Source organism: Chenopodium quinoa, unplaced genomic scaffold (assembly GCF_001683475.1).
Source record: "Chenopodium quinoa cultivar QQ74 unplaced genomic scaffold, ASM168347v1, whole genome shotgun sequence".
In the NCBI taxonomy this organism is placed as follows: Eukaryota; Viridiplantae; Streptophyta; class Magnoliopsida; order Caryophyllales; family Amaranthaceae; genus Chenopodium; species Chenopodium quinoa.
This window is the reverse complement of record NW_018743722.1, coordinates 2,838,104-2,910,192: the sequence shown is the minus strand read 5'-3', so window position 1 is coordinate 2,910,192 and position 72,089 is coordinate 2,838,104.

The following is a 72,089-nucleotide window of genomic DNA, read 5'->3' as shown; positions in this document are numbered from 1 at the left end:
GCTAATGCCCTGGAACTTATAGTCATTGGATATCTTGCTCAAGCTCTCTTGCATAAGCTCCATTTGTTGTTGCTTCACAGGGTCATTGATTTGGAGGGTTAAAGCCTTCAACACCTCAGTCACGTCAGCCATTTGCATCTTAAGCTCATTGACTTCTTCTTGACTTGCCATTATCTTCTTAGCTTTTCTTTTTCGACCAACCGGTTTATCAAAAAGTTTTACTTGAATAAAGGTGTTGTCTTTGATTAATCGCCCTTCTCTCCTTGACCAAGTACAGTGGAAAGGGAAATTAGGGATATTTTTTGTTAATTATTTAACTTAAACTCTATTCAACATGCAATAGATGGAAGGAGGTTGGAAGAATGAAGGTTGTGATATGGAGGAAGCATGTAGAGAATGGAAAGATGATGTAGGTGGAGAGATATGAAAAAACTAGGAATAGAGTGTACCCCCAACTCAAATGACGGAAAAAACCGACTCATGCATGAACCTAAAGACATGGTCATGGTGACAAAGTGTGTGCTAAGACCAGTGAGTGTATGTGACATGTTAAGACTCTTGTGTAAGACCGTGTGGCTAGACTATGTGACTAGACTCAATTAAGGACTTAACAAAGGTACTGTTATTAACAAAATAATTGAACTGATTAGCAAACTGTGGAATTAGACTCGTCGTGATGGCTCGAGCAAAATGCTGAACTGTCGCCAAAGAAACAGAACTGTCGCCGCACTCTGTAGTGTAGCGCTGATAAGTGTCATTTATGTCGCTATTTTTAGGAGTTTTCTAGTTAGTTTTTCATAGTTTTTCTATCTTTTTACTTGGTTTTAATAACGTTTTACTACATTTGTCATGTTTATGTGTGAAATGTCGTTATTGCTCAATTTTGGCTTTTCTTGCATATTTTGGTGGCTTATGACATTAGATTAAACTTTATTGGTTTACTCTTATGTTTAGGAACACTTGGATAAGTTCATTGCTCAAGATTGAAGAAATATAAAGCATAAAGAACAAGTAATGAAGAAATGTGCACTTGATTTGCAAAGATCATACTTCAAACGCCTATATCTTTTGATCTACATAACATTTTGGGGCGATTCTAATCGGAGATGAAAGCGTATCTTGAGAGCTTTCCAACGACAGGTCATATGCTCAATTCCGATGTAAAACGTGGGAGATATGCTCATTTGAAGCTGAGCAGTTTGCCCAGTCCGCAGCCAGGAGCGCCCGCTCCTCAAGGCCGCACGCCCGCTCCTCAAAGGGTGTGCAATTTTGAAGTTTGGCAGAAGGTTTGGAGCGCCCGCTCCTGAGGGGTGCACGCCCGCTCCTCTACGCGCTGCTCGACTTTTTGCGGAGCTTCCTAGGCAATTTAGTAAGGGCTATAAATAGATTTTTTTGCTCATTTTAGAAGAGAGAATTCATATTTTCAGTAGTTTTAGGTTTTTAGAGAGAGAAACTCTCAAATTTTGGAGAGAGAAAGTGAGAGAAACAATGGTTTTCATGGATTTTGGATAATCAAAGGAGGAATTTGATGATTTGAAGATCTCCATTTTATATCAATGAGCATTTCTTACTCTCTTCTCTCTTTATGCTTTATTAATTGCTTTGTTAATCATGTTTGAGTAGATTTCCTTCTACTAGGTGTTGAGTGAAGCTTTGTTATGGTTAATTGAGTTATTTGAGATAAATTTGATGATAATTGTGTGATTAAATTGATTGAATTGATGATGGCATGTTGTTTGTTTTAGATTGGATTGATCTCCCAAGATAGCAAACTTAATTGCATGTTAGTTCTAGTTTGACAAGGGATTGTGAATTAGAATTTATATATTTGATTGCATTTTGGGTAAATTTCTTCTATGCACCTAGTCAATGAGGGATCTAGGCTAGGAATTTGAGAGATTGCTCTTGATGGTAATTAATTCCCATTTTAATTCTTTCTTTGCATGATTGATTATCAAATCGATTCCCATTAACTTGTTAATTGTTCAAAGTGGATCTTTGCCCCTAGTAGACTTTGTAATATCTTGATCTTTATATGTGTGTTAGTGTAGTTGTAGTGTCCACTATCCATAAACCGACTTCGGCGTAGCTTAAGCATTAGATCGAGAACAATCCAACATTACCGTTCCTTGTGGTTCGACTCCGAACTTACCACTAGACTTGTTTAGGGGTTAGTTTTAGGATTTATAAATTTATTTGATTGAGTGTGGAATGTGCGACCGTTCTAACGCCCGTCAAAATGGCGCCGTTGCCGGGGAACGGTGTCAATGCTTGATTGTTTTTGATTGCTTGAGTCTAGGTGTTTGTGTATACTTTTCCTTTTATTTTATTTTTTTAATTTTTGCTTGTTTTTGTAAAAAAAAATGGCAAGTTACTCGTTTCCTCAATATGACAATGAGCCTTTTTGTGAATATTTTAATAGACTTGAGGGATATTTGGATTTTGATTGTTGTAGTCTTTGGGAGGCTTGTGAGATTTGTTATTTTGGTTTGAATGAGCAAACTAGGGATGAAGTTGAATGCATGCATAATGGTGAATTTAGAGCATTATCAATTGATGATGCTTGGGATTTTTATGTTTGGTTTGCTTGGGATGTCTATAATAAGGGTAATCATGATTCTATTATTGATATGCAATGTGTTGATACTTCTAATATTAGCATGAATTCCCATGATTTGTTACATGATCCCTTAAGTGAACCTAAAACACATGATTTCAACTCTATTTCCTCTTTTGTTCATGATGATGAGGTACATGCTCAAGTTGATGCTAATGGTGTGTTTCAATATTCTTCATTATTTACCATGCCTTCTTGTGATGTGCTTCGTTCCCTTAATGATGAATCTCATGTGTTTGATTGTGCCCCCACTCCCCAATGTGATGTATATGCTCATGATCTTAATGTCGATTTTTCCAATCTTGGTTGTACTTCTTCTTCTCTTGTTGAGCCTCAACCTTCAACACCTTTTGAATCCCTTATTGCTACTTTTGAATCTCAAATTAGGTGCATTGAGCTTGATAATGAGCTGAGGCCTAGTAATGAAATGATTCTTAATTCTATGAGAGGTAAATTAGAGATAATGAAAAAGAATGAGGAGCGTCTTGAGGAGGGAAGGAGAAGAAAAGAAGAGTTAGAAAGCCAATTGTCACCCTTGATGCTTGTTTGTGAAAAATCCCAATTTAATGTGTGTTTTGAGGATGATGATGATGATTTTGAGCAACCAAGAGAGTGTGAGGATCCCATTGGTGAGCATATGAGTGATGGTGAAGGAGTTGAGAATGAAGAGAGTGTTGATTTTGAAAATCCTAACCCTTTTTCCCATCTTGATGAGTCTCAAGTGCATGATTGTGATCCTTTTATCCATGAGTATTTGGATTCATTTAAGGTTATGTATAATGTGTTTATTGAGTGTCAAATGAAAACCCATAGCCTTTTGAGTGAGTTCATTAAGAATGCTTTATGGGAGAGAGATGATTTTGAAATGAATTTGCATCCATTCATGCATGGCTTTGAGATTTTAGGCTTTAAGGAAGTTGAGGGAGTTGTTGTTCATGATTGTAGTGAAGGGGATTATGTAGTTCCTCTTGGAAGTTGGATGTTTGAGGGAGATCATGATCATGAGTGTTCTTCTTTTGAGGATTCTATGATTGATTTTCATGCTCAAATTGGTGATTTGAGGAATGGTGGTGAAGAAGAGACCATTTGTAAGACCATTGCTCCTATCCCCTTCTCTCATGTCCCTTTTTCAAGGAATTTCAACCATATCCCCTACACTCCTATATCCCTTCCTTCCTTTGTTAATGAGCCTATTGGGGACCCCCTTGCCTATGAAGATTTTTATGTCCCTCATTCGTCTTCAATTGAGGAAAAGGGTGATTTTGCCACCCAAAAAGATTTTTGTGAAGAGAGTTTGCCTTTCTATTCTTTTTCTGATTTTCTTGAATTTTCTTTTGATTCTTCTTCTTCTTGGAAACTCCCTCTTCACCTTCTTTTGCGTGCACTAATCTTGGTGTATGCCCTTCTTATATCATTTACTCACTTGTTATCTTATGAGATGTGTAGTAGTGCATTTGACAAGCTCTTGCGATCGTTGCAATATTATTTACTAGAGCGGTCAAGCTTGGACCTTAAGCAAGCCTTTCTCGGGAAGTAACCCGTGTTTTATTGCTTTCATTTTCTTTTCTTTTTAGAATATATTTTCTCTCATGGAAATGTTTGTGTGCCTTTTTCTAGGTACATAACTTGATATACTTTGGTGCATTGATTTGGTTCAAGAATCAAGGAAGTTTGGCACCACAATTGCTATCATATGGAAAACAAGATTCAATTCTTGAGAAGAGTGGCTTTGAAAATTTTAATTGGGTCATTTGCGGGTATATACACCCACCTAAAATCCGGTAATATCTTTCCTTGCTCTTTCTCCATTGGTTGATACCTAAAGTGGCTTTGAAACAGGAGATATGTTGGGTTGTTGGATTGATCTCCTTGTTTTCCCCTCCCATGGATTATTTGATTTATGTTTGAGCATGTTGTCTCATTCAAGCTTGGGGGAGGGTATTCTATCATATTTGTAAGATTTTGATTCATATATATTCCATGCACATTTGTATATGCTTTTCCATTTTCTATGTCTTGAAAATCACAAAAAGATTTTTGTTTCTATCAAGGCAAATTTGCAATGTATTTTCTTTTGTCTTGCTTTGGACATAATACTTTTGGACTTGTATTCTTGAATGTCTTTCTTCCTAAATTTTAGAGGTGTGCACGGTTTGAGAATGTGTTAGGTTGACTCTAGGATATGGTATGCTAAGGTAGTTGGCTAAGAACTTTGGGACCATGAAGCTTTAGTTCGCTTGCTTGTGGTAAGATGGAGTTGCTCTCTATAGTGGATATGAAATCAAGAGTTAGTTATTGCTATCCCTAGTGATGTATAATTGTTCTAGCCTTCATCATACTTTGTTGAGCGGCATATTTGGATCCTTGGCTATTGCATTCTCATATCTAGAACTTGACTTTTAGCTCCCAAGATCGCGACTGAGCCACTTTAGGGGATGACAAAGACATTTCTCTTTTTATAGGATTAATTTTCAATTTTGGATTTGGTTTGCAATTGCCCCTATTACTAGCCCATTTGAGCCATATACATTCTTTTCTCTAACCTTAATACAAGCCTTCCAGCCTTAGTTTCACTTTAAATCCTACCTTTAGTTTGTGAAGCAATTTTGTTTTGGAGCTTGTTTTATTGTTTATGGTGCAAGTTTAGAATTATAAGTTCATTTGCAAAGCAAGTATGTGTTGTATATAATTTTTTGCATAAAACCAAATACATTTTGAGAAAAAGCCGTCCAAAGTTAAAAGAGGCAAGGACATGTAAAAAAAAAAAAAAAAAAAAAGAAGCTTGGAAAAAGGAATTATTGAAAAAAAAAGGTAAAGAAGAATGTAAAGCACAAAAAAAAGGGGTTTTGTTATTGTTGTTCTCCCTGTTTTTGTTATTTTGTGTTAAATAAGCTTGGGGGAAAGTTATTTAATAAGCATACTTGGCACTTTTGTTTTGGAATCGTTTGGATCTTGTGGAAGAAGTTCCACCCGTGCTTCACATAGGTTTACCACCAATTTCAAGAGTTCTCCACACCTTTACTCTCCTAGCTTATATGTTAATACCTTGAAAGTCCTTTTGATCCTAGAGGGTTAAGTCATTCAATGATGGCGGGAAATAGGAATCAAGCCTATAGAGCGAGTTTGCATAGCCAAGATGTCGGGTAACCTTCTCAATGTTTTTAATTTCTTATTTATTTTCCGGTTTCTTCGTGGAATCATGAGAAGCTAACTTGAAAGTGGATTTGAAACTAGTAGAGAGAACGTGATTTGATTGGTTGAAACAAAAGGTGGAATGTGTTTCCTTTAGTTCTCTATGCTTAGCATATGTTATGTTTCAATCAACCTTGGACATCTTAGAACGTGCATACCTTTATTATTTTAGAAAGATTGACATTCATTAGTGTTTGTTCCATCATAAAAGTCCACTCTAGAACGCTTGTAACTTTTCTCTAACTTCGATTTATTTTATTTTATTTATTTATTGCCTTGCCTTGATTTTTGTCAAGATTTATGGGTTAAACTCTTAGGACACCCTTACGAGAGCTTACTCGTCCTCTAGAGCAATCTAAGGGTTTAAAGTTCTTGATGCATACGCTAAATGTATTCGTGATTCCTACGAAAGTGAGTTAGTGTATATTCTTTCCCTTCTAGTTTTCTTTCTATAAAATGCATCACATTCCCTTGTGTTTCTTTTGTTTTGCTCGAGGGCGAGCAAAAAGTTAAGCTTGGGGGAATTTGATAAGTGTCATTTATGTCGCTATTTTTAGGAGTTTTCTAGTTAGTTTTTCATAGTTTTTCTATCTTTTTACTTGGTTTTAATAACGTTTTACTACATTTGTCATGTTTATGTGTGAAATGTCGTTATTGCTCAATTTTGGCTTTTCTTGCATATTTTGGTGGCTTATGACATTAGATTAAACTTTATTGGTTTACTCTTATGTTTAGGAACACTTGGATAAGTTCATTGCTCAAGATTGAAGAAATATAAAGCATAAAAGAACAAGTAATGAAGAAATGTGCACTTGATTTGCAAAGATCATACTTCAAACGCCTATATCTTTTGATCTACATAACATTTTGGGGCGATTCTAATCGGAGATGAAAGCGTATCTTGAGAGCTTTCCAACGACAGGTCATATGCTCAATTCCGATGTAAAACGTGGGAGATATGCTCATTTGAAGCTGAGCAGTTTGCCCTAGTCGCAGCCAGGAGCGCCCGCTCCTCAAGGCCGCACGCCCGCTCCTCACAGGGTGTGCAATTTTGAAGTTTGGCAGAAGGTTTGGAGCGCCCGCTCCTGAGGGGTGCACGCCCGCTCCTCTACGCGCTGCTCGACTTTTTGCGGAGCTTCCTAGGCAATTTAGTAAGGGCTATAAATAGATTTTTTTGCTCATTTTAGAAGAGAGAATTCATATTTTCAGTAGTTTTAGGTTTTTAGAGAGAGAAACTCTCAAATTTTGGAGAGAGAAAGTGAGAGAAACAATGGTTTTCATGGATTTTGGATAATCAAAGGAGGAATTTGATGATTTGAAGATCTCCATTTTATATCAATGAGCATTTCTTACTCTCTTCTCTCTTTATGCTTTATTAATTGCTTTGTTAATCATGTTTGAGTAGATTTCCTTCTACTAGGTGTTGAGTGAAGCTTTGTTATGGTTAATTGAGTTATTTGAGATAAATTTGATGATAATTGTGTGATTAAATTGATTGAATTGATGATGGCATGTTGTTTGTTTTAGATTGGATTGATCTCCCAAGATAGCAAACTTAATTGCATGTTAGTTCTAGTTTGACAAGGGATTGTGAATTAGAATTTATATATTTGATTGCATTTTGGGTAAATTTCTTCTATGCACCTAGTCAATGAGGGATCTAGGCTAGGAATTTGAGAGATTGCTCTTTATGGTAATTAATTCCCATTTTAATTCTTTCTTTGCATCATTGATTATCAAATCGATTCCCATTAACTTGTTAATTGTTCAAAGTGGATCTTTGCCCCTAGTAGACTTTGTAATATCTTGATATTTATATGTGTGTTAGTGTAGTTGTAGTGTCCACTATCCATAAACCGACTTCGGCGTAGCTTAAGCATTAGATCGAGAACAATCCAACATTACCGTTCCTTGTGGTTCGACTCCGAACTTACCACTAGACTTGTTTAGGGGTTAGTTTAGGATTATAATAAATTTTGTTTGGCCGTGAGGAGGTTAGTCAACGACATAATTTCCCCGCGCTCAAGCGCCAGACGACAGAGATGTTGCTCGGCGTTGCACAGCAGCGTGTGGCGCTGCAACCCAAATCGTGGCGCCATTAGTGGAGCGTTAATCTGGGACTGCTTTCAGTATTTGACTCTACAAGACATGCCTAAAGTCGTACTAAGTCAATTTTGATTAAATTATTAGACTTTAATTACTCTAATTAATTAATTAGACAAAGTCCTTTTAGTCATTAATTAGTTTATTTTAGTCTTAAACACAAGTCAAACAAACGGTTAGGAAAAACACATAGAGTATGCACAACAAATAATGCACAATTAGTCAAGTAGGCACAATATGATGCAATGAGTTTTCAACCTAACCATGGCTCTAGCTCTCTAAATATCAGGATATGGGTTAGTCAAAGAGGGTCCATGGTTATTTGTCCAAATGCACCGCGCAGAAGCCTTACCTTTTGAAGGGTTGGCGCGAGTGGACGGGACACCGCGAATTAAAAACTCGCTTCCATGGTTTGGTGAATTTAGCATTCTTGGATGTACCATTTGTTGCACAAAGCGTTCAATTAGGTAGATGGAGCATGAATTCCCAGAGGGTTATATCCATATGTAGAACACTTAAGGGTTACAAAAAAGTGAGAAAAAATCAACCAGGATGAAGAATCGAGCAAACAGTGCTAAAAACTGGTCAAATTAGAACTCATATTTCTGGCTCGGTATTGGAAGAACTTGGCGCCAGCGAACAGAGGCGGTCACCGCAATATAGCTTTGTCGCTTGGCGACAGGAGTGTCGCCTATCGACAGAGTCATATCATCGGCGACAGACTTTGTTTTATAGATGCCAGTTCTTACAGGCCTCAGCAGCTTTCTGTGTTCGATAAAATTTTCCAATTTTTCACAGCATTATTTCGATCCTAGTTGTGAAAGATATTCCTCAAATATCCTACGTGTAAATATCCTATGTTTTTAACTCATTACGGATGGTATTTCCAATGAGATCTTTTTTATGCATATGACAATAATGTTAATCAAAATTACGCACATGAAATACTTAGAATTTTTCGAGTCTCATCCTCTCATTCTAAATCAATACCGAAATAAATTTCAAGAATTAAAAATAGGAATCCTCCCCAGTGGAGTCGCCAAAAACTATAGGGAATATTTCAAGAATTACCCCAAACTTGAACCACCCCACTGTGATCATACATTTAAGCATGGTGGCGTCCAAATGGAAGGAAGCAAGAGCAAAAGAGTCGCCAACAAGTTTTAGGAACTTGTAAACCGTTCATAGGGTGAAGGTTACACCCCTTAATGATCCAGGAGATTGTAAACTCCAAAAGGTCTGGAACCATGACTGGAAGTTCGGGGATGAAGGTACAAATCCAACCTAAAAGATATTGAACCTGCTCTAATAATAGGCCTCCACTTTATTCTGATCGTATTCATGTGCGCTTTCTGATTAACATGCAATCAATAGGTTTACCTTAAACCTGTTTAATCTATGTTGGTTGAATATTAATGCACAAATAATACTATTATTGGCGATCACTTGAATTAAAATAAAATTAACCTTAAACAAGATTATTAATTATCTTATATAAGCGTGATTACAAGTACCAATTCCCTTTAAACAAGAATAAAAGCGTGATCAAGCAATAAAAATAATATATATTAAGCAACATTATAATAATAATAATAATAAAAAAAAAAAAAAAAAAAAAAAAAAAAAAAAAATAATAATAATAATAATAATAATAACAATTATAATCATGTTAAAGCATAATATTAATAGCGAGATCCTAGGCATGATACTAACAAGATTAGTAACAAATCATAGCATGTCACTAAACATTAAAAATCAAAGCTTTACCCTAAAATGATACTAGGAAAAGCATCCTAACATGATACTAGGAATCAAAATAACAACCTATACATGATTTCTATATAAAAATATCAATTAAACAGTTAAAGCACTTACTTGGATGCCTCGTATCTCTTTCTAATAACAAAATACACACGTTAATAACTTCAAGGAAAATATAAACAAACAATTAAGTTAAATAATTGAAAGAGAGATTTGGGATCAAGCCCTCAGAAATTAAAACTTTCACGTCTAGGACGAAGGCAACTTCAAACAATGCTAGGTGTGTCTACATCTTGTGAATGCGGAATTTTGTATGAGAGAAGGTAGTTTAGAAAAGGGAGAGAGAGTAATCAAGAATTTCATGATGAGAGTTGGTGGGAATTAGCTGAGAAGAATTGAGAACTGATGATTGAAAACAGAGGTTTTAGGAGGTTATTTATAGAGAAAATCAGCCGGATATGATAAAAAACGAATCAGAGTTTGAAGAGAATAAAACACGACACTGTCGCCAAACACGCGCTTGTCGCCAGACGACAGGGCTGTCGCCAGACGCTGCGCGTGTTGCCAGACGATAGATGTGTCGTTCGGCGCTGCAATCAGTTTTCCACACGTTTTCTTATTTTGATAAAATTTAAGCGTACGAAAGGGTAAAACTGTAATTTCCTTAAAACACTTCTCTTGTTCTAATTAAAACTCTTAAAAGTCAATGTATCAATGCTAATCAAATTAGGAATCAAAAGAACCTTCTAGAAGATTCTAGAAGACTATAATCAATCCTGATCGCATTAGGAATGGTAAATCAAAATAGGCCCTCCTCTAGATCATTTGGCCACATAAAAAGATCAAACTGGGCCCAGTTTAGTAATTTGGCCATAACTTCCTCATTACTTATCGGAATTGGGATTATAATGTATCGTTGGAAAGCTCTTTTCGAACCTGACCCAACTACACCATTATTAGACCCTTGCCATGGACCAAACAAAATTAGATTGGCTATTTTCATAAAATAGGTTTTAAAAAACAGAAAGAAAGAAAAGAAATAAAAACTAACCGCAACACTAGACTTTCCACACTTTCACTTCATTCGATTATGATTCAACGTGAAAGTTACTCATCACTGGGTTTGGTTTTGGGGAGACACAAATGGTTGTCTAAAATGGCCCAGACCAATTGGGTCTAAACATGCCTCTTGGGTCTAATACATTTTTCCTTAATGTTGATCGAAGGTGGAAGTACGTCGTTGGTCTACTAACCCTAACCAAATAAATCATTTATAATACCTAAACTTACACTAAACTAGTTAGTGGCTAGTAAAGGGTCGAACCCAAAAGGACTAAGTGTATTAATTTGTGCCAACTTAGACTAGTAGGAAAGGTTGTGAGATAGAGAGAGGTTAAACTAAACATGACTAAGAACAAACAACTACAACTAGGGAAAGTGGAATCCAATCACATCAATGTATTAAACAACATCATACAAATAGATGAAAATGACCTCGACTAGGAACATCAACACATTTAACTCACTCTCGCACAATTAAGCATGTTAATTATCCTACTAAACTAATTCACTCTCGTGCAAATAGCCTAGCAAAGGTATGGAAGAATTTAGGGCTCTCAACCAACTCACTCTCGCACAATTGATTGAAGGCACAATTAAGAGCATAGAATCGATTAGCTAGAAAGATTCTAATCCATAGAAGCATCAACCATACACAATAATCAAGAAACAATTTCATACTAATCACAATCAATCATTCAATTCATTAATATAACCTTCATCCAATTCCTAGAACAAAACCTAAGCTAACATAATGAAGAAAGACATGGAAACAAGGTAAAATTAGAATAAAAACAAGATTAAACAAACAAACTAATGAATCTACTCAAATCAACAAACATAAAGCAAAAAACTAAGAATAAAGCAAAGAAATAAAGATGAGAGAAAGTTAGAAAATGCTCATTGAATAGATGAGAAGAAGTTCTACAAAGTTGCTTCTTCAACCTCTCAAAAACTCCATGGAAATCCAAGCTTTCTCTCTCTACACTACTCCTAAACTAGAGAGAGAATATCCTAATCTAACCCTAAGAGAGATAAAATATAGGCTAAACTAATCTAAACTATCTAAAAATAAAATGTTGATCGAAAGTTGTGAGAAAATAACCCCAAAGGGGGTATTTATAATACAAGTTAAGAAAATAAAATAAAAGAAATTAAAAAGAAATAAAACTAAATAAAACAATTAAAATAACTAAACTAAAAACCAAAAAAACAAAACTACAATAAAATAAAATAAAAGAAAATGATAAGGAAAAAGAAAACCCCAAAATTCCCACAATTCCCACCAAACCCCACGAATCATCAGACCTCCTTTCTCCCTTAACTTTTGAATTTGGCTGCTCCAATTCAAACACCATCAGCCATCATCCCAAACAACCATCATCACCGTTCATCAACATTATCATCATCAAGCATCAAATCGTGGCCGTCCAATTTTCAGTAAAATCACGTGAAAAGCTCGTGATTGACCCACATTTGCGCGCCCGCACAAAAGTCGCGCACAGGTCGCGCAAAGCTACTGACTCAACTCGATTTTGGACTCAAATTTGTGCGCTTTCTGGCAAGGCTGCGCGACCGCGAATTGGCTGCTCTGTGAGTTTGGGTGTTGGGCGAATTACATGGCTTAATTGGTGAGTAATTGGTGGTCGATTGTGGGTGAAGGGCTGGTAGTTGTTACGGGGGGTGATTGGTGGTTCAGGTGGTTTGGGTGGCTGCGTGGTGGTTGATTGGAGTTGCGGGGTGTTGGTGGTGATTTAGGTGGTTGTTGTTGTTGTTGCGTGAAGTGAGGGAGCAGGGGAATTGGTTGTTGCGGTGGTGTTGGTGGTTCAGGGGGTTTGGGTGCGCTGAGTTGAGGTGGTGCGAGAAGGGTGAGGTGGCTGGTGGAGATTTGTGATGTGAGGGATGTTGCGGGGTTGCTGCTGTAATTGATGCTGGTGGTGGCTGCTCTGTTGCGCGGTGGTGGTAAGGTGGGCTGGTATGAGTTGCGGCTGGCAGCAGGGGGAGTGTTGGTGGTGATGCTGGAATGCGTGGTGGTTGAAGGTGTGGGAATGCGTGAGTGATGATTAAGGGCAGCAGGGGCTGCTGTGTTGGTTGTGGTAGGAGGTGGTTGTTTTTGTTGTTGTTGCGGTGGTGGAATTGAGGGAGCAGGGGAGTTGGCTGGTGGTTTGCGTGGTGGTAGATTGAAGGTGAGTGGTGGCTGTTGTTTTGTGTGGTGAAGGGGGGCTGCAGTGGTGGAGCTGGGGGTTTGGGTGGCTGTGTGGTGGTGTGCGGTTGTTGCTGTTGGTGTTGGTGTTGTTGGGGGAAAGCAGGGAGCATGTTGTTTGACTCAAATCTCGGACCTTGAACCCGATCGACCAAGGACCCGAAAACACCTACAACCAAAAACAACACGAGGGGATGATCGAGAACAAAATAAAAATAAAATAAAGATAAAATAAAGTAAAGTAAAATACTAAAACTAAAAGAAATTAAATAAAATCAAAAGAAAATAAATAAAATAAAATAAAGAAAACAAACTTGAAAATAAAATAAAAATAAGAGGAAAACGAGAAGAAAATTATTAACAAGAATTTAGACTAAGAACATAAGAAACATAAATAAATTACAAAATTAAACTAAAAACTATAAAATACTCAAATAAAAAGATAAAAGACGAGAATAAGCAAAATAATAGAAATAAAGGATAAAATGAGCTTAATTATTGAAATAAGCCGGAAAAGTATTCAATAAACACCCATAAAAATGACATAAAAGTCACTTATCAAACTCCCCCAAGCTAACCTTTTGCTCGTCCTCGAGAAAATTAACATGAAGCACGGGAGAAGGAGAGTGATTTATTCAAGAAAATCTAAGACACTAAAGGGGACAAGAATTCACACTAACTCACTTTCGTAGGAATCACGGTCAATTTTAGCAACTAAAAACAAGCCCTTTAAACCCCTAGATCGCCCTAGAGGACGAGTGTGCTTTCGTGAGAGTTTCCTAAGAGTTTAACCCACAACTATAGACAAAAACCAAGGCAAGGCAATACAAAGAAAAGAAAAAGAAACATAAAAAGAGAAAGAAAACACAAATTCTTAGTTGGACAAGAGATATGAACAAGCACCAATGAATGCTAACCTTTCTAAATAGACAAATGTATCCACGTTCCAAGATGTCAATGGTTGATTGAAACATAACATATGCTAATCATAGAGAACTAATGGGGACACAATCCACCCTAGCCCTAACCAATCGGGCCGCGTTCTCTCCACTAGCTTCAAATCAACCCTTAAGCTAGTTTCTCATGATTCCACGAAGGAACCGGAAAAAAAAGTTAAAGAAATGAAAAACTTTGAGAAGGTAATCCCGACATCTCAACTATGTATACTCTCTCCATAGTTTTGAAGTCTATCTCCCTCCACCGTTCTTTGACCCAACCCTACTAAAGTCTAAAGGTCTTTTATTGGGTTGTAACGTAAGGCTAAGGGTTAAGGCGGGGTAAAAATTTTACAATTTTGGTGATTTTTCCTAAGTGAAGTAAAAGAGTGGCCTACTCTTAAAAACAAACTCAAGAAGTTACAAAATATCAAATAAAAATACCAATAATGCCATCTCCCCTAAGCTTATTCAACACTAACACAATATATACCAAAACCGAGGTAACGCTCCCCCCAAGCTTGAACGAAGCATTGTCCTCAATGCTTAAACTAGGGAAGTAAACGAAACCAAACTAAAATATTTTTGTGTTTTTTTGTTTCTTTTCCAATTTTTTTTTAATTTTTAATTTTTTAATTTATTTTTTTTTCGCTCTTATTTGATGTCCTTTCCTTTTGTTAACTATGGACGACTTTTTCTTGAAACTTCATTTGATTTTCTTGAATTGCATCTTTCTTTTCAAACTTTTTTGCATTTTCTTTTCATGCTCAACTTTCAATACCGTACTTAAACCATTTCACAAAATGTCTTGTTCAATTTCAACACTCTCAAAACTCAAACCTCACATCCCAATGCTTCACTAACTAAAGGGGTTGGTAAACATAGGCCATTAGGTTTGTAACGCGGTTTAAACAAGAGCGGGAAATATTAGGCCAAATTGGTTAATAAGTAGGTCGATGCAAAATAGAAAACCAAATTTGTAACAAAATAAAAAGAAGATAAAGAAAAATGAGAAAAGGTGCCCTTTTCCTCCCCTAGAGTGGCTCGGTCACGATCTTGGGAGCTAGAGATCAAAACAAGGATTAAGACATGCATAGTCAAGGATCCTAAATAGCCGCTCAACAAGGTGATGAAGGCTAGAACAAATGAAGCTCACAAGGGATTATAACCAAACAAATACCAACCAAGGGTTTCAAATCCACTATAGAGAGAAACTCCATCTTACCACATTCCCGTGAACCAAGGCTTCATGTACCCCTAAAAGTTCTTAACCCGACTACCTTAGCATATAGTATCCTAAAGTCAACCAATAACACTCTCAAACCGTGCATACATTTACCACTTAGGAAGAAAAACATTCAAGGATTCAAGTCCCAAAACAAAATGTCCAAAATAAAAACAAACACAACACATTTTGCCAAAATTACCTTGAAAGTAAACAAAAATCTTTTTGGATTTTTCAAAATAAAAGAAAAGACATGGAAATGCATAAACTCAAGTGCATGGCATAAATGAATCAACATCCCACCAAACATGATTGAATACCCTCCCCCCAAGCTTGAGTGAGACAATACACTCAAATATAAACCAAATAATCCATGGGAGGGGAAAAGAAAGAAATCAATCCAACAAACCAACACAAGTCCAACGAGTCACCAACCATTAGAGAAAGACCTAGGAAAGATATTACCGGATATTGGTGGGTGTAATTACCCATAAATGAACCAATTTAACCTTTCAAAGTCGATTTCCTCTTGAATTGAATCTCGATTTCCATATACTAGCAAAAATAGGCATTAAACGTCCTTAATTCTTGATCCAAACCAATGCATAAGTGTATATCATGTTATGTACCTAGAAAGGGGCACACAAACATTTCCATGAGAGAAAACCTAATTTAAAAGAAAAGAAAATGAAAGCAATAAAAACCTCGGGTTACTTCCCGAGAAAGGCTTGTTTAACGTCCAAGCGAGACCGCTCTACTAAATAATATTGCAACGAACGCAAGAGCTTATCAAATGCACTACTACACATTTCATATGATAACAAGTAGGCAAATGACGGGAGGAGGGCGTGCAACAAGATTATTGCACGTAAGTGAGGAGGAAGATGCCAAAAGAAAGAAGAAAAATCAAAACAAAAATCAAGAAAATAAGAAGAGAAAGAAGAAGAAAAATAAGGAAAAGAATAAAATGGCAAAACCTCCTCAAAATCTTTTTGGGTGGCACAATCACCCATTTCCTCAATAATAGGAGGATGAAAAGGAAAAGTCTCATCAAACAAGAGAAGGTCCTCAACAGGCTCTTCGACAAAAGAAGGGAGGAACATGGGATAGTAGGAGACGTGGTCAAATTTCCTTGAGAAAGGGACATGAGGAAGGGGAGGAGAAACAATGGTCTCACAAAGCCTCACATCACCAATGAGGGCATGAAAATCAATCATTGAATCCTCAAAAGAACACTCATGACTCACATCTCCCTCAAACAAAAACACTCCAATAGAAACAACCTCATCCTCCTCTCTATCACAACGATGAACAACAACTCCCTCAAGATCCTCAAAGCCTAGAGTCTCTAAACCATGCATGAAAGGATAAAGGTTTCTCTCAAACTCATCCCTTTCCCATGAAGCATTGCCAATGAACTCTCTCAAAAGGCTATAATGTTTTGTTACACCTTCAATGAACATACTAGCCATAACCTCAAATGAGTCCAAAGACTCATGGATAGAAGGGTCACCAACATGCAAGGTAGACTCATCAAGATGGGGAAGGGGGTTGGAAACCTCAAAATCGACATTTTCTTCATTCACAACTCTTCCACCACCACTCAAGGGACTCTCAATCTCTCTTGATTGCTCAAACTCATCACCATCATCCTAATGAACTCCCTCATTCAAACATGAAGATGGCTCACTCACATCCTCACCAAGGGAAGCTCTCAAAGGGGGTGAATAAGGGGAAGGATGGCAATCAAGCTCAAATGGGGAATGAAAAGGATCAAAATCCTCTCATCACAAGAAAATCTCCCCTCACCTTCACACCCTTGCCCTACATCATCCTCAACAACACTCTCACACTCCAAGTGAGGTGCCTCACGTCCATCTAAATCAAACATAGCTCCCATCACTTGGGAAATCCTCACTTCTCTCAATTTTTGTTCCTCTTGAAGCTCTTAGAGTTGTTGGGTGAGATATTATATTTGAGAGAGAATTTGGGCATCAATGTTATTGGGTTGAGGTTCATGATCAAAGTCAAATTGCACATCATCAAAATTAGCACAAACCTCATCAAAATGAGCATAAGGGGGAAAGGTGTCAATTTTCATACTTGGATCTTCACAAGGCACATAAGAAGCATCAAGAGAATTCATGCAAAAATTAAAAGAATCTTGGCATTGAGAATCAAAACAAGAAACATGAGATTCTCTATCTAAAGAATCCCTAGCAAGCAATGTGAAGAAATCCCAAGCATCATGCATAGACAAATGACAAAATCTACCATTATTCATGCCCTCAACCATTCCCCTAGTATACTCATTCATGCCCCAATAAGCTATACCACAAGCATCACTAAGAGAACACCCATGGTAACTAAGAAAACCATCTAGTCTTTCAAAGTAAGCATAGAAGGGTTCACCATCAAATTGAAGAAAAGATAAGCATGCCATTTTTATACAAAGAGCAAAGAAAAGCAAACAAAATCAAATAATATACAAGAACCTAGCTAATCTAATCAACACAAACTAATGAACGCCTTAGTCTCCGGCAACGGCGCCAAAATTTGATCGAAGGTGGTTTGGGTGGCTGCGTGGTGGTGTGCGACTGTTGCTGTTGGTGTTAGGGAGCATGTTGTTTGACTCAAATCTCGGACCTTGAACCCGATCGACCAAGGACCCGAAAACACCTACAACCAAAAACAACACGAGGGGATGATCGAGAACAAAATAAAAATAAAATAAAGATAAAATAAAGTAAAGTAAAATACTAAAACTAAAAGAAATTAAATAAAATCAAAAGAAAATAAATAAAATAAAATAAAGAAAACAAACTTGAAAATAAAAGAAAAATAAGAGGAAAACGAAAAGAAAATTATTAACAAGAATTTAGACTAAGAACATAAGAAACATAAATAAATTACAAAATTAAACTAAAAACTATAAAATACTCAAATAAAAAGATAAAAGACGAGAATAATCAAAATAATAGAAATAAAGGATAAAATGAGCTTAATTATTGAAATAAGCCGGAAAAGTATTCAATAAACACCCATAAAAATGACATAAAAGTCACTTATCAAACTCCCCTAAGCTAACCTTTTGCTTGTCCTCGAGCAAATTAACATGAAACACAGGAGAAGGAGAGTGATTTATTCAAGCAAATCTAAGACACTAAAGGGGACAAGAATGTACACTAACTCACTTTCGTAGGAATCATGGTTAATTTTAGCAACTAAAGACAAGCCCTTTAAACCCCTAGATCGCCCTAGAGGGCGAGTGTGCTCTCGTGAGGGTTTCCTAAGATTTTAACCCAAAACTCTAGATAAAAACCAAGGCAAGGCAATAAAAAGAAAAGAAAAAATATAAAAAGAGAAAGAAAACACAAATTCATATTTGGACTAGAGATAGGAACAAGCACCAATGAATGCTAACCTTTCTAAATAGACAAATGTATGCACGTTCCAAGATGTCAATGGTTGATTGAAACATAACATATGCTAAGCATAGAGAACTAATGGGGACACAATCCACCCTAGCCCCAACCAATTGGGCCGCGTTCTCTCCACTAGCTTCAAATCAACCCTTAAGCTAGTTTCTCATGATTCCACGAAGGAACCGGAAAAAAAAGTTAAAGAAATGAAAAACTTTGAGAAGGTAATCCCGACATCTCAACTATGCATACTCTCTCCATAGGTTTGAAGTCCATCTCCCTCCACCGTTTTTTGACCCAACCCCACTAAAGTCTAAAGGTCTTTTATTGGGTTGTAACGTAAGGCTAAGGGTTAAGGCGGTGTAAAAATTTGTGATATTTCCTAATTGAAGAAAAAGAGTGGCCTACTCTCAAAAACAAACTCAAGAAGTCACAAAATATCAAACAAAAATACCAATAATGCCATCTCCCCCAAGCTTATTCAACACTAACACAATATATACCAAAACCGAGGTAACGCTCCATCTAGAATCACCAAATTCTCGGCCTTTGGATTAATTGAAGGGATTGTGGCCGTCCGATCTTCATTAAAATCACGTGAAAAGCTCGTGATTGACCCACATTTGCGCGCCCGCACAGAAGTCGCGCACAGGTTGTGCAAAGCTACTTCCTTAACTCGATTTTGGACTCCAATTTGTGCGCTTTATAACTGGGCTGCGCAGCAGCGAATTGGTTGTTCTGTGAGTTTGGGTGTTGGGAAAATTGCGTGGCTTAATTGGTGAGTAATTGGGTTATAGTTTAGTGGTCGATTGTGGGTGAAAGGCTAGTGGTTGTTACGGGGGGTGATTGGTGGTTCAGGTGGTTTGGGCGGCTGCGTGGTGGTTGATTGGAGTTGCGGGGTGTTGGTGGTGATTTGGGTGGTTGTTGCGTGAAGAGAGGGAGCAGGGGAATTGGTTGTTGCGGTGGTGTTGGTGGTTCAGGTGGTTTGGGTGCGCTGAGTTGAGGTGGTGCGGGAAGGGTGAGGTGGCTGGTGGAGATTTGTGATGTGAGGGATGTTGCGGGGTTGCTGCTGTAATTGATGCTGGTGGTGGCTGCTCTGTTGCGCGGTGGTGGTAAGGTAGGCTGGTATGAGTTGCGGCTGGCAGCAGGGGGAGTGTTGGTGGTGATGCTGGAATGCGTGGTGGTTGGAGGTGTGGGAATGCGTGAGTGATGATTAAGGGCAGCAGGGGCTGCTGTGTTGGTTGTGGTAGGAGGTGGTTGTTTTTGTTGTTGTTGCGGTGGTGGAATTGAGGGAGCAGGGGAGTTGGCTGGTGGTTTGCGTGGTGGTAGATTGAAGGTGAGTGGTGGCTGTTGTTTTGTGTGGTGAAGGGGGGCTGCAGTGGTGGAGCTGGGGGTTTGGGTGGCTGTGTGGTGGTGTGCGGTTGTTGTTGTTGGTGTTGGTGTTGTTGGGGGAAAGCAGGGAGCATGTTGTTTGACTCAAATCTCGGACCTTGAACCCGATCGACCAAGGACCCGAAAACACCTACAACCAAAAACAACACGAGGTGATGATCGAGAACAAAATAAAAATAAAATAAAGATAAAATAAAGTAAAGTAAAATACTAAAACTAAAAGAAATTAAATAAAATAAAAAGAAAATAAATAAAATAAAATAAAGAAAACAAACTTGAAAATAAAAGAAAAGTAAGAGGAAAACGAGAAGAAAATTATTAACAAGAATTTAGACTAAGAACATAAGAAACATAAATAAATTACAAAATTAAACTAAAAACTATAAAATACTCAAATAAAAAGATAAAAGACGAGAATAAGCAAAATAATAGAAATAAAGGATAAAATGAGCTTAATTATTGAAATAAGCCGGAAAAGTATTCAATAAACACCCATAAAAATGACATAAAAGTCACTTATCAAATGCTTCAAGCACCAAGTCTCCTACTTTGGCTGAGGTTTGTATAGAAAAGAGTGATGGTGTTGAATGCCATACTTTTGTAACAATTCTTTACATTCTCCTTGAAAGTGAGTTCCATTATCACTAATCATTTCATGTGGGACCCCATATCAAAAAATAATGTTCTTTCGATAAAGAATGCTACATGTTTTGCTGTGAGCTTGACATATGATTTTGCTTCAACCCATTAGTGAAGTAATCAATTGCTACTAATATGTATTCATGGCCTCCTGTTCCTGGAGGGGTAATTCTTCTAATAATATCTATTCCCCGTATTGAGAATGGCCATGGTGATGTATAAGTGTAGAGGAGAGATGGAGGAACATGTTGCAAGTTAGCATATATTTGGCATTTAGGGCATCTTTTGACATATTGATGACAGTCCCTATTCATGGTAGTCTAATAATACCCTTCGCGCATTATCTTTTGGACTAGCATTTTGTCATTTACGTGCGTTCCACATACCCCTTCGTGGACTATTATCATATCCCTTTGGGCTTCCTTTTAACCTACACATAAAAGAGCTCGACCTTTAGGTACCCTTTTGTGTAACTCGTCACTAATGAGTACATATTGGGAAGCCAAAAGTCTTAAGGCATGGGATGGATATTCTCCCTTTGTGACATACAAGTGAACGAAAAACCAAAATAACTTATAAATATGGAAAATAAAAGAAAACTAGAATGATTATATGAAAATTTAGCAAGAAAATATAAAAAAAAAAGGAATTAAAAGCTACTCTATTGAGCGCCATAAATGACACTCATCAAAGATCCTAGGTATGATACTAACATGATTAATAACAAATCATACCATGTCACTAAACAATAAAGATTAAAGCTTTAGACCTAAACATGATACTAGCATGATAGAAGAAATAGGTAGCAACCTAAACATGATACTAGAAAGCAATAAATGGCATCATAACATGATACTAGGAATTAAAATAATCTAAACATGCTTTTTAAAGAAATTAAGCAATTGAATTACTCACTTTGTTTCCTCGTATATCTTTCTATCAAAGCAATACACATGTTAGTAACTTCAATAAAAATATTAAACTAAACAATTAATGCAAATAATTAAAATAGGGATTTTGGACAAAACCCTTAGAAATTATCAACCTTTCACGTCTTGGGTGAAGGCAACTTCGAGATTATTTATGTGTGTCTAAGACTCGTGAATGCGGTATTGTGTTTGAAATAATCTAGGCATAGAAATCAAGAAAGTGAAAGATTGAATGGGCTTCTAGCTTAAAGATAGAGAAAATTAGATTATTGTTGATGATTCAAAACGGGGAAATAACGCCCCTATTTATATAGAAAAAATCTGGAACGAGAGAAAAGAGTTTGAAATCAACTCAGAGTAAAACTGGTCCTATCGCGACGCGATGGCTCTATCGCGATGCGATAGGCCTATCGCGACGTGATAGACTCGTTTAAATTTCACCTCGTTCTATAATCAATGACGTGAAAGATACTCATCACTGGGTTTGGTTTTTGGGGGGACACAATCAGGTGTCTATAAGTAGATACATGACAAAATATAAAAAACAAATGTCAAGACAACGTCTGCAAAAATTAGAAACATACGTCTCTCGGGCATGGTACTCAGACCACTAGCGGAGAGAAACACCTCATTCTTTTGAAAATCCATATGGGGTACCCAATTCTTCGGTACTATTATTTGTGTCCCATCATCCAAGGGCTCAGTAGTTGTTTTTAAAAACTCCGGGTCCATTATATCTGTCCAGGCTTTTTCTAGAATGCGAGGGAGGGCACAAATCTTCTCTAGGAGAGCGGGTTCTTTATTATACCGGTGGAGGAACCGGTTGTGTGATAAAGATGTACAAGAGACCAAGTAAAACTTATCTTCCCAGTTGGACCACTTGGGGGTTTTTTCTAGGCATCATCATATATTCCGGGTGTGTGGTCAAAGTGTACCACGCCTCCTAACCATATAGGGCCCTACTCATGTAGTGCATATGGGCAAATGCCTCAAAGCTCGGCTCTAAAAACTGCATCTCGCAGGCGGCAATATAGCAAAAAATATTCATCCATGAATTGTGTGTGAGTTGCCATAATCCTAACTCATACCTCTTCAGTGTCCTTTATGGAGAGGAAAGCGGTGTCCAGCTTTGAATGTCGCCTCATAAAAGCCGAAGTAGTTGTTATTATGCTCAATGTCATACTCCTACACTACAGTCGCCTCCGCAGGTGGAACTCTTATTTCTCAATTGCGCCCAAAGGGGCACGTGTCTTTGAAAGATTCAATGCTGGCCTCCAAGGTAATTATACCCTTGAAATCTATGTGTATTTCGATTGGGTTGGTGATGGATGACCCTTAGACCGTCTCTCGGGCTCCATCGTCGGTATCCGCCTGATCGGAGCCTATTGCTTCATATCCTGATCGTTGTGCGGCTTCCTCACTATTCTTCGGATCTAATTCGTTTTGAGTAGAAGCATAGATGAACTCTTCGTCGTCTAAATCCTCTAAGATCCTATCATCCCTAGGAGTGGTGAGGGAACCTTGAGGATAACCCGCTTTCTCATCCGACCTCTCATACTCCCCATCCGGAGTAATCTCATCAGCCGACACTTCCAATGTGCTAATCTGCTTTAGCTTGGTAGTCGTTTATTTTACCCTTGCCATTGTTTCCTGCACAGACATAGAGATAGTAGGATTCGAAGATGAGAAGAGCAAGTCCATAAATCCAGAGACAACACCCCGTCCTAGACTATGCCGTACCAGGAGACTGGCTTACTACTGTCCTAGGCTGTGCCATGTGTGTTGATGGTGAATCCATTTATTGAAAAACTATATAAATAAAGAGAAAAAAAATTAAAAGATTTGAGAAGAGGAGAGTTTGTTACGTCAATGTAGTTTTCATAACAGTCTCAAGCGCTAATCGGCTGTGTCAACGATAATGTAAACGGAAAATTTCGCGAAAGCTTCTACAGGTGGTGATCAGAGTCTCTCTCTTTCTAAAAACATCTCTTTCTCTCTCTACAATTATGAAAATGTTAAAGATGAGAGAGGATGAGGGGAATAAAATCTTATTAAAAGAGGGGTAAATGAGGGGCATCCCCGTAATTTCCTTAGAAGGTAAACAATATTAATGAACCCCAAGATAACACGTGTCATAGCCGCACGTGACATCACCCTATGAGGGGCAAATGTTTTAGATAAAAATACCTTTGCAACGTGGCCTACTTAGAGAGGGACACATGTCATCCCAAGAAAGGTCAAACATGGACCACTCACCGGTTAACACGAGGCACCCTAAGATGGTAAAGGAAATTGCAGCCTTTAGGTCCCAATTCCCAAGAACGTCGTAAAATAGCGCAGCCCATTAGGTTAAGGTCACCTAATGAAGGGCACATTTTCCAGCAACCATATAAAAAGGGAGATTTCCCAATTCTTAGGGGACGTTCATTCATTGCTCTCGAAAACAGAGAAACAACTAATATTGAAATCCGAGAAGAAATTTACTTTTCCACATCGTTTTACTCCAAACCTTGACTAACTTGATCGTCAGAGGCGGAGCTACCACCAACCGAAACTTCCGTAATTTTGCAGGTACAGACGACATAAATTCATTCTTAGTGTTATAACTCTCCCGAAGGACACAGAAAATCCCGAATCACAAAACTTTGTTTTATAAATTTTCTATAAATATATTATTTTGCCATATCTAAATTGCTGTAACTACATAATTTAATTGCATATTATACAAGGTAGTAATCAATTTGTGATAAAAAAAATAAAAACAAAAGTAGTAATAAGTTGGCACGTAACTAGACGGGTAGGCGGGTAACTGGGCGGGTACACGGGTATAACATCAAATCCACCACCTACCCGCTACCCACGATGGGTATGGCTTTTTTTTTTTAGCCATACCTGCCTACTTACCCACCAAAGTTGGACCCATACCCTCTCCAACTGAGGTGGGTACAGTGCGAAACCCACATTTTAATACTCACCTGCTATCCCTGTCAAAACTATAGTTTACAAACTAGAATACTACATTTTACAAGTATTTATTTTATCAATTGACAACCCCTTAAAATTAACTAAATTCCAAATCTGTACTAATATTTAATAACAAGAATTTTTGTAAACATTTTGTGCTGCCACGTGTCCCACTCTTAATTGTACACTTTTTTTTTTCTCTTTTAATTATTTATTCGTTCATTTGTTTATGTTGTTCACTGAAAAAACACTTGTATTTTGTGATTATCCTCTTTACAAACATGAAGGTAGTTTCTTTCAAAAATATAATGAACGGTTCACTTATGTCTCTTGGTTGGTTATATCAATTTCTTACTACCTCCGTTACATTTAAGTTACAACTTTGAGGTGCATCACGGATCCTAAGTCAAAGTTTCTTAATGTTGGTTATGGCTTGGGATAAAAGGGTATGTGATTAAAGAGGGGAGATATAAAATCAACTTGATTTATCAACCACCCAGGCAACTAACCACACCAGGCCACCACCACCAGAACCCAATTGAACCAAGACCATCCACTACCACTGACACCACGAAAACCCCAAGACCACCACCACCACTACCTCTACCGACACCACCGAAGCTCCCTATATCCAAACCACTAATCGACACCACCAAAACCTAGATTACTAATCGACACCACCAAAATCGCCACCACCTAAACCTAGAACACCACCAACACCACATCATTGAAAAAACCCACAAACCCATGAAAATAACATAAACCACCCATAAACCCAAGGAAATCACCCTAACAACCCACCCACAATCACCAAATCCACCCATAAAACCACTAAAAATCACTGACACCGCCCACAAACCCATTGAAACCCTTAAATCTAGACCACCCACAAACTTACAAAAAAAATACATCTATGAAACCCATGAAAACTAGCACGTGTTGCTTCCCTTCTTTCTGCAAAACCATCATAGCCACAACGACAACGTTGCTGCTGGTAGTGCCTGCATAGTCAGAAATCAAATGGAGATGGAGATGAGAGAGAAATAGCCAAGTTGGGTAGAAGGAGGTAGAATGTTTAAGAACAAGGGTCTTCATTCATCAGATATGATGAATTAATGAACATCTATGAAATTAATTGAGGAAAAATAAATATGGTAGGTGGGAAAATGGGTTAAATTCTCGTGTGAGTTTGTTAGATTAACATTCAGATTAAGTTGTTAGTGTAATTTATTAATTATCTAAGTGAATGTTTAGCTTTTAAATAAGGGTAATATTGACATTTCTAACAAAAAAGTACCAAAAAGGAAAGATTTGGGAAAGTTGCAACTAATACTAAGCATCCAAATATAGTAAAAGTTGCAACTAAAACTTAACGGAGGTATTATATTATATGAGACAAATGAGTAAAAAATTATTAAGTACTATTTACGTGGAAATATGAAAAATCTATTAACTATTACTAAAAACAGAAATTTGGTGACATCATACACCCCTTCCTTATCCTACGTGTCTCTTCCTCATTAAAAATTTCCCGCCAATTTAATATGTGATGTCATGAATGGTTTTTTTTTTAATCTACACTTTATACATATACCTTGGATAATACCAATATAATTTATTTTTTAAATACGTTCAAAAAAATTCTCCTCTTAATATGGCTTTTCCTTATATCTTCCATCTTCTTGATTTATATTTTACTTTGCGTTATAATTTTTTTTAGTTTTAAAATTTTGTGATACTTTTATATAAACTAGAATCACAACTTTAGTTTATTTATTTATTTATACTTTTGTATATATTTTGCAGGTTGTTCGGTTAATTTGTGAATTCAAGAATATAGGCATCATCAATTGCTAGATTGAGTTGTTGAGGTATGTTTTATAATTTTTGTTCGAAATTTTATTTTCGTTTGTTTGGTTGTAAGAAGTTGTAAATATTGTCGTGATTATCGAAAAGATACAAGCAATTAAGATCCCATTTATTAGAAGAGTAGTCATAAAGAAGTCGTATAAGAAATTAGCTTTGATGGTGTAGTTATTTCAGGAATTTAAATTTATCATAATTTATTTGTAAATATTGATACCTATATTGATTAAATTTATGCCATGGATTGAATATGATGTTAAATACAATTTTATTAATGTTTTTCCACGTGTAGTACCATTTTTTTTTATTTGACATATCCAATTTAATTACTTGAATATGTAGTTGTGTACTGTGTAGTATATCTTTCCACCATTAATGGATACACTTACTTGGATGGGTCTTGCTGTCTATCATGCTGGTGTTCAAGGTTCCCTCTCCTTTATTTTTTTTTTTTGAATTTTAAAATTAAAGCATATATATCTGTTTTTTATCGATTGATGTGGAAAATATGATCAGGGTTTGTTAGTATAGTATTATGTTAATTTAAATTTGATATATTAAACTCTAATTTTGGTTAGGTATCTTTTTTTGTTATAAATTAGGTGAAATTTTTTTTGGGGATTTTGAATTTTTATTTTGCAATTTTTTACCAGATAATTCAAATCCTAGAATTAATAACAAAATTTGAAGGAAACCCTAATGTTATAAGTGATACTCATAGATGCAATATGTTGTTATTTTAATTACTTGATTTTATAATAGAAAATTATCTATATTGTTGCATATAATTCTGGATTGGTACTAGGGTACAAAAAGAGTATTATAATGACTAGCGGTAAAACCTAGGTTGTTGGAAGCTAGATTTCCCGGCCAAAACAATATTTATAAAGCTAAACCAACCCAAGATTTAAGGTAAGTCTAGGTCGAATCGCAAGGGAAGGTGGGAGTACTAAGGTTGATGATAAGCTATTCCGAAGACTAAGGGTGTGGGTTGGTCTACACTAATGGAATCAAATCAATCAAACAAGATCGAATAGAAATCAATATCAAAACACTAGGGAACTTAGGATCCACATGCATTGATAACAATCTTGCTAATATGAGAGAATTCAATCAACAAAGCGATGCGAGGGAAAATGGAACAAGCAATCAAGATCACTCAATAGGCTATTTCCTAGGGTCAAGCTAGATTTCTCTACAAATGACTTCAAAGGAAAATCACAAATCGAGATCAAATGAAATAATAGCATCCAAATAAATTGTTCGTGTCATTGAAGGATATTATGCAATCTAGCATGATTATAAAGGTTAGTTACTCCTCTTCTAACCAAGCACATGCACAAATTTCATTAACCAATTTAATCACATCAACAATTCAATCAAAAACCCCAATTTAGCATTAGATTAACACCAACACATGCTTCACCACATTCCCTAGCAAATCAACTACTCACTAATCATGGTGAAATTGAAATGCATAACAAAAGGAATCATAAATCTCATCATCAACATTGTAATTCAAACTTCAATAATCAAACTCAAGCTAAACAATAGAAATTCAATAATATAACAAAATCAAACATCAAATTGCATTGAAAAGTAAAGGATTCTTACAAAACTTTGATCAATATCAAAGAAGAATGAAGATCTAAATATCACAATCATCAAACACCAAGCTTCTCTCTCTAAAATCAAGAGTTTCTCTCTCAAAAAATCTAATCAAAATCTAATTCTAATTCTATTTTCTAATTTCTTCCTCTTCATTTTCTCTTTAAAAAATGAAGGAATATCTATATATAGTAAAACTAACTAAAGGAGAAGTTAGTTAGACGTTCAAAAAGGACCTCAAAGAGTGTGGCGCCTCACTCATGTGTGCGGCCGCTACAAAAAGGGTACAAATTAGGAAGAAGAGAGTTGCGCGGCCGCTCCTTTCTCGTGCGCGCCCGTGCCTAGGAGAAGGGGAGCCCTCCTAGCGCAGCCGAGCTTGTCCTCGTGAGCTCCAAATGAGACATGATGCTATAGGCAGTAAGTTAGAGCACTTTTGGTGGGTTCGATATCACTCTTTCATGCCCACATGGAATGAGGGCGTAACAATGAGGAACTTGCACTTGGACTCCTGCTTTTGGGCTTCAAATGGAGAAATGTGGACAACTCTTTGGCTTGAAAACTCTGAGAAGGGCACACTCTAGACTCTCGAACATCTCCAACTTCCTATAATCAAAGAAAATCAAACAGGTAAAGAAGAAAAAGCAAAATACACTAGACAACAAGAAAATAAGAAAACATCTAAGGAAAATGCAAAGTAGAGAAAATATAAGCAAAACTAGAGAAAAGGAAGTAAAAGAGATACAAAAATTATGAAAAATCATCCTAAAAGAAGATAAATGAGTTCCATATATGAAACTCATTAAACTCGCCCAAGCTAAACCTTTGCTCGTTCTCGAGTAAAACAAAGCAAGAAGAAATAAGATGAAAGACTTTATTTAAACAAAGAAAAAGGAAAAAAGAGACAAGAATATACACTAAGACTCACGTTCATAGGACTCACGGTCAATTTCAAAAACTATGACAAGCCATTTGAATCCCTAGATCGCCCTAGAGGACAAGTGATGCTCTAGTAAGGGTTTCCTAAGAGATTGACCCATAACTCTTGGAAGTACAATGAGGCAAAATCAATAAAATAAAGAAAGTAAAATAAAAAAATTCAAGCAAGTAGCTAATGAAACAGACTTTTATAAATGACCTAATGCAAGTGAATGAACAATTTTCTACACAATATGGTATGCACGTACCAAGATATCTAGGGTTGATTGAAACATAAGATATGCTAAGCATAGAGAACTAATGAATTGCAATTCACTTTCATCTTAAAACATTTTAGCACATTCTCCCAATTAGCTTCAAATCCACTTTTAGCAGGCATCTCAATGGTTCCTCAAAGGAACCAGAAAAAAGAAGAGATATAAGGCTACTAAACATCTTGACTTAGGCATACGCTCTATAAGCTTGATCTACATCTCCGTCAACTAACTTGTGACTCAACCACAAAGGTCAAAAGGTCCTGATGGGCTAAAATAATAAATAAAAAAAATAAAAGATTTGGGCCAAAATAATAAAATAGAATAAAAAGGTTTAGGCTGAAATTAAAAAATAAATTATGCTTTAATTAAACATCAAGACTGATCCATGGACTATTCAAAAATTGAATTTAATTAAACACGATTTTTTAAGCACTCTCAAGATTAAATACTTAACCCGACCAATAATGACGATGAAAGATTGTTTATCATCGGGTTTGGTTTTGGGGAGATATTTTTAGGTGTCTACAGAAGCTCCCAGTTTGACTGAGTTTGTAGAAACGTCAGTTTCAAAAAATGATAGTCAAAGTAGACGATAGGGACAGAGAATGATTTAAGACTTTCTGCGATCCTAAATCACTGTGTATACGCCGATACCTGCAGAAAAACGTTAGTTCTACAGATAAAAGACTAAATGGATAGAACACATATCTGGCACTAGTGTATCGGTGACAAATGAGTTTGGCAGCTTCCTATGATTGAAGGAATTCACCGAATGACGTTTGTTGAAATGCTTTCCATGCCTGAGGAAAGCTGACTAATGAATTTGGTAGCTTGCTAAGCCTAAAGAAACCTACCGAATAATACTTTCCATGCCTGAGGAAAACCGACATATGATTTTGGTGTCTTTCTATGATTGAAGAAATCCACCGATAATGCTTTCCATGCTTGAGGAAAGACGAATTAGCGGTTTTCTATACTTCAAGAAAAATCCACCGATGACGCTTTCCATGCTTGAGGAAAGCCGACTTGGCGGTTTTCTATACTTGAAGAGAAAATCCACTAATAACGATTTCCATGCTTGACGAAAACTGACCACTGATATAATCGCTGAAAATTGCAAGTGTATGATGGTTCGATTATCCCTGAACGTGGGCCGCAGATGATTTACCTTCAAGTCGACTATCTGACCATATTAGGTGCTTAAAGTGTCGAAAATACAACCCTAATGCTTGTTAGGGGTAAATCGGTAATTTTGGTACCCTTTAAATACTAATTAAAATTTTCCGCGCAATTCCGGTGAGAAAATACCAGACCAAAAGTTGCGGAAAATTGTTCCAACTTGGTCAAAGATTAAAGGAGCGTGCAAGACACAAACAAGGCACCGCACTACGGGAAAGTATCCTGCGACACAGTGGAGAGGCCTCGTCAAACGGTGGAAGTCCCCGTGACGAGGGACCTTTTTTTGTTGAAATTATCACCGTGTCACGCGGTGCTTTACCGCTGCGTGGTAACGGGATTCGTGGCACGGGAACGGAAGAGCGTAACGATTATTTTTTGCTTTAAATATCAGTTGCTGCTTCCCATTTTCACCACATCTTCTTCATCATTTCCAATCTCGATCTCCTATTGTTCTCTTTCCTTCTTCCCTTTTTTTTCTTTTATATTTATCCGGCCACCGTGCCACGGCCGACGGCACCGGCGAGCGGTAGTACACACCGTTACACTACGTTCGACTGCGCACAACCATTTTTTTTCGCCGTTATTTCATCAATTTTGCCTTTGTTTGTTGTAGCTGCTGTTGCCTGAGCTCCGCTGCTGCTGCCTGAGCTCCGTTGCTGTCCAGCATTCACCATGATATGGGCTCCGGCCACCGTGTCACGGCAGTAGTTTCCCGTGTCGCGGTGGTCTAGCTGATGTTGCTGCAGTTTTCTGAGCTTTTGGAGCCCGATTCTTCACCAAGCTCACTCGAACTTCTTGCTATCCTCTTCATTTTCGAATTCCTTCAAGGATAAATGTAAGATTCTTATCTTTTGTATCAAATTTTGCTTCTAATGAGTAATTTCATGTTAAAACTCTTGGAAAATCAATTTGGGAATTTTTTATTTTGACCCTCTTTGTTGAAATTCATGTCATGAATTACCTTGTATATGAATGTATGTTTATTTGTGAGCGATTTGAGGCTAAAATTGCATGATTTGGTGAAGAATTGGGCAAATCATCATTTTTTGTTACTACTTATGTGAGATGGTGTTTTTCATGTTGTTCTTTTGCACTTGAAATGGTTATATATTGGTTGTAGATCTTGTAAAATATGCCATGATGTGTCGATTTATCGTTCTTATGCAATTTTAACATGCTCTATTTTGTGTATGTACTATATTGTCATGGAGAACATAGTATCATGCTATTAGGAGAACATAGTATCAGTTCGTCATGGAGAAACTAAATACTAGAAATAATGCCATTATTTTGCTAATTTTTAGCCTTGAGTTAAAAATTTTGCGTATAATAGAAAATGCAGCTTGAGATAATTGTTAAGCCGTTTTTTAATAAATAACTAAATAACATAGGAAATGATGCTAAGAATTTAGATTTTTATTTTTGTAATAGCATGCCTAAACAACGGGATCGCGATCTTTCTACTCGTGGCCGGCGTCAGGCTTTTTGGGAGAACACTCCCACCGTTCCTGAGGGCTTGGACGATGATGCACTAGAGACTGAGCCTCGTCCTTCTTCGAGTAGGGGCAGGTGGATTCCACCTCCGTGGACGCCAGATGAGTTGGTTTTTTGCCGTGAGAACCACGTTTCTCACCATCCACTTGCCGGCATAGTCGATGGAACGCTTCGCCATCATGGATCCGGAGCTGGATATTTGGTTCATGGAATTATCACGAGAGATCCTGCTACGAACGCCTTGTGGGAATCTGCTGGTTTAGGAGATTTTTATTCGGCGGTCGTAGGGTTTTGCAACCCCCCGGGTTGTGGTCCGACAGTCGTTCGCGCGTTGTTATAGTATTTTTGAGATACTACCAACACTTTTCACTTCGCTTGGGGGGAGATGATAGTGATTCCCCTTGATTTTTGCATTATTAGCGGCTTACGCTTCACCGATCGGGTCGTACAACAAATTCCAGACAATACTTGGGGGGCGGCTGAGGTAGCAGATTTGTTAGGTCCGGTCATTCAGCACATCGGGACTCAGCCGGTGCCTTGAGGTGGTCCTAAGAGCGGGCGATCAGAGTTGGCTTCTGTTCTGGCCCATGGATTTGACATGGATGAGACATCACCTGAGCAGCGAGTGCGGATCTTCATTTTGATTCTCATTTTCGTGACTCTTTCTCCTTATACGAGTTCACGTGCGCTCGTTTGCTACATTCCTTATTTGGTTAGGATCGACAAGATAAGATATTATAGTTTGGCCAGCCTTGGATATGCCGATATTCTCTTGCCGCTACGTCATGGCTGTAGGTAGCTGAATGACCAGGCCCTTGCCACTGTATACGGTTTATGGAGAGTCGCAAAGGTGACGATCTTTCTTCTTCTTATTTTGTATTAACCTGTTTGACTCATGTGCTTAGAGACTACTTTTCATTACAACTATGGTTCTTTGAGTAATTTCCGGGATTGCCCCCTCGACGGCCTCGTGGAGCGGTCCATGACTTCCATGTCGGAGCTAGCTGGCGTGACCGAGGTGACTCACAATTGGAGTCCGTCCTTACGCTGCGCGGGCTGCTTTGCCGAGGCACCTCTTTCGTTGGTGTAAGAATTGATTTTTCAGCATGTTATTCTTTACCTTGACGATATATTCGGTGTTCATTGTAACTTTTTATGGTTTTCAGGTTGTTGTTGAGATCCAGTATCGGCCTTCGGCTGGGATGACTGATCTTCTCGAGGCCTTGCGGCTTTTGGCGTACCGTACTATTTTTGTTGGTACTGGATGCTTTGCTTGGTATCTTGGGGAGCGTGTTGTTCGTCAGCACAGTGATAATCGCTTTGTGGTGCCCATGCCTCCACCGGAGTCGATTCAGGACTCAAGTTTGCTTAGGGAGTTGATAAATAGGGGAGAGCGCTACACTTTTCCTTGGTAGGAGCTTGTGTGTATGGAGGGCGATTATTCGCAGGACATGTTTCCCTCTTTATCTCCTCCACCCCGTCTTCCCGAGGTATGATTTCTTTTGAGAATTTTATCGCTAGTCTCTGTTTAAACCGTCAAATAACCTGATTATTCGATCGTATTTTCAGACGACTATTCGCCGTGTGGGGAAGATTTAGGTCCTGCCTCAATCCGTCCGTTACTCGGGGCCGATCGGTATTATTAAGGATCATATTACTGACGCGACAAAGGGTTTCAGACAGGCATAGGAGTCTTTGCCTGATGTGTTTGAGCCGGTAAGCTTTTTGACACATTATTCATCCTTCTTAATACCGCTTGTTACTGATTTTTCTTTGCTTTTTTCTCAGCCTACGCACCTGGAGATGATGGGATTCATGAAGCTGGTTGATGCTCTGAAGTAGTGCATCATCAAGCTTCGGCGTGGGGCGAGTTGTCGAGGCGGTTCTGGCGATGTTCTTGAGGTATGTTAACTTTTTTTCCATTTTTACCATTGATATCTTTTGATTTTTTGTCTTTTCGAAGCGACGGAGGTCCCGCTCGTGCTCGATGCATAGAGGCTCGGACGAGGGGGAGCCTAGTCACGGCAGACGATCTCCTAAGGTTCGTCGACATTCTCAATCTCAGCGAAAGCCTTAGCTTTCTCAACCGTTTCAGGAGGCCCAGTGCCAACAACCTCAGCCTTCTCAGCCATTCCAGCACTTTTAGGGTTAGTGGCAGCGACCTTCATCTTCACAGCCTTCACAGCTTGAGTTCAGGCCAGTCATTACTCCTGTGGACCAAGGTTTATACTCAATCCATTGTCTGGGGCGCTTCCTCCACCGGTGCCCGACTTATTTTCAAATCCAGTGTCTAGGACGATGCCTACACCGACGCCTCTTACCTCTTGGAGTTTGTATACGCTGTTTTCCAGTTGGATGGGTCCTTCTTTGAGTTTGTCTGCTACTGGAGCTACAGGGACTAGTAGGGATACTACTCCTCGTACCCGGATGATGGAGGGACTCTTTGGTTCTTCGTTCCCGTATTCACAGGCTGGAGATAACACTAATCCTCACTCTTCTAGTTCTACAGATTTTTGACCGAGGGTCTTTATTTTGTACTTTGGTTGTTGACACTTGACACTGTTTATGCATCATGATTCACTTTGTACATTATTCACAGTCTATGCATTTATTAGTGTGTATTAGTGTATGCTTGAGACTCATTGTGTGTGATTGTGTATTTATTAATGTCGCGAAAAAATCGTAAGTGGAAGGTACCGACCTTCCCCAAAAGAAAAAAGAAATAAAAAAAAGGGGACGAGTTTTACAATTTCCCCAAAAGAAAAAGGAAAAGAAAAATTAAAAAATAAAAATAAAAATTGAAATAAGAATAAAGTAATAATAAATAATAAATTAAAATAATAAAAAATAAAATAAAGGGAGAATTTTTTTAGGAATAAAACTCTTGAAAAACCAAATAAGAAGACAAACGGTGAAGACAAAACAATAAAAATCCGGATAAAAATAAGTAAAGGATAAAAAAAATGAAAACGCGTGGGCACTGCAACACCGCAATGTGCACCGTGTCATGGTAAAGTCTTCCGTTTTGTGGCACTATTTCCCGTGACACAGTGGAATTTCCCGTGTCACGGTGCGCTTATTCTGTAGCGGTGTAGTTTGCGCGCATAGAAAGATAGATTTTGAGTATTTTCAAGCATTTTGGGTATAAAATAGGACCAGTTTATTCGTGATATGCATGAGTACGAAACATAAAATAATTAGAATTTCATATTTCAATAATAATGTCTCAGAATTTTGATAATACATTGTGTGACTGGTCTTATTCTTTGACCAATGCTGATAAAAGAGAGTTGGAATTGTTGCATATTAGTGGCTTATTAGCCTAGAGGTATGTAGCAATTCAACATGATTTCTTAGGGTAGCTTTAGACTATTGGAGTCCGGAAACACATTGTTTTAAATTTTATTATGATGAAATATGTCCCTTGCCGGAGGAATTTTGTGCCATCTTTGGTTTTCCTGCCAAAAATCTCATTGTCGTGCCTACCCTACCTGAGTATTATTACCGAGAATTTGAACGCCATTTGAATTTGACAGATCCAGATTTAAATAAAATTGTGTGTGGTAATGAAGTAGATTTGGAAAAGCTTGCGAATATGTATTTCAATCGCCTTGTCTCTTATCATGTATACCGTAGAAGGGCTTATTTTTTTTGCATGTTTAGCAAGATTTTATTTGCAAAATATAGAGTAGGACATGCTTGTTTAGCGTCTGTGCTTGAACATGTTGAATATGGGAGATCTCCTATGCCTACTTGCTTAGGAGAAACTTTGCGCGGCCTTGACGAACCTTGACAAAGCAAAAGCTGACCGGAAAGCCGTCAGGAAAGGCTCTCTAGTACTGTTGCAGGTAAAAATGCGCTCTGATTAGCCCTTTTGACATAAAACAAGCACCGTGTAACGGTGCATGTCTGCCATGCATGGTGCATTCTACCGTGTCACGGTGGTTTTCTGCATTTTTTTTCGACTTATTTTTTTTTTTTTTTTTTTTGCAGATTTTGTTGATGGAGCGTTTAGAAACCTTTGAAGCCCCCGACGATATTGAAAAATATGGTGCCAACAATCTAGTCCGCAGGAAGAAGAACTACTTTGCGAACATGTCATATGATGATTGGAAGATTTTCTTTACAAAGAGAGAATTTTCCATTCGGTGGGTGGTGCCTTGGTGGAGGCTTACTAGGTTGGTTGACACGAATGATACTCCGTATTGTCGCGTTCCTAGTATTTCAAAGCCAACTTTTATTGTCCTTCTCGATGGATGTGACAATATGGTCTTGAACAAGTAGTTCCACGCTATAACGGTAGTCCTCGTGATGTATCGTTGCATGAAAGTAACGTTCACAAGTATGAGGCTTATTGGATAGGAAGACATTTGTTGACCATTTCTGTGAGTAACCATGTTTCTCCTCCCTTATACAGTGCATACAAGGCATGGTTGAATCCTAGAAGTAGAAGGGATCGAGTCGGATCACGCAACTTTGATGTGAAGGGACGTCTTGGAAGTAAGAAGGCACCTTCTAAAGATCGTCTAGGTCTGAGAACACAAGGAATTCAGTTTAAGACTTCTATAATGCCTAAAAAGAAGAATTATGTGAAAGGAAAGGGTAAGGAAAGATGGTTTATTTAGGGAAGCAATCGAATAATTCTAAGAAAGGTGAAAGGGGTGAAAGTTCAACTAGGGGTGTGACGGTTCGGGCTACAAAAGACACATTAATGGTGAAGGCCGACCTAGTTGAAAAAGAGAAGGAGGTTCCTAAATTGAAAAAGGGTTAGATCAATATTGCTTTGCTTGTATGATTTATAATTTTTAATTTTTGAATAGCATATTTATTTTTGCCTAAAATAAAAATTATAATGACAATTTTTTTATTTTTTTTTATATCCGAGTCAAGAAGTCGGATGCAATAGAAAAATAAAATAACAATCGTCGAACAAATAACGGAATTCGCAATGTCCAATTTTGCCGCGCCACGGAACAATTCACCGCGTCACACTATAAAATATCGTGATGCGGGGATAATCTTTTTTTTTATGCTGGAAATCCACCGTGTCACGGTTAAAATTGCATTGACACGATGAAATTTTCCGAGGCACGACATTTTTTTTGTTGGAATTTTTCCGTGCCACGGTGAACATTCCCATGGCACGGTGGATGTTGACGTGGCACAGCTTTTTTTTGCCGTGCTATGGGGAATTTCGTCGTGCAACGGTGTACGCTGACGTGGCGCAGTGGGTGCTGAACTGGAGCAATGTATGATTTTCTTGCTTTTAGCTCTGTTTTGCTGTCTTGTGTGTTGTACTTGGTCGACGGAGGAAGGATTTTATTTTTTAAAGTGGTCGGGCCCCTGAGGGGTTGCCAACTGTAGGGAATATTTCAAGCATTACCCCTAGCTTGAACCCCACTGTGATCATACACTTAATCATGGTGGCGTCCAAAGGGGAAGAAGATAGAGCAAAAGAGTAGCCAACAAGTTTTAGGAAATTGTAAACTGCTCACGAGGTGAAGGTTACACCCCTTAACGATCCAGGAGATCGTCAACTCCAATAGGTCTGGAACCATGACTGGTAGTTCGGCGATGAAGGTACAAATCCAACCAATAAGAGATTGAACATGCCCTAATAATAGGCCTCTACTTTATTCTGATCGTATTCATATGCGCTTTCTGACTAACATGCAATCAATAGGTTTAGCCTAAACTTTCTTTTATCTATGTTGGTTGAATATTAATGCACAAATAAAACTATTATTGGCGATCACTTGAATTATAATCAAATTAACTCTAAACAAGATTATCAATTATCTTATATAAGTGCGATTACAAGTACCAAATCCCTTTAAACATGCATAAAAGGTGTGATCAAGCAATAAATAATAAATATCAAGCTACATAATAATAATCATAAATTATAACAATTATAACAATCATAATCATGTTAAAACATAATATTAATAGCCAGATCCTAGGCATGATACTAAGAAGACTAATAACAAACCCTAGCATGTCACTAAGCATTCAAAATCAAAGCTTTAACCCTAACATGATACTAACATGAATGTTATGAAAGAAATAGGAAGCATCATAGAAATCATAATAAGCATATTTGATATTATAACCTTTTCCCTAAACATAATACTAGGAATCATTGTTGTCATTCAAAATATCAAGCATCCTAACATGATACTAGGAATCATAATAACAACCTAGACATGATTTCGATAGGATAAAATAAATAAATCAATTAAATCACTTACTTGGATGCCTTGTATCTCTTTCTTATAACAAAATACACGCATTAGTAACTTCAAGGAAAATAATAAAATCAAATAATTAAAATAAATAATTAAAAGAGCGATTTGGGACCAAACCCTCAAAAATTTAAACCTTTCACGTCTAGAGCGAAGGCAAATTCAAACTTGGCTAGGTGTCTCTACATCTTGTGAATGTAGAATTTTGTATGCGAAAAGCTTGTTTAGAAAAGAGAGAGAGAAGATATCAAGAGATTTTGAAAACTAGAGAGAATAAGAAAATTGATAGTTGTTGATAATTGGAAACGGAGGTTTTAGGAGGCTGTTTATAGAGAAAATCAGCTTGATGGATAAAAAAACGAATCAGAGTTTAGGAGAGAATTAAACGACTTAGCCCCAAACGCCAAACATTAGCAGCAGGCGCTACGGCTAATGCTAGACACCAAGCATTAGCGCCAGGCGCTAATCCTGTCGTCAAGCGCTAGAAATTAATTTCACTCGTTTTCTTATTGTTGATAAAATTTAGCTGTACAGCAGGGCAAAATTGTATTTTCCTTAAAACACTTCTTTTATTCTGATTAAAAACTCTAAAAAGTCAACCAAAGTCAATTTATCAATGCTAATTAAATTAGGAATGAAAAGAACCTTCTAGAAGAATCTAGAAGACTATAACCAATTCTAATTGCATTATGAATGATAAATCAATATTAGGCCCTCCTCTAGATCATTTGGTCGCACATAAAGATCAAACCGGGCCCAGTTTAATAATTTGGCCATAACTTCCTCGTTATTCATCGGAATTGGGCTTATAATATATCGTTGGAAAGCTCTTTTTGAATCCGACCCAACCACACTATTATTGGACACTTTGCCATGGATCAAACCAAACTGGATTTTCTGTTTTCTTAAAATAGGTTTTCAAAACATAGAGAAAGAAAAGAATTAAAAACTAACGGCAACACTAGACTTTCCACACTTTCACTTCATTTGATTATGATTCGACGTGAAAGGTACTCATCACCGGGTTTTGTTTTGGGGAGACACAAATGGGTGTCTACAAAAGCCCCCACTTTGACTGAGTTTGGAGAAACGCAAGTTTCAAAAACAAAAGTCAAAGTATAGATAGGGACGGTGAATGATTAAGAACGTTATGCGATCCTAAATCATTCTTGTAATGCCGATACCTGCAAAACTTGCGTTAGTTAAACAGATAAAAGAGTTAAGAAACGCAAATCTTGCACCGTCGAGCACACGTCTCTAAAAGTAACCGATTTGTTGCTGCATTCCTGTTGTTGTGATAACCTTCCCCAAGCTAGGAAATGCCATCTTGCTGTTTGTTTTGACGATCTTCTACAAGCTAGAGAATACCGCCTGAAGACTGCTACGCCTGTAACTGCCTCCAATTCCACCGTGATAGACTTCTGCAAGTTAGAGAACCCCATCGAAGATTGCTTCTCTTGAAACGACCTTCTAGCGCTTTGTGACCATCTTCTGCAAGCCATGGAACACGATCGAAGATAACTTTGCCTGAAATCATCTCAAGTTGTTTGTGACAACTCTCCAGAAGCTAGGGAACTCTGTCGAAGATATCCTTGCCTGAAGTTATCCTCGTTTGTTGCGATAATATTCTAAGGAATATCACCGAAGACCAACGCTTGTCGATCTTTTGCTTTGATATGCTTGTACGTCGGCGCTTTTTGCTGCTTTGAATTGCGAACCAGTATGTCGGTGCCTTTGCGGTTTATGAACCATTATGTCGGTGCTTTTGTTGTACGAACCATTACGTCGGTGCCTCCGATGAGCCAATCCTTAGGCGCTTTAAACTAAGTGAGACGATCATTCATCATGTCAATCACTTTATGCAATTGTAATCAAGTCGATTACTAAATCATGTCAAATTGCTTAAAGGGGCTAACTAGCGTACCAAGGAACCCAAAACTGTTATAAGAGGTTGAAATAACCGTTCTGAGTGGCTGAGCGTTCTGTCATCGCAAAAATATTGCTGGCGCCACAGTTTTGGCCTAGTGCCAGGCGTTAAACTCTACCGTCTGGGGCCAAAGCTTTCGTTTGGCGCTAGAGTCAGGATTTCCGTATATATCCTTTTCTTAGTCATTTTCGTTGTTGCTGCTCTTCTTTGTTCGAAATTCGCCGCGAGAGTTCAAAGTTCTCAATCTTGCTCGTTTCTCAACCAAATAAGCTAATATTTGTTGCAAATCGAAGCTTCATTCATATACATTCCCGATCTATGTATGTTTTCTAGCAAACTCACTCTGGTTTTGATTAATTTTGCACAAGTTTGTTCACGGATTTCTTGAAAATTCGAAACTTAAATTGCTTAATTTACTTCGTTTGTCAAATTTATGCCATGAAATTACTTGATTATGTTTATATATTGCCTTGGGAGTAATTTGAGACTTGTTAAATCAATTTGGTGAAGAAACAAACAAATCACCATCGTTAGACCTTTTAAGGTCGGAAATACAATGTCACTTGTTCTTGATGTTTTTACTAGCAATTCTTTTCCAATTTGTCACAATAATTACCATAGTATTGCATGAAATTGTTTGGATGCTTGAAAAATGCCGTGTATGCTCATTTTGAAATTGTGCTCTGTTTTAGTACTACGTACTTTGTTTTTTGCGAACATAGTATCATGCGGCTAGGCGAACCTTAGGTACTATAGAATCTTAATTTACGTTGATTTTTCACAATGTAGTATGGCTAGACAGCGAGGTTCGGGTTCACGGTCCCAAGACACACGACGGGAGCATGAGCCCATAGAGGAGGACGCCGACCCGTCCACTTCTCTCGGTCCCCTACCTGAGTGGGATGAGCGGACTTTGTACTTCTCCCCCGTCCACTACATTTCTTAGAGGGTGCGGCGTGGGATTACTGCTGGTAGGAAGAGTTGCCATGGCTTTGGCAACGAAACGCTGGGCGACCTGTATAGGATGCACATCAGCGTCGACGGAGATGTGAGAATTCTTTGGGAGTCTTGTGGGCTGACTGCGCTGTTCGAGGTCGCGGAGGTTATGATTGCTTCTGTCGAGGGTCACCGCGTGGCTCGCACCCTGGTGGAGTTCTTTAGGGACACCACCAACACTTTCCACTTTCCTTGGCGTGACATGATGGTCACCCCGACTGATTTCAATCTCATTACGGGACTGGAGTTTAGTTCCACTGCGCTGCCGTTTGACATCAACATCAGCGTCTTCTCTCTTGAGGTTGAGGAGCTGTTGGGTCCGATTGCTATTTGGGCTTGTGTTGAGGTAGAGTCGATTCAGTTCAGTGCTAAGGGTATTCACCGATCGACTCTGACGGCGGCTTTTGAGGACGATGCGACCACCCGAGAGCAGCGGGTGCGCATCTTTGCACTTATCTTGCTGTCAGGGACGGTTTCCCCTAACAAGGGTAGTAGAGTTCTACTTTACTACCTTCTTGCGCTCCGTGATCTTCACTTGATCGGGACATATGACTGGGCCAGCTTGCCTATGATGATTTTGTTCGAGCGTTGCGTGACTCGTGTCGACAACTGTCCTTCACGAGGAACATCGCTCTCTCCAGCTTCTGGAGAGTCGTAGAGGTATACTTTATCTCCCATAAAGTTTAGATCTAAGATTTTGGTTAGCACTTGTTGATACTTTTTGTCTTTTATAGATCTGGTTCTACGAGTACTTTCCTTCAGTTGCGCCGGCGAGACCGTTGCCACGCGGGTTTCCGGTGAGCGCCTGTTGGGGAGGCCACCACGTTCAGATGTCTACCGCTTATGTTTGAGATTAGATCCTCTCGGTATGGTTCTTTGCATAGTTGAACACTTTTGTATTATCTTTAGTAGATTTTCATCTCATAGGCATTCTTCGTAGAGCCTGATGTGCAGTATCGCCTGTGGAACGGCTTGGCTATCCCTTGGTTAGCCGCGCAGTACACTACTGAGCGTTGCTACTTCTTAGGGATGTAAGGAGCGATTGCATACCTTGGGAAGAAGGTTTCTATTCAACACTCCTCAGATGCTTTCGTCGTTCCTGCTCCTCCGCCGCGTCATATGTTCAATTACGCGAGGCTTCTTAGCATGTCGGAGAGGGCTGCCAACCCTTGAAGATCTCACGCGATCCCTGGGCAGTGCTGTGAGGAGGAGTTGCTGCCGTTGTTAGCTCCGACCCCTGTTCTGTCTGAGGAGGCGGCGGTATGATTTTCATCTTTTACCTTTTGCTAAGTAGCCCCCAAGTGATATTTTACTGACTTTGATTCGCTTTTGTCAGGCTTGGTCTACTGAGTTCGTGCCACCTCGTATGTCTATCCATTACCAGGGGACATACGAGCCCATCGAGAAGATGTTTCCTTCGGCTCCTGAGGATTAGCGCTTCGTAGAGCGGTCGATTCCTTGCCACCAGTCTCGGGTAAGCTTATTTGTTTACAATTTGTTGATATCTATTATGCATTGTTACTGACTTTTATTTCTTTGATAGTTCTCACGCGAGGTGGTCACGACGACGGCACGGTGTATAGACGCCTTCCGGAGCCAGCTCGTTCGGATGAGGAATGTGGCTAGGTGTCATCGCGACGACGCTGTTCAGGAGGTAGCCTTCCTTTTTATTTCTGCATTATTATGATTCTATTTGATTGATTCTAACTTGGTTTCTTCTTGCAGAGTCAGCCCATTCCTTCTTGTATTCGGAAGAGACCTGAGGTCCGGAGAGATCCGGCGAGGTCTAGCTCGAGACGTCACCGTACTGGCTCTGGCGGTCGGGGTGGTCGTTATGAGACTGCTCGGACCAAGGCGGTGAAGGGCTCGGGCTTATCATTTGAGGGTGCGTGCTGAGCCGGTAGGCCAGGGAGAGGCTACCTCAGCTCCTAGAGGTGGTGGGATGTACGAGGTCGGCTCATCATTGCAGCAGCCTCTACAGCCTCAGCCTCAGGGCGATCTTGGGTGGACGCGTCCTATGGTGATTTTTCCACCTCCCGAGGAGACTGGAGCTAGAGCTGGTGGAGAGCTTACTCCTCGTACTGCGCAGTTCTATGACATGATGGGCGTCTCTCATCATCTGCGTCTTCAAGCGCCGTAGTTTATACCTGTGTTTTTTATTTTGACTTGTATAGAACTTTGCCTAATTGAATCATTTATTAGACATATTAATACATACATATTATTATTTATTACGTCTCTATCTTGTATTTATTTTTCATTTTTATGTGCAAAGAATTGTGATAATTGTCATTTTTATTATTGATGAAGGGTATCCGACATTCTCCCCCAAAAAAGAAAATGAAAAATAAAATATTTGACTTTCAACAAACTTAAAATTAAGTCTGAATAAAATCCAAAAAAGAAAAAATATAATTACTATATAAAATTAATAAAAGAGTATAAGAAAGGATAAAAAAATAGTTTACCCATTGTTCAGATTCGAATCAGCCAAAAAAACGCGGTTTTTGGAAAGCTCACTAATAAGACACGTCAGTGTCACGTGGCGCCACTCGTTTTGTGTTGGCGCCAGACGATAATGGTGGCGCTTGGCGCCAGACTCTGGCGTTTGGCGCTGGTGAGCGCTGACTCTGAATCTTTTCCGGATTGAAATTGTGCCAATGTTGTGTATAAATAGCTCCTAGTCTACCGATTTTCTTCATAATTTCAGCAGATTAATCATAGTCTTAGCTTTTAAAAAATAATCATGTCTTTAATTACTAAGAGTTTTACCAACTTCACTCACGAATGGTGTCGGTCTCTAACTGCCAAAGAGAGAAAAAAAATTAGACTTTTTCATATGGGGGGTATCTATGGTGGTAAGGGGGTAGATCTTGATGTAGACTTCATTCATACCGCCTTACAATATTAGGATCAGATACTCATTGTTTTAAACTAGGGTGTGATGAAATTAACGCTTTACTGGAAGAACTCGGTGCTATCTTAGGCTTCCCTGCATTAGATCTTGCAGTAATCCCTAGAATAAATGAATATTATTATAAAGATTTTTAGCGCTTCTTTAATTTAAAAGACAAAGATCCAACAAATATTGTAGATGGTAGCATAGTTAATTTGAAAGAATTTGCACCCCATTAATTTGATAGGCCTTATTCTGAATCTTTTCATGTTTATAGAAGAAAGGCTTCTTTCTTTTGCATGCTTAAGCAATATCTTCTAACTAGTGGTAGAACTAATGAGGGCCAAGCAATTATATCAACAGTTTTGGAGCAGATTGAATATGGGAGAAATCTAATGCCATTAATTGTTGGAGAGACTATGCTTAGTCTTGATGAATTGAAGAGAAATCCAAAAGCACCTTTTTGGGGCTCTCCAATTTTATTACTGGTAGAAAAATAATATTTTTAATTACAGAAATCAAAAACATATTTTTGTATAGTAATATTAATTTATTTGCATTAAATTTTTTTGCATATGTGGCTAATGGTTAGACTAGAATTAATTAGTCCTCCCGACAATATTGAAAAATACACTCCAAATTATTTTTTGAGGAGAAAGAAACGCTTCTCTAAGATGGGGCGCCATGAATGGAAGAAAGTCTTTGCCTCCTGTAACTTTGCCATCAAGTGGGTCATCCCTTGGTGGAAAGTAGAGAAGATGGTTGGTGTCAACAAGCAACCTTTCTATCGTCTTCCAAGCTTAACCAAGATGACTTTTTATTATCCCTACAGAGTAAAAAGGCAGTACGACCTACTTCAAACAATTCCTTCTGGGATCTTTGTCGTCCTTATGAATTCCCTGTTTCTCAATAAGTAGAAAAATTTGATGTATATTAAAGCGCTAGACCTTTGTGGGAAGTGATTACCCAAAAGGTTCCTCCTTCCTTGCCCAATGAGGTGAACAGGTGGCTTCTCAAGAAACCTTCAAAGGACATGAAGAAAAATCAGAGTAAGACTGATTTGAAGAGTCGTCTAGGCGACAAGGTAATTCTCGTTAAGGAACGCTTGGGTGAAAAAGGTTGAATTCAAAACACCTACGATGCCTAAGAAGAAGAGCTCTACAAAGGATAAAGGGAAAAGAAAAGCTGAACTTCAAAGAAGAAGGCTTGGATAGAGAGGAAACATGGAGTCCTAGATAAGGGAGAAACTATTTACTCCAAAATTGAATGTAGGTCCTCTAAAGGATGCCTACTAGCTAAAGCCATGGATGATGAAGCGGATGTAGATAAAAATTGGAAGAGAGCAAAGAAAGAGAATAAAGATTGAAGCATTGCTTAACTTTCAATTATTAGACTATGTTTTAAATTTAAAGTTAATTTGTTTTATTAAGCTTTATATAAATTCCATCAATAATGTAATTTGTTAGTTTATTTTATTAATGAAATTTCAACTTTTTAATTAAATCATCTCCCTTAAATATTATTTATTAAAGCAATGAAAAAAAAAATTAATTTTTCTAGAAATGTTTTCGAGTACGAAAGTCGAAAATTTTCCAAAAAACACCGAAATATGCCCAGATGCTTCCTGAAGAAATGGCGTCGCTCCTTTATGACTGGCGCCGGCTGCGGCAGTTTGGCGTTTGACGACAGACGCATTCGTCTGGCGCTAAGGTTCATTGGTCGGCGACAGTGCTTTTTCTGTGACGCCGATGCTTCGTCGAATTGATGTCGAATTTATTTTTATATCTGGGATGCGAGGTTTGCAGAAAGTAAAGTGGTCGCACCCTGTAAAGGGTTGCCTACGTATCCTTTTCTAAGGAATCAGGCCAAACGTAACTCTCTTGAGTATCCTACTCAAGTAATTATGGGTAGTACTTTTTAAGTCGGTCAAGATTTGTCATGTTCGAGAACTCATTGCCATCCATATCAGTTAATTTTGCCGTACCTCCTGATAGGATTGTTTTGACAATATAGGGTCCAGACCAATTAGGCCTAAATTTTCCCCCTTGGATCTATTACATTAATCCTTAATTCTTTTAACACCAAGTCTCCTACTTTGATGTTTCTTGTCTTGAACTTCTTATTAAAATGCATATCCATACGAGTTTGATAGCATTGAGTATGATGTAGAGCTTCTAGTCGTTTTTCATCAAGTAGAATTAGCTCCTCATATCTTGCCTAGTCCATTCAACTTCATCGAGTTTACTTTCTAGTGCAATGCGTAGAGATGGTATCTCTAGTTCTACAGGTTGTACGACATCCATTCCATAAACCAAGGAGAATGACGTATTTCCTGTTAATATGCGAATTGACGTGCGATAACCACAAAGTGCGAAATGGAGTTTGTCAGGCCATTCCTTGTAATTTTCTGTCATTTTCACGATGATAGTCTTTAGATTTTTATTAGCTGCTTCAACTGCTCCGTTTGCTTAAGGTCTATAAGGAGAAGAATGATGGTGTTGAATGCCATATTTTTGTAACAATTCTTCACACTCAGCTTAAAAGTGAGTTCCATTGTCACTTATCATCTCATGTGGGATTCCATATCGACAAATAATATTCCTTTCGATAAAGAATGCTACATGTTTTCCAGTGAGTTTAGAATATGATTGTGCTTCAATCCACTATGTGAAGTAATCAATTGCTATTAGGATGACCTCCAGTTCCTGGAGGAGTAATTTTACCAATAATGTAAATTCCCCATGTAGAGAATGGCCATGGTGAAGTATAGGTGTAGAGTAGAGATGGAGGAACATGTTGTAAATTGGCATAAATTTGGCATTTAGGGCATCTTTTTACTTATTGATGATAATCAGTATTCATTGTATTCCAATAGTATCCTTCTCGCATTATCTTCTGGACTAGCATTTTGACATTAACATGAGTTCCACAAATGCCTTCGTGGACTATCCTCATAGCTCTTTGAGCATCCTATTTCCCTATACATAAGGGAGCTCGATCCTTAGGTACCCTTTTATGTAACTCGTTGTCTATGAGTACGTATTGGGAAGCCAAAAGTCTTAATGCTCGTTTTGCTCTTTTGTCAGCATGAGGAGGGTAATCTCCTTTGGTGACATAGTTAAGTATGTCTGTGTACCACGGTTCTTCTTCATCTTCTTCTTCATCTTGGATCACTTCATCATCTTCTATAGCTTGAATATAAGCTGGTTTATGCCTTTTTTCTATAGTTAGAGGCATTTGCTCGATTTCCGTAGGAATCCTAACCATTGAGGCTAGTCTTGCCAAGGCATTAGCAAATTGATTTTCCTCTCTAGGTAGATATGTGTATTCTACCTTTTCTAATTGATTGGTGAGAGTTTCCAGATAAGTCTGGTAAAGGGCTAGACTTTCGCTCGTTACTTTCCATCTTTAAGAAATCTGGTTGATTATCAATGAAGAGTCCCCGAATATCCGTAATTTCTTCACTCCCAATGCCAAATCTGTTTCAAGGCCTACCACGCATGCTTTGTATTCAGCAGCGTTGTTGGTAACGTCGAAATTTAGCTTTATGGAGATTGGAACTTCCTTAGGTGATACTAATAATACTCCAACGCCACATCAATTTTGGTTTGAGGCTCCATCGAAGTATAAGGTCCAAGTATCATCTTCTGCGACCATCAAGTCTTTGTCTGGAAATTCATTGTCGTGTATTGGCGTTGAATTTTCTATTGGAAAATCCGCTAGGAAATCTGAGACCACAGATCCTTCGATAGCCTTTTGAGGCAAGAATCTTCCATTGAACTGGGCTAAGTTGACTATCCATCTTGATATGCGTCCATTGAGCGTAGACTTCTCGAAAAAAATACTTGAGTGGATCCATTCAGGAAACTACAAAGAATATATGCATGAGCATGTAATGTCTTCACTTAGTTGTGGCCCACACTAATGCGAGGCACAATTTCTCAAGTGGTGTATAGCGTACTTCATACTCGAGCATCTTTTTACTTAGATAGTAGATTAAATTTTCTTTACGTTCTACTTCTTGTGTAAGCATGGCTCATTGTTTCCTTGGTGACTGTTAGGTACAACCTAAGAGGTATTCCTGGAAGTGCTGGTGCTAATATGGGAGGATTTGCGAGATTAGCTTTGATCTTTTCAAAGGCTTTTTGACATTCATCGTCCCATATTACTGGTACATTATTTTTGAGTTTCTTGAATATTGGTTCACATATCGTTGTTAATTTTGATATGAACCTACTTTTGTATTGCAACCGGCCAATAAATCCTCGAATTTGTTTCTCGGTTTTGGGTGGTGGCATTGACATGATTGCCTTGATCTTGGTTGGTTCTATCTCTATTCCTCTAGAGCTTATGACATAACCCAAAAGCTTGCCTGAGGTGACTCCAAAAGCACACTTGGAAGGATTCAACCTCATGATGTTGTATTTCCTTAGCCTTTTAAAGAATTTTTTCAAGGCTACTTGATGGCCTGGGCGATCTTTTGATTTTATAATCATATCGTCCACATATACTTCAACTTCTTTGTGCATCAAGTCATGGAGTAAGGCAGTCGTTGCTCGTTGATAAGTAGCACCCGCGTCTTTCAACCCGAATGGCATTACCGTGTAGCAGTAAGTACCCCATGGTGTTATGAAGGTTATTTTCTCCATGTCTTCTTCTGCCATGAGAATCTGATTGTATCCCGCGTATCCATCCATGAACGAGATAAGTGCATGATTTGCTGTATTATCTACCAAAATATCAATTTCTGGTAAAGGGAAGTCGTCCTTTAGACTTTCCTTATTTAATTCTCGATAGTCGACACACATTCTTACCCTACCATCCTTCTTCGGAACTGGGATGACGTTGACCACCCATTCAGGGTATTTGGATACCCTGATAAAACCTGCAATTATTTGTTTTTGAACTTCTTCTTTTATTTTAAGAGCTACGCCAGGTTTCATTCGACGCAACTTTTATTTTACAGGTTTCATTCATGGAATTAGCGGTATAGTGTGTTGAGCTATTTCTCTATTAATACCTGGCATATCTTTTCAAGTGTTAATCCGATTTTAACCTCTCTTTTAATGGTTGAATCATTTGAGATATCAACCGTCTCAGTTTTCTCAATTATCGGTGTTTTCTTTTCAAGTGTTTCCATTGCTTTAATAATTTCTTTGTCATTTTCATTGTTAGTTAAGCAATGCTCGTCATCTTGGGTTAAATCAAAACACGAGGATTAAGTGGAAGAAGAAATATTATTGAATTCAGAAATCATTACATCAAAAAGATAGATGTCTTCAGGGACTTGATTGCTAACTATCCTAGGGGAATAGATAGATGAAGGGGGTGCTACAACTAAGGACTTTGATGACTCTATAGGAAAAGATTCTGACTCAGACGATTCTTCAAACATCGGTCTTTGCCCTGTCGTTATGGAGATTTTCCTTCTACTTGGAGTAGTCACCTTGACTGTCTTGCGCCACCCTTGTATTGATCCTTCTCCTAGAATGATGAGCTTTGTAAGACCATTTGGATGAGCGGGGAGCTATCCTCTATGTATCTCGGCTCATCTTTTTCTCGCCCAAAGAGTAATCCCATGACAAAAAAGTCAAAGCATGGTTATTGGGCCCGTATTAATATACGACCCAGTATACTTAGGGCACAAATCCAAGTTCAAGAAATTCAGAAAAATAAACAAAGCGGCTTGATGGAATAAACAAGGAAAGCAAGATGATTGTTATCAATCAAGAGGATACTTGCCAATAATACGCCTACAGAACAGGGAACAAAATAAATCAAGAAGATCTTCTACACTTTGAATATATTCTGGATATCTATGTAACCCAAGGAATCCCTAGGTATAAATAGGAATATTTAAACATTATAACACTCATGTATGCTCGCACATAAGTCAATATAAGCCGTGGCTCTACTTTTGTCTACGGATCTGTGTCCCTACTGAACAAGGAGGCTTGTCCTTACTCAGTATTGTATCTCTAAACTTATCTCTTTGATCTTATTGAATACTTATTGCTTGCTTACTAGTTATTTAATGATTTATTATCATTCTTAACTGCTTTATACATTATTGGTGGAATGATTGTTATTACCCCTCGAAACCTAGCAAATTCTTAGGTGTCCTAGTTGAGATTTGCCTAAACAATTTGGCGCCCATACAGATGGCGCAGCAAACATACGCTTAATACAGATGGCGCAAAAGTGGATACTCCATACAAATGGCGCAGAAAACATACGCTTAATACGCAGAAAAGTACTGACATCACCGCAAGGAGACAAAATAGCACAGGTAGTAAGGTGCAATTTCAAGGCCACCAACAATGAAGCTTAATACGAAGCACTAATCACAAGATTAACTGTCGTAAGAGATATGAAGATACAACACCTGGAGGTAATCTCAAACTCCTTGCTCATGGTAAATCAAATCAATGGGGAATACGCAACAAAGGACGCCATGATGGTAGCTTACCTAGAAGTCACAAGGAAGCTCATTAAGGAGTTTAAGGAATTCAAGATAGACCAGGTACCCAGAAACTTGAACACTAAAGCAGATGCCTTGGAAAACTTGGGATCAAATATTAACCTAGAAAAATTTGGAGCTATCCCCCTAGTACACGTACTCTCTCCAGCCATAGAGAAAGAATCAACTTTGAACGTCTACGAAATTCAATTAGAATCTACAGGGAAGGAGGAAGGTAGCTGGACAAAACCGCTGACAGAGTACCTCTTGAGCAAAACAGTACCAACAGGGAAAGTGGCTGCTTAAGCACTCACTCTAAAAGCCTTAAAGTATTGCCTAATCAACAACGTACTCTTTAAGGAGTCTGTAGCAGGTCCCTTCTTATGATGCTTAGAAAAAGAGGAAATACAACAGGTCCTACAGTCCCTACATAGCAGTGAATGCGGAAATCATTTAGGAGGGCGGAATTTAGCCAAAGAGCACTCAGAATGGGATACTACTGGCCAAGCATGAGAAAGGACGCACCTTTGACACACAAACCGTAAAAAAGAGTTACATCCAACGTTGACACCATGGCCATTCATGAAGTGGGGAACGGACAAAGTTAAACTACCCCCGTGATCAGGACATAGAGTGTACTTCTTAGAAATGATAGACTACTTTTCAAAATGGATCGAAGAAGAAGTGTACAAGGAAATCAAGGATAAACATGTCATCTCATTTATTAAAAGAAATATCCTAAGTCGATTTGGAGTGCCAGCAGAGATCATTACAGACAATGGGTCTGAGTTCATCAGCAACAAAACCATGAAGTTTTGTAAGGAGTGGAACATCTCCCTCATGTCTACATCAAGATACCCATAAGCAAACGGACAGGTAGAGTCAAGTAAAAAGGTCCTTATAGGCAACATGAAGAAAAGGCTAGAAGGAGCAAAAGGGAAGTGGGCAGATGAACTACCCAACATACTATGGGAAGACAAAGCAACTCCAAAAGGCGCCACAGGTCATACCCATTCTAATTGGTGTACGGATGCGTGACAGTTATCCCAACAGAAGTAGAAGTCCCTATAGCAAGGTGCGGGTTGATGACAGAAGAAAGGAACTAAGCAGAACTAATGCACAGCCTGGACACAGTGGAAGAATTAAGGGAAGACGCAAAAATGAGAATGGTAGCGTACCAGTAAGAGGTAGCAAGGTCCTTCAACAAGAACGTCAGGGAAAGATTCTTCAAATTAGAAGATTGTGTCCTCAGAAAGGTATACGAAAATACCAAAGAAATAAAGGCAGGAAAACTAGCACCCAACTGGGAAGGACCATACGAAATCATCAAGGTAGTAGGCAACGGAGCCTACAGACTCAAGAGCGCAGAAGGAAAAGAGGTACAGAGAAGCTTGAACGCAGCACATCTAAAACTCTATCATTTTTGAAGAGCAAAGGTACATAGTTATCATTTCAATTTCGTTTTCTTTTTAAAAAAATACAAAATACAAAAAAAAAAAACAACAAAACATAATAAAAAAGAAGAAAACAGAAAAAATAAAAATCTCCAACAGCCAAAGGCAGCACGACAAGTACTCTTCTTCACCTAAACTTTTTCTATTCAATTTATATTCACTACGAGTACTGACTTTGGCATCGGAAGGCAGTTGGGGAAACCCACGGCCACCCCTCACCCAATTCTTTTTTGCAAGGAAAAACAAGCTACGCTACCATACAAAGCACAAGAAGGCGATGACTATCTATCCTTGCAAGAAGCACCAACAAAGCACTAGAAACACAAACATGTAAGCAATGTAACGTACGTACTACAACTGTAATACAACTGTGATGCAATAAGAAATACAGGCACAACATAGCAAAAGAGATAAAAATACTTAGCAAAAAAATAAGCAAATCATCCAACTGCAACAAGGCAGCACAAAAACAAAACAAATTATCCAACTGCACTAGGGCAGTAAAAACAAACATTCTTCAAAGAAACTTAAAAATTGTTCACAACTAACAGGTGACACAGCACCATGGAAATTAATTCTCCCCAGTGTTATCAGCACGGACCTTCTCTTTAGCCATAGACTTGGAATCCTCATGACCATCCTTGACATCCTCGTTCATGGGAGAATCAACCTCTTCATCAGCATAGGCTAGCAGCAAGGTACCAGGAGCAACAGTCCCTGCAGGGAATGTTTTCTCAAAGGCAGACTTCTCAGCATCATAGTCCCATGTCCCATGCTTCCCCTGCTAGTAATCCTCCATCATCTCCAAGCGCGCCTTTCCAAAAAAAAAAACTAGCCGCATCAAGAGACTCGTTTGCAGCCTCCTTCAGAGTACCCTTCAACCCATCTCGATCTGCAAGGCACTGCTTGTACTTGGTCCTTTTAGCCTTCAAACATCAACACCTTCTTCATAACGTCATAAGCCTGAGTGAATCTGACACCTTGCTCAATACACCAAGGCTACGACTAGAAACTCTGCAAAATATCACAACAGGGTTAGGAGACGCAAAGGGGCACCCAAATTGATTTCCCGATTTTTTTTAAGGAGTATACTATACCTGGAAAGACTGCGCTGCAGTCTCTTGAGAAAGGATAGCGAATGTTTGTGAGGACTAGCGCTCCTTGAAGGCTGGGAAGAGCAAGTTACCCACATGGGGAGCCAAAGAGTCATAAGAGAAGTCAACAACATCAACGTTAGCATAGATCTCAAGCTTCCTCTTAAGATTGGTATGAGGAGGGGGTGGAGGAGGAGCACTCCTTAGAGGCTTCACATTAGCTGGAGCAGGGACATCCTCTAACCCTTTAGAAGAGGCCCGCGACCTAATGCGACCCAAGAAGCATGACAAATTCAAAACGGAATACAGTAAAAACTAAAAGGTCTATAAGGAACAAAAATAAATTTTATAAGAAGCATAAGAAACACCGATACAACAAACCTAATAGTGCATATAGATCAACCCTAAAAGGAAAAGCAAATAGGGGGACGATAAATTTCCCAACAACGACATAAAGAACGTAATCAATATACCACAAGCATATTTGCAAACAAGAGCAACACAATAGTAATGTGTAGGGATAGCAAAAAGGAAAACAAACCATGAGACATAGCTGGAGCAACCTTCCGTTTAGAATCAGAATCGTCTAAGGACTCTATCTGGATAACTTCCTCGGGCTGCGTCAATTTGATGAAAGATCTCTTGTCCGCACTCAACTCGTACAACTTATTAACCAAAGATGGAGATTGAGAGTGTTGCTTCAACTTACTCACAGTAACCATCAAGCAAATAAGCACAAATCAACAAAGAAGGAAATCTAGACACAGAAAAACAAGCAAATAGAATACCTTGAGCCTCAACAGTATCAATAAAAAAATAACAATCATCACCTAACGAGTCAATCCTCATAAAGAAAAACTTGTGAAACCACTTCTTGTGAAACGCCTTCTCTATGTTAGTCACGAAAGGGCCAACACCATCCTTCAAACGGAGACCAAACCGACCCTTACCACTTGTCCTAATAGTATAAGGATGGCATAAATCCCTCACATCAAGTTCTATACCCAATTTCACACTCAGCAAGTCAAGAATTCTCAATACCCTCCAAGTTTGGGGCAATAACTGACATGGTGTGACCCTAACCCTAGACAGAAATTGACGAACAAGGGGAGAGAAAGGGAAGGTATGCCCAATCACAAAGGGATACTAAAAAAAGCACACCCAACCAGGGGAAGTCCAGTCAGCCCGTTCCTTAGAAGATGGAACTTTCACCACCACTCCATCAAGAAATCGCGCAACTGCAACAATCTTTTGAACCTCCTCCTTTGTCACAATAAAGGGATAAATATCCTTAGTAGGGAAAACAATCTGCGCAACCAAATTCGGCTTCTTCACACCCTCATCTACCCCAGCAAACACTACTCTTACAGTACCATCCATCACAAAAACGCAAGAAAAACAAAGAAGTGAAGAAATAGAGAAGAGAGAGAAAATACCTGATGAAATTCGAAATTGGAGCAAAGAGTAAAGTGATTAGACGTAAGCTTGCACACCCAATAAATACTGAAGAGAGAAGTAAACCGCACTTCACGATTATTGAGGAAATTGCCTAAAAACTGCTACCACGTCCCTTACTTTTCTTAACCGTTGAAATAACATCCAAAATTCGAAAAATCCCTCAACGGATTCTTTAGGTAACTTTCACCTTCAATGCTTGAAAATGGAAAATAGGGGCAATAGTTGGGCCCGTGTTAATATACGACCCAGTATACTTAGGGCACCAATCCAAGTTCAAGAAATTCAGCAAAATAAACAAAGTGGCTTGATAAGAAAGCAAGATGATTGTTATCAATCAAGAGGATACTTGCCAATAATACGCCTGCAGAACACTGAACGGAATAAATCAAGAAGATCTTCTACACTTTGAATATATTCTAAATATCTATGTAACCCTAGGAATCCCTAGGTATAAATAGGAAGATTTAGACATTATAACACTCATGTACGCTCGCACATAATTCAATATAAGCTGTGGCTCTACTTTTGTCTACGGATCTGTGTCCCTACTGAACAAGGAGGCTTGTCCTTACTCAGTATTGTATTTCTAAACTTATCTCTTTGATCTTATTGTATACTTATTGCTTGCTTACTAGTTATTTAATGATTTATTATCATTCTTAACTACTTTATACATTATTGGTGGAATGATTGTTATTACCCCTCGAAACCTAGCAAATTCTTAGTTGTCCTAGCTGAGATTTTCCTAAACAATGGGGGTGCTTTCTCCTTGTGATAGGAGTTGGGATTTAATCTAGAAAATATCAATCTAAGAAAATTTTGAATCACGGTTGCCTTATTCCATTTACAATAAAAGGTTCAGGAAATTCATAGCACGGATAGTCCACTCCTTCTTTTTTGAATTGTCCATTGAGAGTAAGAGGATACTGATGTATTGGGATTACTTTATTTTGGATGCGAGCGTTCCTACGCGCCTTAGCGCTTGAGATCTTCCCAAATCGGTTTGAAACCAAGTCCGAAAGTATCTAATTTTGGGAGGCCAGGTAATTCTAGTCGTTTAGCTATTCCTTTCTTCCTTCCTAGAGTTATTGTAGGAAAATGCCCTTGTTTCTTTACAATAGCATTTACTGTCATATTGGAGTGAGGGTCGTGGAAGAGAGGGGTCCTTTCATACCCCTCGATTAAGGAGACCTCTTCATTGAAGCCCCACAAATCTTCATCGTCTTCATCGTGCTCCACATTAATGATTGGATCCTCATGGGTGAAGCATCGATCGTGATAGGAATTCCTCCAACTATGGCTTTTACCGGTTGGTGGAGAGATGAAGGGACGGACTTTAGGTCATGAAGCCAAGGGCATCCCAACAATAAGTTGAATGAAGCTTTGATATCTACCACTTGAAATGTAGTAGCATGTTCTATTTCTCCCGCCGTTACATTCATGGTAATTTTACCAAGAGCTTGACGACGAGTGTTGTCATAAGCTCTTATTCCTTGTGTTGACGAGGTTAAGTTTTCATCCCTTATGCCTAACATCCTCGTAGTTATGAGTGGACAGACATTAATTGCCGATCCATTGCCTACAAGAGTCATTCGGACGTTCATTCTCTTACAAACTATTGTGAGGTTTAACGCCTTATAATGCTTGTCACCTTCTGGAGGTAAATCTTTTTCAGAAAAGGTGATCAAATTGATAAGACTAGGGAGATCACTCGTAAGGAAGTTTGCCAACCCCTCTGGAGTGGTGTCAAAATCTATCCCTATCTTATCCAAGGCATTCATCACTATCAACCTATGTTCTCGTGATGTAGCTAGAAGATTCTATACATTCATCTCGACCTTGGTGTTCTTGAATTGCTTGACAATATCATTGTCTTCTATGACAGGTATGGGAACTTGCTGTGTAGTCGGCATAGGTTGCGTCGAGATGGGAGGTTACATTCTCCTTGACCTTGTGAGGACGTCTATAGATGAATCCTCTTCAACCCAGAAATCATCTATGGAATATGACACTGAAGGTGGAGGTCCTTCCATGTCTTTTAGGTAGACATATTCTTTATCACTATCCTAAACTCCATTGATACTTATGTCTTCTTCTTGTGGAATTTGGACTAGCTTTTTATCATCAATTATTTTCTAAATTAAATCTTTAAATTTAAAACAGTTTTCAATAGTGTGTCCCCTTCATTGATGGTATTGACAGTAGAATCTATGTGTCCTCTTTAGCAATTAAAATGGTCTCGGTTCGAGAGGTTTGACCTTGCCATTCTCGGAGAGCATTTTGAACATTTTAGCATATGAAGTCCCAATTGGGGTATAGAGTTTATTACTCTTCTTAGGTCCGTTAGTTACTTGTAGAGAGAAGGGTTTCTTCTTCGTGGGTGGAACCTTATCACAATTTTTCTAAAGCTCCTCTACTTGTTTCTTTGCGACTTCGAGAGCTTCACGTAGCAAAATTGATCCTTCTCACATGAACCATATAAGCATCTGTACATCTTCTTTTCTTGTTGGTTCAGTGAATTCATCCATGGCATCAAAAAAGATCTCCTCCTCTTCTTCTATAGCATGAATTTCTTTAATACGTTTGATGAGAGATGTGGGATCAACCTCGTTTTCTTCATCAGAGATGGCCAAGGAATGAGCGAGAGGTGCATTGTCAATGCTTGGCTTCTTATTGGCAGGAGACAATGGCAGTTTATTGTTATCAATTAAATCGTGGATAGCTTCCTTAAGCTTCCAATAATTTTCAGTAATATGGCCCCTACCTTGGTGATATTTGCAATGTGCATTGGGATTCCAGTTAGCTGTCCACTTCTCACCTAGTGGGTCCCCAAATGGTCCAGTAGGAGTTATGAGGCCTTTTTCATTTAGTCGATCAAATGCGGTGTCATAACTCATACCTATAGGAGTAAAGTTCCTCCTAAAGGGTTTCTTTTGTCCTTGGTTGTTCATAGCAAAGACTTCACTCAGATTAAAGGTACTAACATTGTTTGAGTGGGTGGTTTTGGAAGAGGAAGGACTGTCGTTCTTCTTGCCTTTCCAGCCACTGTGAGAGTTACTGTTAGCAGCTTTCAGCTTAGCCAGATCGTCTTCAATATTAATTCCAATGTCATAGACGGCCTTGAAGGTATGGAGATTATTTTGGTATTGGAGATGCTTGGAGTACTTCTCTTGAAGGTTCTTGATGAACAAACTCACATATTCATTTTCGCTTTGTACTTTAATCATCTTAGCAGAGGTTTCTCTCCATTTGTTAAAGAAAGAAGTGTAACCTTCATTCTCCTTCCGCTTGAGTATTTCAAGATCCCTATAATCAGTTTCAACTTGAATGTTGCACTTGTACCTATCAATGAAAACGTTCACTATTGACTCCCAAATAGAGGTTCTCTCTTTGTCAAGGGAGAAGAACCATTGTTGGCAAACGGTTTCAAGAGATAGAGAAAATAAAGAGGAAAACACTTTCTTATCAATACCCGTAAGAATCATTATTGTTTCAAAAGCTCTTAGATGAAAATAAGGGTTATCAGTTGCTTTAAATTTCAGGATGTCGTTGGCATTGAACTTCTGCGGAAGAAGCTCCTTGTCCACCGAGACCCCTTATGAACTAATGCCTTGAAACTTGTAGTCACTAGACAACTTGCTCAAGCTTCTTAGATTTCCTTCTTCGAGCGATTGGCATGTTGAAAAGTTGAACTTGAATGAAAAGGTTGTGTTTGATCAAACGCCCTTCCTTTCTTCACCACGCCCTGTAAAATAAACCATTTTAGTTTTAATGATTTGACTCAAATTGACTTTGACTTTACGGGTTTATAAAAAAAGATAAAAGCAAAAATAAGGTGTATATTTTAGGAATTAAGTATAGGGTTCAAGCAAGTAGTTTAATTAGAGGATTAATATCCATCTTACCCCCTTAAAAAATGATGGAATACAACATATACAAGACTCTCTTAGACATGGTCAAAGTATGCATACGTATTAGTGTGTGCTTTATATGGTGAGTGCAAGTGACATGCTTTGACTCATGTGTAAAACCATGGGACTTAATGCCTAGACTCGATTAAGGAATTAACAAGGTATTATTATTAATAAAAATAATCGAGTTGATTAGAAAACTGTTCAATTAGACACAAAGTGATGACTCGAGCAATATACCAAACTGTCGTCAAAACGACAAGACTGGCGCCGCACTGTGCAGTGTAGCGCCAAACGATAAAACTACCGCTAGGCGCTGCAGTCCAAATCTCGGCCCCATTACTGGAACGTTGATCTGGGACTGCTTTCGGTATTATTACTCCACAGGGTATGCCTAAAGTCGTACTAAGTCAACTCTGATTAAATTATTAGACTTTGATTACTCTAAATAATTAATTAATTAATCAATTAGGCAAAGTTATTTTAGTCATTAATCAGTTTATTTAGTCTTAACAAAAGTCAAACAAACGGTTAGGAAAAACACATAGATTATGCACAACAAATAATGCACAATTAGTCAAGTAGGCACAATATGATGCAATGAGTTTGCAACCTAACCATGGCTCTAGTTCTCTAAAGTTCAGGATATGGTTTAGTCAAAGAGGGTCCATGGTTAATTGTCCAGATGCACCACGCGGAAGCCTTACCTTTGAAGGGTTGGCGCGAGTGGATGGGACACCGCGAGTTAAAAAAACTCGCTTCCATGGTTTGGTGAATTCAACATTCTTGGATGTACCCTTTGTTGCAAAGAGAGTTCAATCAGGTAGATGGAGCATGAAATCCCAGAGGGTTATGTCCATATGTAGAACACATATGGGTTGCAAAAAAGTGAGAAAAACTCAATCAGGAAGTAGGATCGAGCAAAAAGTGCTAAAAACTGGACAAAATTAGAACGCATATTTCTGGCTTAGTATTGGAAGAACTTGGCGCCAGCAAACAGAGGTTGGCGTCGCGATTTGGCTTTTGCGCCTGGCGACAAAAGTTGTCGCCTGACGCCAGAGTCAAATCATCGGCGCTAGAATCTGTTTTCTAATGCTAGTTCTTACATGCCTCAGCAGCTTTCTGTGCTCGATAAAATTTTCCAATTTCGCGCAACATTATTTCGATCCTAGTTGTGAAAGATATTCCTCAAATTTCCTACGTGTAGAAATCCTATGTTTTTAACGCATTACCGATGGTCTTTTTAATGAGATCTTTTTTATGCATATGACAATAATGTTAATCAGAATTACGCACATGAAATACTTTTAAATAATTTGACCCTTAGAACCCAAATTTCAAGCCAATTTTGAGGTTATGGTGGAATTCATGGTATTTTTTTTTAAGTTTTTTTTTATTTTAATGGTGATGTGTGGTTGAATTGGTTTGTTTCAGGCCGATCTGGTGTTGGTGGAGGTTTTGGTAGGGTTTTTGGTGGGGGTCGTGATGGGCGAAGTGGGCTGGGATCTGGAGGATGGTGGAGGTTTTGGTGGGGGTCTTGGTGGGCGAATGGGCTGGGATCTGATGGATGGTGGGGGTCGTGTTAGGCGAAGCAGGCAGGGATTTGGTGGATGGGGTGGTGCGCGTGCGTGGACGATGGTGGTGGTGGTGCATGTGAACGGTGGTGGTGGTGGAGCATGTGAACAAGAGTTGTTTTTTTTTTTAATCAAGCTGTTGTATTATTTTTATTACTTGTATTAATTTTTTTTTTATGAAATGTAATACTTACAAGTTACAACAATAAATTAATTTATCTAAATATTATTTGATTTACATATAGTTTGTTTGTGTATCAATTTTAGTGAAAAAGACCAAAAAAAAAAATTTATTTTATTTTTTATAGCCATAATGGGCAGCGGTTTGGCGCCAAAACCGCTGCCCATTCACTAGAAATGGCAAGCGGTTCTGAACCGCTTGCCATGTAAAAGGCGAATGGCAAGCCCCCTAAAAGCATGTTGTTCAGAACCGCTTCCCATTAGGGGTTTGAACCGCTTGCCATTACATATTTTCTACTAGTGTAGGTCTTTAACCATGACTGGTAGTTCAGGGATGAAGGTACAAATCCAACCTAAAAGAGATTAAACCTGCCCTAATAATAGGCCTCTTCTTTATTCTGATCATATTCATGTGCGCTTTCTGCCTAAGATGCAATCAATAGGTTTACCCTAAACGTGTTTATTTATGTTGGTTGAATATTAATGCTCAAATAAAACTATTATTGGCGATCACTTGAATTATAATCAAATTAACCCTAAACAAGATTATCAATAATCTTATATAAGCGGATTACACGTACCAAATCCCTTTAAACATGCATAAAAGGCGTGATCAAGTAATAAATAATAAATATCAAGCAACATAATAATAATCATAAATAATAACAATAATAATCATAATCATGTTAAAATATAATATTAATAGCAAGATCCAAGGCATTATACTAACAAGATTAATAACAAACCCTAGAATGTCACTAAGCATTCAAAATCAAAGCTTTAACCCTAACATGATACTAACATAAATATTAAGAAAGAAATAGGAAGCATCATAGAAATCATAATAAGCATATTTGATATTATAACCTTTTCCTTAAGCATAATACTAGGAATCTTTGTTGTCATTCAAAACATCAAGCATCCTAACATGATACTAGGAATCATAATAACAACCTAGACATGATTTCTATAGCATAAAATCAATAAATAAATTAAAGCACTTACTTGGATGCCTCGTATCTCTTTCTAATAACAAAATACACTCGTTAGTAACTTCAAGGAAAACAATTAAATTAAATAATTAAATTAAATAATTGAAAGAGTGATTTGGGACCAAACTCTCAGAAATTAAATGCCTTTCACGTATAGGGCGAAGGCAACTTCGAACTTGGCTAGGTGTCTCTAGATCTTGTGAATGCAGAATTTTGTATGTGAAAAGCTTGTTTAGAAAAGAGAGAGAGAAGATATCAAGAGATTCTTAAAAACTAGAGAGAATAAGAAAATTGATAGTTGTTGATGATTGAAAACAGCGGTTTTAGGAGGCTATTTATGGAGAAAACAGCCGAAAGGATAAAAAAATGAATCAAAGTTTTGAAGAGAATAAAATGACTTAGTGCCAGATGCCAGACATTAATATTAGGCCCACCTCTAGATCATTGGGCCACACATAAGGCGCTAATCCTGGCTCTAGAAAACAATTTCACGCGTTTTCTTAATTTTGATAAAATTTAGCCATACAGAAGGGCAAAATCGTATTTTCCTTAAAAGCACTTCTTTTATTATGATTTAAAACTCTAAAAAGTCAACCAAATTCAATTAATCAATGCTAATTAAATTAGGAATGAAAAGAACCGTCAAGAAGAATCTAGAAGACTATAACCAATTCTAATTGCATTTGGAATGATAAATTAATATTAGGCCCACCTCTAGATCATTGGGCCGCACATAAAGATCATATCGGTTCCAGTTTTATAATTTGGCAATAACATCCTCATTATTCATCGGAATTGGGCTTATAATATATTGTTGGAAAGCTCTTTTCAAACCCAAACCAAACACATTATTATTGAACCTTTTCCATAGATCAAACCAAACTCGATTGGCTGTTTTCTTAAAATAGGTTTTTAAAACAGAGAGAAAGATGTTGGGGTTTGGTGAGTCCGACTCACCGCGGAAACAACCATCACCCAAGAAACCACTCGTAATTAGGGGTGTGCAAAAAAATCGTAACTGTTAACCGGTGTAACCGGATCATTTAAACGGTTAATTTACCGAACCGTTTAAATTAAACGGTTACGATTAACCGTACCGCTAAATATAGTTGTTAACGGTTACGGTTACGATTACAATTTTTAGTAAACGGTTAACCATCGGTTAACCGTTAAAATAAATAAATATATATTTTTTTGAATTAGTGTACAAATCAATTTGGGGAAATTGGGTACGAATTAAAAAAAACTTAGTACGAATTAAAACTTTGTAATGCATTTGGTTTATGGATTTGTAATCTTAATTTGAACAAGAATTTAATTGTTTATTACTTTATTTTTAAGTTTGTATTAGAGTTGAATGTTTGGAACTATTGGAAGTAATGCAGGGTTTAAACGGTTAATGGTTAACCTGTAACTGTACCGTTAAGGAACGGTTAACCGCTAGCGGTTAACCGTTATTTAACGGCACGGTTACGGTTCGAAATTTTAAGTAACCGACATAACGGTTAACCGTACTGTTAAGGCTAAACGATACGGTTAACCTATTGTGCACAGCCCTACTCGTAATTAGTAAAACCATAAAGCATAAATAAATAAACACAAGAAAAAGAAGAACGAATCATACCCTTGAAGCGAGCTTTGCCCTCTCAAAACGGCCTCTTACTTGAAAGCCTTGAGCACCGCAAATGTCGTGCCTCCAACGGTATCCACCCACAAAGGACGAACACGACTTTTTAGGTCCGCTACCTTGGAGTTAGCAAGGTCCGACCAAAAGCCAAGTGTTAATGGAGTTTAAGAGTTTTTCCCAAAATATGGAAATGCTCTTTCTAACTCCCACTCAATCACTTTACTCCAAATCCCAAGGTTGGTATTTATAAAGGAAAGTATGAGTGGGAATTTCTATCCTTTCAATGTGGGATCATGAAATTCAACAAATTAATTTAAAGCTAAATTAAATTAAATTAAAATTGCAAACTCATAATAAATCTACAAGTGGCATTACCATGTGAAATGGGTTGGTGAGGACCACATGGAGAGTAGGGGACCATACTTGCTCCCCACTCAATACTCTCCTTGTGCCACATGTCCTTACCCACTTGCTCCCATATTCTTCAAGCTTCCCCATAGTGACCGGCCCTATGGCCCAGCCACGAGCCCAGCCCAAGCCCAGCCCCGCACCAAGATGCGGGCTGCTGCTGAGCGTGGCTGCTAGTGTGTGCGCTGCTAGCATGCCTAGCTTCCGGCAGCTAGTTTCTGCATGCACCACGTGCACGTGGTGCTAGCACGGTGCGCTAGCACGCACCTAGCCAGCCATGCTAGGCTCGGCTTGGTGCGCTTGCTAGCCACCTATGCTTGGACATTTTTGCCCCTAGCATTCGGATGCTCGGGCATTCCGATGCTAGGGGTATTTTAGGAATATGGTCGATTTATTATTATTTTGCGTGTCTCGTCTTTTTATTATTTTTTACTCGACTTCCGACGATCGGTTTCGACGCTCCAAGCTCGAATTACCGACGTCTAATTATTTAACACTCGGGCGACGAATTAATTTCTTCCGAATTAATTCGTCGAGTCGGTTCGTATATTTTTCTTGGGTGTGACCCGAAGGGTTCAGTCAAGATTAAGCTGTAATATTAATTATATTAATATTACTGATCGAAAGCGGCCTCCACCCAGGCATTCCGATCACTTGACCTTACTGAATATATTAGCTTTCGAATAATTCTGAACCCGCTATCAGAATAATACACTTGTTCGAAGGACACCATTCCTGTCAATCTCCCACTTGTACCTCCGGACAAGTGTGCATTTAGTGTATAGCCCCTTTCGAAGTGTTTCTCGAAATCCGAGTTTGACTGTCAATAAGCAGATGATTTCTAAAATCCATTTGAGCACGGCCATGCATTTTCACAGTCTCGCTCTTCGAGAGGCCTTGTAAACAACAAGACAAGTTCCCTATTGTTAGTAGGGGTACATTTCCATTCTTGTAATGTAGCTTCTCTTACTAAGAGGACCTAGCCGCCCGATATCTGTTGTTATAATCCCCAGTTAAGGCAGACGTTTGGCGGATACCAAAGCGGACTAGTACTCAAACAAGAGACCTCCCACTACTCATGATCAAGGAAAAGAGTTACATAGTAATAACGAGAAAAATACTTATGACAATTTTTAAATCTCTTAAAGTATTCTCATAGGTCGATCCAGTATGGTTCTAAACCAATACCTGTGCAAATGATTTATATCCTCATAGCACAAGAAACGGTGCTATAAATCATAGTACACACTAATCTCTAATGGTCATTAATCGTCCACAAAAACAATGACCTTGATTAGGGATAATTTTCGATTAAAAAATTCAATGTTCACTTAATAGCTGTTTCTTTATCCAAGCTATTGACTTGATACCCTATTTTGAATATTTATTAAAATCGAATGGACTCATTATTTAATTCTAAACCACAATTAAATAGAGACGGAGTGAATTAAATTGCATGAAAAATTTTAATTACTCCAAAAACTGAATGGTTCATCATAGTGCTTTACATTAACATCTTCCAAAATTTAATTAAAAAACTATAATATGGAAATCAAAGACAGTTCGCGACATTCTTGATTCCCATTGCCTCAATGTGTTTTTTGTGCTTTACTTGAGACAACGGTTTAGTAAGTGGATCGGCTACATTGTCATCCGTTCCCACTTTGCAAATTCTGATTTCACCCTCTGTCTTCCATTCTCGAATCATGTGAAATCGCCTCTTGACGTGTTTGACCTTTTGATGTTCTCGTGGTTCTCTAGCCTGAGCAATAGCTCCATTGTTGTCACAATGGAGGTCTATTGGACCCTTGATGGAGGGTACAACACCAAGTTCATCAATGAACTTGCGAATCCAAACTGCCTCCTTGGCTGCCTCAAACGCTGCCAAGTACTCGACTTCAGTGGTAGAATCAGCGGTTGTGCTTTGCTTTGCACTCTTCCAACTAAAAGCTCCTCCATTGAGACATAATGTGTATCCGGATTGTGACTTGGAGTCGTCTCTGTCTTTCTGGAAGCTTGCGTCGGTATATCCCTCAACAACCAATTCATCTTTACCTCCATAGACTAGGAATTTATCCTTGTTCCTTTTCAGGTACTTCAGAATATTCTTGGCCACAGTCCAATGCGCCTCTCCTGGGTCTGATTGGTATCGGCTCGTTGCACTCAAGGCATACGATACATCCGGCCTAGTACATATCATGGAATACATGATCGATCCAACAAGCGAAGCATATGGAATACGACTCATCCTTTCTCGCTCATCAGGTGTCTTTGGACACTGCTTCTTGCTTTAGGTTATGCCATGTGACATGGATAGGTGCCCGCTCTTGGCTCCTTCCATTTTGAATCAAGCTAGTACCTTATCGATGTAAGTACTTTGACTCATTCCTATCATCCTCTTTGATCTATCCCTATAGATCTTGATTCCTAGTATGTACTGAGCCTCTCCCAAGTCTTTCATTGAAAAACATTTCCCGAGCCAAGCCTTTACAGACTCTAACAACGGAATGCTATTTCCAATTAGCAAAACTTCATCGACATATAAGACTAGGAAGGCGATGTTACTCCCACTGACCTTCTTGTAAACACAAGACTCATCTGAATTCTTGATCAAACCAAACTTACTGATGGCTTCATCAAATCGCAGATTCCAACTTCTGCTTGCTTGCTTTAATCCATAAATGGACTTCTTAAGCTTGCATACCTTCTTAGGATTGTTCTGGTTGACAAAACCTTCAGGCTGTGTCATGTACACAGTTTCTTCCAAAATTCCATTGAGGAAGGCGGTTTTGACGTCCATCTGCCATATTTCATAATTGTAATATGCAGCAATCACTAGAAGAATTCGAACGGACTTAAGCATAGCTAATGGAGAAAAGGTTTCATCATAATCAACGCCGTGAATTTGCCTGTAACCTTTTGCTACCAGCCTTGCTTTGTAAATGAATACATTTCCATCTTTGTCGGTTTTCATCTTGAAAATCCATTTACATCTGATAGGTGTGTAACCTACGGGTAAATCAACCAAGTCCCATACTTGATTTTCAAATATGGAGTCCATTTCGGATTTCATGGCCTCTTGCCATTTTGCAGAGTCGGGGCTTGTCATAGTTTGCTTTTAGGTTGTCGGCTCATCTCCATCCACTACTAGGATGTCCTGATCTTCGGTTAATACAACACCGAGATATCTGTCAGGTTGAGATCTTAACCGAGTTGACCTACACAGGGTGATGGACTGAGCATTTGCATTGTCGGTTTCACTTTTCATATTTTGACTTTGACCAATGTCAACAGATGCTTCGTGAGCACTTTGATTGTCAACTTGTCCTTGTTGCTCGTCCACTCGAACTTCGTCGAGTTCGATTTTCCTCCCACTTGTCATTTTTGAGAGATGCTCCTTCCCAAAAAGACACCATCACGAGCAACAAACACTTTGTTCTCGGATTTGTTGTAGAAGTAATACCCTTTGGTTTCTTTTGGATAACCCACAAAGTAAACCTTGTCAGATTTTGGATGAAGTTTGTCAGAAATGAGTTTCTTGACATATGCTTCGCATCCCCAAATCTTGAGAAAAGACAACCTTGGAGGTTTATTTGTCCATAATTCATATGGAGTCTTTTCCATTGCCTTTAACGGATCACGATTCAGTGTAAGTGCCGCAGTTAAAAGTGCATGTCCCTAGAAAGAAATTGGAAGTTCACTACGATCCATAGTCGATCGGACCATGTCTAACAGGGTTCGATTCCTCCTTTCAGATACTCCATTCCATTGAGGAGTTCCCGGAGGTGTCAACTCAAAAAGTATTCCATGTTATTTCAGATGGTCATCGAATTCTTGGCTCAAATATTCGCCACCTCGATCCGATCGAAGCGCTTTGATTTTCTTGCCGAGTTGGTTTTCAACTTCGTTCTGAAATTCCTTAAATTTATCAAACGATTCAGATTTGTGCGACATTAGATAGACATAACCATATCTACTATAGTTGTCCTTGAAGGTTATGAAATACCGATAACAACTCCTTGCGGGTGTACTCATTGTCCCACATACATCGGTGTGTATTAGTCCCAACAAGTCACCGACCCTTTCTCCCAACTTGGAGAATGGTTTCTTTATCATCTTGCCTAATAAACATCCTTCGCAATTCTCAAAGGATTCTAAATCAAATGAGTCAAGAATACCTTCTTGAAGAAGCTTCTTGATGCGTTTGATGTTAATGTGGCCAAGACGACAATGCCACAAGTAAGTTTGACTAGACGGTGTAGTCTTACCTTTCTTTGTCTGATTATAAACGTTATAAATTTCTTTGTCTAGAGATAACACATAAAGACCATTTTCTGAATGTGCCGTACCATATAAAACATTATCGAGATAAAATGAACATGATTGGTCTCTAACTCGAAATTCAAAACCTTTGGCGTCCAACGCCGAAATTGAAATGATGTTTTTGGTAATGTTGGGAACACAATAAACATTGTCAAGTTCCAAAACTAGCCCCGTGGGCAAAGACAAACTAAGAGATCCTACGGATATAGCACTAATCCTTGCTCCATTTCCTACCCAAAGCTCGATCTCTCCCTTCGCTAGCCTCCTAGTGTTACTTAGTGCCTGTGAATCGGAACAAAGGTTTGAGCCACATCCGGTATCTAATACCCATGAAGCCGAGCTAGTGAAGTTAAAGTCTATAACGTAAATACCTGATGTAGAAGCAACGGTTCCTTTCTTCTTATCTTCCTTGAATTTGATGCAGTCTCTCTTCCAATGTCCCTTCTTCTTACAATAGAAGCATTCGGAATCAGACTTAGAAGATGCTACCTTTTTCTCCTTGTTGTCTTTGGTAGCTTTCAGCTTAGGCGGAAAGTTCTTCTTTCCTTTCCCCTTGAAGCCCTTCTTCTTTTTGCCTGCCCTTTTGAATGGCTTGCCCTTCTTAATCATTAGCATATCATGCCTTCCCTCATCCTTGAGCGTCTGCTCAGCTTGCTTCAACATCCCATGAAGCTCGGTGAGGGTTTTCTCCATGCTATGCATGTTGTATTTTATCTTGAACTGGTCATAGCCTTTGTGAAGGGAATGGAGAATGATGTCAATAGCCATTTCAGTTGAATACCCCGCATCAAGTCTTCCCATGTTCTCAAATAATCCGATAATTTTGAGCACATGTGGGCTGACTAGCTCTCCTTTCTTGAGCTTAGTCTCAAGGATCTGCCTGTGGGTTTCAAACCATTCAGTTCGAGCCTGTTCTTGAAACATATTTTGTAACTCAGCAATGATCTCATAGGCCGATTCCTTCTCGAAGAAGGTTTTCTGAAGTTCAGGAGACATTGTGGCTAGCATTACGCACTTGACATCCCGATCGGCTACTTGCCATCGGTTAAGGGCTGCTTGAGTTACCTCCTCATTGGGAGCCTCGGGAATTTCCTCATCAAGGACATACTTTTTCTTTTCTTGCATAAGAACGATGCGCAAATTCCTTTGTCAATCAAGGAAATTGGTGCCACACAACTTCTCCTTGTCGAGAATCGAGCGTAATGAAAACTGGTTGTTTGAGGTTGAATACATGATTCTACAATTGAAAGAATTTTAATGAAAAACCATTCAAAATTACTTAAATAAGATTGAATTTTATTCATGCAAATTTTCAATACTTATTTAGCGTCTTATTTACACGTAAAATTTTCCCTATTTTGTGAAAATAAGGCGATTCCAAGATCCGAAGAAACAAAGAGTGGTTAAGCATGCTTTGGCTTGTCTTAACACTCAATCTTCTATAATAAGCATTGCCTTGCTAATGGCTCTAAGCCACTCTTGGTTAGACAATCGTCGCATCTAATGCATCTTTGACGATGTATCTCTTTTACCACGGTATGTGAGGACTCCTCACTCATACCGATGAGTTAAACAAAAACCAACGTGCACACCCGGTGTGCCTTATGAGCCTTGGAGAAGTGATGGCACCTCGCTTTGGCGTAGCCTACCATCACCCTCGTTCGGTCGGTAAGTGTTGTTTTGGAAAGGCATGTTTGACTCAATATTATTAGGGACCTAGGATTTCTAGGTTGGTTGATTTAAGTGAACTTAACTAATCATCGCAACATAAAGAAAACCTAAACATGCATCTAACAAACAATTCACATGTATATATAAGCATAAAATATAAAGCGAAATTATAGATGCATAATGGCAACTAGCATGACCCCTTGAATTCTTCAAATCTTCAAAAGGTCTTCATTTGCAATTCAAGGCTTTGTCTTCCAAGATATGTCGTCTTCAAGACTTTACCAAACTATGCAAATACTAGTGTCTACGACTAGGAATAATCTAAATATTAAGGTACAAAAATACTTAACGGTGCGTAGACCATATTTAGATTTACAAAAATACATAACGGCACGTAGTCCGTATTTTCTATCCTAATCGGGTCCCACTAATTGCCATTTCATAAAACCTGTGAGAGAGAATATATATTTCATTCATCCATTCACTATTTGTGAATGGCCCATGCAATTTACAATATCAAACAAGTAAAATCATTTAAACAACGCGCGCACTAGTAACTAATCTAGGTGGTTAATCCAATTAACACGCCTAATTAAAACTAGTCAAAGTTGTTAAACCGATTATGTAATTTGACATCATTAATTAATTGAAGCTCCCACTAAATTCTGCATTTCCCTTAATTAATCCAATTAATTAAGTCGGTAGCTCCCAAACTTGTCAAAATAAAATTTTGCCAATGCCACTCAAAACCAAGGCCTAGCCTCCCAAAATTTTAATTAAAATAAACAAAATTAATTAAAATAAATAAAACGGCAAAATAAGCAATATTAAGCCAACCGCATTTCAAGTGGCTTTCGCTTTAAGCGTTTTGCCAAGGAAACTCGAATAATCGCGGCTCATCGAAACCAAGCATACTACGGCTATTCACCTCACCGCACCAAGCATATGCACACACAAAAAAACTCCGCACACACGGCTCGCGGCAAGCAGCCATGGGCTGCTGCCACTGCCGCACGCACGCGCACGCACAGCCATGGCTAATGGTGCGTGGCTAGTGCGGCCATGTGCTGCTGCCGCGCGTGTGGCCGCACGCAAGGCGGGGCAGCCACCTTGGCAGCCACATGCGGGCTGCTATGCAGCCCGGCTAGCCAAGGGTGGTTCTTTGCCTCGTTTTGCGTGCCATGGCCTTGGGATTTGATCCCATTTCGCGAGACATAATTAATTAATTCTAAATTAATTTTAGAACTAACTCAATGAGCAAAAAAATAAAATTTTAAACAAGTCTAACTTAATAAAATTTCAAAGTGCAAATAACCAAAATAATTCCAAGAACCATTCTTAATTAAATTGGTTTAGCTTGGTGCAATAACAAAGTTGAGGCAATTTCTCACTTTTAATTTTATCAATTTAAATTAAACTTGAGAATTTGACAAAATAAGGGGAAGTTGGAAAAATATGAATTTTAATGTTCAAATGAAAATTCCAACATCTAAATTTTGTGAATCCTTGAAAATTATATCTTCCAACATGAAGATAACCAAATTTCTATCACAAAAATTGAAACTTTATGTTTCCAATCAACTCTAAATGATTAAAACAACAAAGTTTAACACAAAATAACATGGAATTTAGTGGTTTTTAAAGTTTCAATCACTTATCACAAATAAAGATTGAATCTTTAACACTTAGGAAGCCTCAAAACAAAAAAATTTACACTAAAAAGCAATTAGTTTGCAATTATGTGAAAATAAATCAACCTTTAAGCATCAAATACTACCAAGTAAGTGTGCTTTAAGGGGACTTAAAAATGCAGAAAATGATGCAAATAATCAACCACATAATCAACATGTTATGCCATTAATTTCAAGGTTAGAAAAGACTTAAAAAATTTCGTCCAAAACGAAAAATCCCTCGAAAAAGGCATTTCTGGTCAGAATTTGGCTAAAATCACAGGTCCTTTGGGGAAAAGACCTTTCCAGAATACCTTTTCCACCCAAAATTCACTATTTTTGGGCGAAAAACAGGGTTCTGGGCCAAATTTGACATTTAAAACGGGATTAAAATAAATAAAACCGAGCTACTAATCTAATTAGCAACTTAAACCAGAAAAATAAGCCAAAATAAACCTTGAAAAACATGATTATAAAAATAAACGAGCGTGGCTCCGATACCGCTGTTGGGGTTTGGTGAGTCCGACTCACCGCGGAAACAACCCTGACCCAAGGAACCACTCGTAATTAATAAAACCATAAAGCATAAATAAATAAGCACAAGAAAAGGAAGAACGAATCATACCCTTGAAGCGAGCTTCGCCCTCTCAAAACGGGCTCTTACTTGAAAGCCTTGAGCACCGAAAACGTCGTGCCTCCAACGGTATCCACCCACAAAGGACGAACACGACTTTTTAAGTCCGCTACCTAAGAGTTAGCAAGGTCCGACCAAAACCCAAGTGTTAATGGAGTTTAAGAGTTTTTCCCAAAATATGGAAATGCTCTTTCTAACTCCCACTCAAGCACTTTACTCCAAAACTCAAGTGCCACATGTCCTTACCCACTTGCTCCCATATTCTTCAAGCTTCCCCATAGTGACTGGCCCTATGGCCCAGCCATGAGCCCAGCCCAAGCCCAGCCCCGCACCAAGATGCGGGCTGCTGCTGCTGAGCGTGGCTGCTAGTGTGTGCGCTGCTAGCACGCCTAGCTTGCGGCAGCTAGATGCTGCACGCACCACGTACACGTGGCTGCTAGCACGGTGCGCTAGCACGCACCTAGCCAGCCATGCTAGGCTCGGCTTGGTGCGCTTGCTAGCCACCTATGCTTGGACATTTTTGCCCCTAGCATTCGAATTCTCGAGGCATTCCGATGCTAGGGGTATTTTGGGAATATGGTCGATTTATTATTATTTTGCGCGTCTCGTTTTTTTTATTATTTTTTACTCGACTTCCGACGATCAGTTTCGACGCTCCAAGCTCGAATTACCGACGCCTAAATATTTAACACTCGGGCGACGAATTAATTTCTTCCGAATTAATTCGTCGAGTCGGTTCGTACATTTTGTTTGGGTGTGACCCGAAGGGTTCAGTCAAGATTAAGATA